The sequence below is a fragment of the Oncorhynchus gorbuscha genome, unplaced genomic scaffold, assembly GCF_021184085.1.
Source record: "Oncorhynchus gorbuscha isolate QuinsamMale2020 ecotype Even-year unplaced genomic scaffold, OgorEven_v1.0 Un_scaffold_1634, whole genome shotgun sequence".
In the NCBI taxonomy this organism is placed as follows: Eukaryota; Metazoa; Chordata; class Actinopteri; order Salmoniformes; family Salmonidae; genus Oncorhynchus; species Oncorhynchus gorbuscha.
The window spans coordinates 62,657-124,522 of record NW_025746357.1 but is presented as its reverse complement, the minus strand read 5'-3'; the positions used below and the strand labels follow the sequence as shown (position 1 = coordinate 124,522).

Sequence of the window (61,866 nt, the reverse complement as noted above, 5' to 3'; positions counted from 1 at the left end):
AACCACATGTCTCACTGTGGATTTAGAAGGGATTTTTACAGACTTAACTATGGTTTTCACAATCTCACTTCATATAGACTGATTCACGAATTTTATGAATCTACATTGTATCGATGAATGTGTGTTGGACGTGTACTGACCAAGACATTTGCTTAATAACAACAATAAAAAACTCAAATGTGATCTAAAAAAAATACGATTTTTCTTGTTGGTCCACAAGCACACAACAAGTGCATAATAGACTCGCACTAAAGTAATGCTTTGCTTTCCAAAGCGTTACATGCTAATGATTTGGTGTATTGACATGACCTGCCCATAGTATGCCTTGTGTGATGTCTTTGAATGGCCCTGTCTGAACCTCAAATTGAACAACTAAATGAAACACGAGATTAGAGAAAGAATACAGATACATTAGTAAGGCATGATTGTATTATTCTGCGCAACATGTTTTATTTGAAAGCAAAGTCAAAAAATATTTAAATGGAATATGTATTCGTGCTTATTTTTAAAATGTCAAATAACGGATTAACACACATTCAATCTGACATTTTACAACCTGCATGCAAGGAATAATTAATTAATTAATTAATTAATCCACACATTTTACAACACTTTCGGGTAGGCTACATCTCTACTGTTAAGAATTACGAAGGAGACCGAATTAAATCCAATTGATTGACTTTTCCCCTTTCAGAATGTTTGATGTTTCCAATGTTTCCAATGTATCTATAATTTATGTTAACATGTCTTTATGGTTGATTATAAACTATTTCAGCAGCTGGTGATAATAATAAAAATCTGTCAAAAAGGTTCGAATAAGGCCTACATCCAAGTTGTAATTGTTTTAATTACTTTTTCAAACTTTGAGTTAATTCATTGTGATTTAATTTAGTTGTTTAGTTCATTCTATTTTTTAACACAGTAGTCTGCTTAAATGTGATCTAATCAGAACGTCCTCACAAATTGCCTTGCCAAGTAGCCATAGCTGCTTGGATCTATCCTTTATTGTTGGTCCCGATTAAATGTAGGCTATACGAAAACATTTTATCTAGCTATAACATTTGATGAATTCTATATTATTTGCAACAAAACGGAAAATTGGTTCTTTCTTTAGACTACCACACAATTTGTGCAAATTTATAGTCTAAATGTACCTGAATATAGTTTAGGGAAGGATAGTCCTCAACCAAATGTCTTCGTCAAAGGAACTCTCGACGTGATATAATCCCATGTTTTCCTCCTTTGCTTCATAGGCTACACAAACATTTTCCAATCATTAATTCCTCTTTAGACACGGCCTTACATTACTTTCAAATGTTATACTACTGGACACAACGACTTGGAATTATATTTCAGCACCCAGGCCAACGGACAGCTCCCCTGTGTCCTTTATTACCCAAGCAGCCTTCTTTAAACCGTAGCGCACTTCCGTCACCTTCATGAACAGTCATTAACTGCTTGGTGGGAAGAAGAGAGAGAAGGGAGGGGTCTGTGAGCGCCACCGCTTGTTGCGAAGTGAAGTTTCTACAACTGGTGGGAAGAAGAGAGGAGAAGGGAGGGTCTGTGAGCGCCACCGCTTGTTGCGAAGTGAAGTTTCTACAACTGGTGGGAAGAAGAAGAGAAGGGGGGGTCTGTGAGCGCCACCGCTTGTTGCGAAGTGAAGTTTCTACAACTTGTAACGACTACCACATAAGGGCAGTATTCATTTAGTTTCTGAATTTTGCCATTAGCCTACAGTTAGGTAAGATAGTACTTGTTCAGGTGGTGAAGTCCTATCATTTATCGTTAGATGTTGCCTGAAATAAATAATGTCGTGCAACAGAGTCCTTTGCAATAGGCCCTAATGTCAGTCACCCCTGGACCAGATGTCAGTTCTTCCACCAGGTTCGACTAAACAAGGTTCAGACCAGCCTTCCATAAGTACATGGTCATGAGAGCATATTAAAAGGAAGACGGATTTACTCTTTGGCTCCAGTGAATAATAGAGCAGGAGTCAGAAGGATGAGATGAACCGGGGCTTAAAGAGGCTAAAAAAGATCATAGTCCATTAGAAATGTAGTGTTATTTCATACTCACCTCTCCCTGCCTTCTTGAAAATGAATCCCTAGAGTCCCACTTAGCAACATTGCTCCTCCATTGGGACTGAAAGAGGTGCTATGTGTTGCTCCTCACCTGTAATAACAGATAATAAGAAACGTCCCTTATGGATTGGATAAGTGGTCGAATATGATCATTAAATTCCACCTAGCCTATCAGAAGGCAAGGTGAAAATATTATAATATTCCAGACAACTATCCACTCCATTCATATCTACACAAGTGTCTTGTGAGTAGTGGGTAGGGTGTTGATTTAGGACTGGGTGATTGGTGTTGTGTCGCATCAGGCAGGTAGTTTACCTACAGTTTACAAATACAGGAAGAGCCAAGTGCCTTTTCTGCCCTTAGCTTGGTAGGACACGGTTGTCTCTTCTTCCCTTCAGCGCAGCCTGGGCCATGAGCTGCTGTGAGATGTCACTGATGTTCAGAATGTCTCACCCACTAGGCTACTCTACTGGATGGCCACAGAGGCCCCACCCCTAGGCTACTCTACTGGATGGCCACAGAGGCCTCACCCACTAGGCTACTCTACTGGATGGCCACAGAGGCCTCACCCACTAGGCTACTCTACTGGATGGCCACAGAGGCCCCACCCACTAGGCTACTCTACTGGATGGCCACAGAGGCCCCACCCACTAGGCTACTCTACTGGATGGCCACAGAGGCCTCACCCACCTGGGAAAACTGGATGGACACAGGAATCCTCGTCCTCCATCTATAGGCTAGCTCTACTGGATGGCCACAGAGTCCCTAGACCCACTAATGTGTTTCTACTGGATGGCCACAGAGGCCTTACCCAGTCAGTTCTTGTCATGACGGACTTAAGGAACCGCCAGAGGCACCCGAATGAATGTGAGAGTAAGCAATGAATTGGTTCCACAGAGTGTTTCTCCACTACCACAGCTACTATCAAGGAGCTCAGAGAATAAACATTGAATTAGGCAGTCATTAATAAGGCTAATTCTGGCCAACAACAATTCAGAAACTGCATGACCTGTCCTGTGTTGGCTGTGAGATGTAGGTGTTTACTGGCCATACAACGTTAGATAAAGGGGCCTGGGAAAAGTGGAGAAGACACAGGGGAAATCCTCCGTCCAGGCACCCTCTTCAAGTAGTAGACTAAATCTAATCTGGTGTAGATTTAGAGCATATTCAGCATGTCCATAGATCCACTAATGTGTTTCCTGGTATTTTGTTAAGTGTTTTCTTGTCTTGACGTTTGAACCTTGTGTAAAAGCCGCGTGTGGCCAGACTACAGTCAATGAATGTGATTAGTAAAGCAAATGAATTGCCTCTGTTTTGACAGTGTTTCTCCACTACCACAGCAATGACAACTGCAGTCAGCTGAAATAAACATTAATTAACAGTCAGTTTAAAAGGGTGTTTTCAGGGTCTCCAACATACAGTTTCCAGAAACTGCATGTATCCTAATATGGCTGTGAGACTTCCTACTGGCCATACAATGTTAGATAAAGGGCCTGAAAAGTGATTGTTTGTGTGGGACCATGCATTCGTACCAGGCACCCGTCATTTCAAGTAGTAGACTAAAAATCTCTTTGGTGGAATATTAGAGGCATATTCAGAGTCCATACACTGAAATGGTCCTGAAGTATTTTTGTATGACCTGTTTTATTTGTCCTACGTTGAACCTGGAGCATTTCCAAAAGTATGACCTGGCCAGACTGCAGTCACTGGCACTGGGGATTAGTATGACAAATGAGATTGCCTCTAATCTTTGATGGTATTTGGACGTTGACAAGGAGGCATTTCCTGCAGTATGACCTGGAAGAATTAATAAGTATGACCTGGGTGTTTCCTAGGGTATGACAATACATTTCCTAATATGACCTGGAGCATTTCTTATTGTGTGTGTAACCATGATATGACCTGGAGCATTTCCTTTCTGGAATAAACAGGCCAATTCAAATCTCACCTGGAGCATTTCCTAGTATGACCTGGAGCATTTCCCTAGTATGACCTGATACCAATGATTCATTTCCTAGTGATGGAGCACCTGGAGCATTTCCTAATGTATGAGGGAGCATTTCTTAGTATGACCTGGAGCATTTCCTAGTATGACCTGGAGCATTTCCTAGTATGACCTGGAGCATTTCTTAGTATGACCTGGAGCATTTCCTAGTATGACCTGGAGCATTTCCTAGTATGACCTGGAGCATTTCCTAGTATGACCTGGAGCATTTCCTTGTATGACCTGGAGTATTTCCTAGTGTTTCCATATATTTCAGTTTATTAGTACCGGGTTGGACCCCTCTGCCTCCAGAAATGCCTGAATTCTTTGGGGCATGGAAACGTTGCTCAATGGGACCTAACGTGTGCCAGGAAGACGTACCCCAAACCATTACACCACTGCCACCAGCCTGTAACGTTGACATCAGGCAGGATGGGTGATGAACTCTTACTGCTTTTTGCCAATTCCTGATTCTGCAATCAGCATGACGCAACAGGAACTGGGATTTGTCGGACCAGGCAATGCTTTTCCACTCCTCAATTGTCCAGTGTTGTTGATAGCGTGCCCACTGGGTCTGCTTCTTCTTGTTTTTAGCTGATAGGAGTGGAACCAGGTGTGTGACAAGAACAGAGGAGTTGTGCGTTCCGAGATGCCTGTACTGCGCCTTTATTTGCCTGTTTGTGGCCCGCCTGTTAGCTTGCACGATTCTTGCCATTCTCCTTTGACCTTTCATCAACGAGTTATTTTCCCCCACAGGACTGCTGCTGACTGGATGTTTTTTGTATCTCGCACCCTTCTCGGTAAATCCTAGACATTGTCGTGTTTTAAAAGCCCAGGAGGCCAGCCGTTTCTGACATACTGGAACTGGTGCGGCTGGGACTGATGATCATACCACGCTCAAAGTTGCTTAGGTCACTAGTTTGGCCCATTCTAACGTTTAATCGAACAGTAACTGAATGCCTCGATGCCTGTCTGCCTGATTTTTATAGCAAGCCACAGCCACTTGACTCACTGTCTGAAGAAGCCAACCATTTTCGTGAATGGGGTGGTGTACCTAATAAACATCCCTATACATGGGCTACGCACTTAAGACCCCATATGTGTTAACCAAACCACACATTCAAAGACTCACGAAGGACACACATCAGGGAACTAAGACATTCATAGTAAAGTCTCTGTACAATACCCCAGATATAATAATAATAATAATACATTTGATTTCCAGACACCTTTCAGGACACTCATCTTACATTAAAATGCCTACATAAAATCTAGTGCATATCCTCAGCCAGATCTAGACAGGACTGTTAATATGAGAGGATGTAAATTGGGATGAGTGAAGAGGGCATGGCTCTTCCTTTGGGTTTCTTCATATTATCTCATAGGCTCAATCCACTTTTGCAGGTTTAGTAAAATGGAAAGACCCACAGGTAGGTCAGGGGTGGCCAACCATCCTCCTGGAGAGCTACAGTACTGGGTGTCTGTAAAACAACAACTATTTGTTAGATATTATGCTTCATTGTTGGCTAACCTATTAATTTATTTTAACATTTCATACAGATGGCTGGTCATAAAGTTTAACATTTGTGGCATAATATAAATTATTATGATGAACAAAACATTTGAGCTTTTTTCCACTGAGGATCAATCAAATTCATAATCTGTTATCTACATAATCTGTTATTTACTTGCCCTGTGCTGTAAAGCCTAACCCATCACCTTCCTGTATGTCTCCAGCAGTGGAGGCTGCTGAGAGGACGACGGCTCATAATAATAGCTGGAATGGAGCATAATGGCTGGAATGGAATGGTATCAAACCAGTCACTCAATTCCAACCATTGTTATGAGCCGTCCTCCCTTCAGCTACTTCCACTGGACTCCAGGCAGTTGTTTATTCTATTGTGTTGTGGGCAAACGCAACAATAATTGCTAAACCCATGTGTATTTCTAATTGCTTAACCATCTTTCGCTTCACTCCATTCACACCACTGGGTCCCTGATCTGCCCTACTAACTGTGCAGTTGTCAAGCTAGAGGAACACCTTTGTGTCCTGGGGGGCCTGTATTATCTCCCCTAGGACCCAGCACTAGGGCATATGGACCTTGCACGGAAAACAATTGGCCATATATCAGCAAAACAAATTGAATGTCTGCATGCTGATTGTTGCTCCCTTCAAATAAACTCAGGGAAGGAGTCACAAATGATATGAGGTACATTTACTTTAGTGTATTAAAGTCTATCATACATTATAACTTGGATTTGATGGTGTCATTGGCTTTTGGGTCATACAAATATGTTGTGAGTGTGTTTTCCCCCATTCTCGCTAATTTTATTTTGGCATATTGAAATTTGATTGGGAAATGATGTAGCATTGCTGCCCTCTGGAGTTTAAATGTATTATTCCACTTGATCTTCACCCAACAATTTAATGAAAAGCAAAGCATAAGGATGATAATCAGATATTCATAATTGATTAGTAATGCCTGACCTGTGTCTATAAATTCCTGTCTGTCATGTGAACTGATAGAGATGGTGGTTGTTAAGAGAATATAGACACGTTATACATAGCGCCTGTCTAGTCTTAACTAAACGTTAAACTGCTATAATAATAAAAGAGAGAAATCTATGAAGGCTGGAACTGCTGATAAAAAATATGTATGAACATGGAACATAACTTTTATGTCTGTTGCATTTGAAATAGAAAATAGAAATTAAGGATGTAAAAACACTAAAACGTGTGAGAAGGTCGAGGGCAAAGACCAAAGTACTTGCTCTTGTGCTGTTGCCAAGTGCCAACTGCACCGTTCACAGTGTCCACAAAGTTTCCTCGTGTCACTGCTTGCCAGTTCTTGCGCTCAATGTTTATAGCTATGAGCACACGGTCATAGTGATGCAGTCAGAGCAGAAGAATGGCGCAAGCAGAAAGAACACCGAGTTTCCTCCACTTGCCAGTGAGGGGAAAAACGTCTTGTTTCGGATATCTTCGGGTTTTATTTTTTGCACTTTTTCATATAGCTCAGGCAAATAAACAAGGTTTGTATTTTTAGTTGTCATTTTTTCCGCTACATTTAGCCAGCAAGTGTACTATTGCTAGCTAGCAAGCTTAGCTACCGTTAACGACCTAACGTTAGCCTGTGTTCAAGACTAGAGCCAAGGTGTCCAGTGATTGAGGGGTGTCGGCTTGTATTTGGACTGGCTTAGTAAAGGACATGGCTCAATAGCTAAATGTAATACTTGGTTGCATTATGACCAAACTAGCTAGCTAATATTCACACATTCCTAACCAGTCCAGTCGCTTCTTTAACGTGTCGGTAACGTCGTTAGCCAAGCTAGCTAAAGTGGCCCTTGAGATTTCAAGCTGTAACGTTCGCTAACTAACATAGCTAGCTCAATTGTTTTGCCAGTTCATGTTTCACTAAATATCCTGAACTTAGGTAGCTAACGTAATCATTTTGGATATCTATCGCTAGTCCTGGGTAACTTGTAATCAACCTTCACTAGCTAACGTTAGTGCTTGTCACACTGGTTTAGCTGTTCTTTTAAACCAGGAAATAAGTGGTATTTTTAGTTTGTCAAGACCGACAAGTTCAAGTTCATTTCTTTGTCATTTACATATAAGCTACACATTATATACATCATGGACTGGAGTACAGTGCAACGAAATGCACACTAATCATAGGTGTGCTCATTCACCAGGTTTGCGTTTTTTTCTTAGTGGTTTGCTTTGCTAACAAGTTATCCTCGTAACGTTATGTTTCATACAGTCAGAATTAAGCCCGCTCCTCACTGGGATTCAACAACACAGTAGCTAGCTAGATGGCTACAGTTGTTTAGGGAAGCATTCGTTTGCTAGTACACCTTCCCATATCCAATTAACTGTAACTTTGACAAATACAAATGTAGCCTATAGCTAGGGTGAAAATGAGAACTGTTTCCACCAGCAGTTTCAATGTGTGAAGCAGTGGTGGGTTGAGTTTAAATGCCACAGTTGAAATGCTTCCTGTCTAAAGTATGGCTGTTTCCTGCATTGCTGAACATAATCATGACATGTTTAAGGAATTCACTGAAAATGGGGACCTATATGCACACTTAACACACCCTACCAATAGCAGAGACATGGATATTTTCATCGGTTTTCTGCTCTGTTTACAGTTGGCAAGTCAACTCTGCCACTTCCTGCAGAATGTAATTATGGAGGGGTCTTTTAATAACTGTTGACAAATTGTGTCCCCACAGCATTCATCCAATCAGACACAATCTTAGAGGTACTTCACTTTGGTGAGGAGGCCTCTTGCAGGTAAGACATTGTTTCCTTACACATGACCCTCCCTATACAACATGCACAGCTGAACACACTATCACGCTGCTATGTAGTTACTCAGTAAACACGAGGTGAATAGCAGCCTGTGAAATCAAGTATAATTGCTGTAAAAATGAACATGAGATCAGTATCTTCTCGAAGCTGTAACTCTCACTTTCTCTGCTATATGTATTTTTACCCCGGTAGTCTGTGGTTAAGCCTTTATCAGGTTTCTTGGCCGTGTGCTGTTCACTGTTTCAGACGAGACAAATGACAGAGAGGACTTCTGTGAGATATCCAAAAGGACATTATTGACAGTGATACTACCCAGATATCATAGTTTACAAACATGTCACTGTTATAGAGGCTAGCTAGCTCTGGTCGGCCCGGCGGGGTCAGCACACTGTCCATCCCACATGTCACTGCTCTGAAAGTCAGTCACCCCTCCTCTCTCCACCACTGTTCACCTGCGCACCTCGCCTGCCTGTGCTGATTGGCCTTAACAGATCAGTTGAGGGCTCAACTCATTTAAACCCCTGTGGAGTGTTTGCATAGTATATAAACATCCCCTCTTTAGCTATGATCAAATAGGCCTAGAATTGCAAAAAGGTTGAGGGAACGGTAAAAAACAACAGGTAGACTGCCACCACTTCACATGTTAAATGGTCCTAGATGAACAAGGGCAGTAGTTGTGTAAATAGCTGCATAAATATGGCCAAGGCCGGTTTGATTGAAGGAGGTACATAGTCAGAGACGTTAAGCTTTTGCTGGTTTTGATGCTTGAATCACTGTAGTGCAAAATATGATTTTTCAATTAGCAGTGAGGTGAATATAGAGTTAATACAGCACATTCTGAATCCAATGCAAATTGGGCACCAGTGCTGGGTTCAATTGATGGGTGTTCCACCTTTGTGGTGGAAACACATCCGTTTGACTGCTGTTATAAAATAAAACGACGTCATCATGTCAGAACTGCTCACATTTGCATGTACCAGCACGTCTTACTTATTTGCCTATGACTTTCTGCATCTAGACCTGGTTAGTTTGTTCTGATGATATCATTAGGGGTGGGATAACTTTCTTTTTGTTCCTACGTTTTGAGCCATGTCATGTCAGACTAGAGCTATGATGATCGCCTGCTGCTCATCTGATGGTTACTTCACATGGATTTTTCTTTGTTTTACAGATAGAGCCTGACCTTCACCTGGGTTCATATCATCAAAAAAGGTATATATTTTTTTATATCTTTGAATGCACCTATGACTCTGAGAGAACTGTATTTGTTGTTTCAGACCACAATGACTGTAAACAATTAATTAATTAAACGTCCTTATGTAGCACCAGTCGCACCTAGATAGATGGACTCTAAATAGGAGGGTAAACCCTGGCATTAGAATCACATCTCTACTCAGCTTATCTATGGCTGCTAGCCAATTCCATATGTAGCGGCTTTGCTTCGTAGGAGACTGATCCTCCGTTTGCCACACCTTGTTCTCATTTCCATCAACATAGTCATGCTCTTGGAGGTGGGGCTGGTTAGCTGGCTGCTGGGAGGTGGAGCTGGTCGACTGGCTGCTGGGTTTCACTGGAGGTAGACAACGGGAGGGTGTGGGTCTGTGTGTGTCCTAGTCACTATGGAGACAGTGGAGGGATGTTAAGAGTTTTCAGAAGGCTCAATTAGAGCCCCACTGCATCAAGGCAGTGTTAGGATCACATCGGGAGGGGACTGGGTTTACATAGCATGTGGACAGACATCATCGTTAAAAGAGAGAAGTGGATTCCATAAAGTCTCACCCTGTGAATACGTTACCCCTTTTAGACCTCGGTTGTGAAGCTTTCAGCCAAACTAGGTGGCAGTTCGCTACACTTAACCTTGGTGGCATTTAGAAGAACCGGTCTGAAACATGTTAATCCTCTTGAATAATCAGTGTGTGTCCTGCCTTACATTCCTCAGGCCAGGTTAACCGTCACCCTCAGCCAATGAGGTTCCTCCAGATCAGAGGCCTGTCTCTTTCCTTAAGTAAACACACACAGGTGAACTAAACAGGCTTTCCAGGGATTGTTTGGCAATCGGTGTGTTTCTGTGCTAGGGTCACAAAGTAACTCAATCTGCACAGTGCACTCCACACCGGCTGCACACGCCCATCAGGCGGCACACGCCCATCAGGCGGCACACGCCCATCAGGCGGCACACGCCCATCAGGCAGAAGTACATGTGGCGTGACATAATAAGTCGGTCAGATCATCATGAGAACCACATCAGAAAACATGGATGGGGTGGAACGCCACAGTGCAGCACGTCATCGGGGCGATTGTCAACATCAGCAGGGTTTCTTTTCCCATTACGTTGTGTGTGCCCTAGGTCTGTTTTGGTGTAAAAATCTATTAGTGTAAAAATAGCTAAAGCACAGGCCTTGGTTAGGATATTTGAGTGCTTCTCTCCAGGGCTTTAGTGGCTCCTTCAAAATAATCTATTTGGTCTGAAAGTATCTCGCTCCACCTTTTTCACTCTCATCTGCTCTGAAACTAACAGATACTATTATGGTGGATGGGATCATGTGAGTTTTAGTAAGTTTCACAGAGGGATCTCCTCTCAGTATTTACTATTTTGTAGAATAATAGAGAATGTCAAAACTATGAAATAACATGTGAAATCATGTAGTAACCAAAAAAAGTGTGAAAATCATCTAAATATATTTGACATTCTTCAAAGTAGCCACCCCTTGCCTTGATGACAGCTTTGCACACTCTTGGCATTCTCTCAACCAGCTTCACCTGGAATGTTTTTTTCAACAGTCTTGAAGGCGTTCCCACATATGCTGAGCACTTGTTGGCTGCTTTTCTTTCACTCTGCAGTACTCATTTGGGTTGAGATCGGGTGATTGTGGAGGCCAGGTCATTTGATGCAGCACCATCGCTCTACATGGTCAAATAGCCCTTATACAGCCTGAAGGTGTGTTTTAGGTTATTGTCCTGTTGAAAAACAAATGATAGTCCCACTAAGCACAAACCAGATGGGATGTCGTATCACTGCAGAATGCTGTGGGAGACATGCTGGTTAGGTGTGCCTTGAATTTTAAATAAATCTGTGTCACCAACAAAGCACCATCACACCACCACCTCCATGCTTCAAGGTGGGATCCACATATGCAGAGATTAGAGGTCGGCCGATTATGATTTTTCAACGCCGATACCGATTATTGGAGGACCAAAAAGCCGCTACCGATTAATTGGCCTTTTTATTTTTTGTAATAATGACAATTGCAGCACTTATTTTAACTTAATATAATTTATCATTAACAAATAATTTAGCCTCAAATAAATAATGAAACATTTTCAATTTGGTTGAAATATTGCAAAAACAAAGTGTTGGAGAAGAAAGTAATAGTGCAATATGTGCCATGTAAGAAAGCTATCGTTTAAGTTCCTTGCTCAGAACGTGAGAACATATGAAAGCTGGTGGTTCCTTTTATCATGAGTCTTCAATATTCCCAGGTAAGAAGTTTTTTGTAGTTGTTATAGGAATTATAGGACTATTTCTCTCTATACCATTTGTATTTCATTAACCTTTGACTATTGGATGTTCTTATAGGCACTTTAGTATTGCCAGTGTAACAGTATAGCTTCTGTCCCTCTCCTCGCTCCTACCTGGGCTCGAACCAGGAACACATCGACAACAGCCAACTTCGAAACAGCGTTACCCATCGCTCCACAAAAGCCTCGGCCCTTGCAGAGCAAGGGGAACAACCACTCCAAGTCTCAGAGCGAGTAACGTTTGAAACGCTATTAGCGCGCATCCCACTAATTAGCTAGCCATTTCACATCGGTTACACCAGCCTAATCTCGGGAGTTCATAGGCTTGAAGTCATAAACAGCAGAGCTGCTGGCAAAACGCACAAATGTGCTGTTTGAATGAATGCTTACGGGCCTGCTGCTGCCTATCATCGCTCAGTCAGACTGCTCTATCAAATCATAGACTTAGTTATAACATAATAACACACAGAAATACGAGCCTTAGGTCATTAATATGGTCGAATCTGGAAACTATCATCTCGAAAATAAGTTGATTCTTTCTGTGAAATACGGAACCGTTCCGTTTTTATCTTAACGGGTGGCATCCATAAGTCTAAATATTCCTGTTATATTGCACAACCTTCAATGTTATGTCATAATTGCGTAAAATTCTGGCAAATTAGGCGCCCAAACTGTTGCATATACACTGACTCTGCTTGCAATGAACACGAGAAGTGACACGATTTCACCTGGTTAATATTGCCTGCTAACCTGGATTTCTTTTAGCTAAATATGCAGGTTTAAAAATATATACTTAGGCATTGATGTTTATGGTTAGGTACACATTGGAGCAACTATACGCACATCATCAATTTTATGCAATGCAGGACACGCTAGGAAAAACTAGTAATATCATCAACCATGTGTAGTTAACTAATGATTTATGATTGGTTGTTTTTTATAAGATAAGTTTAATGCTAGCTAGTAACTTACCTTGGCTTACTGCATTTGCGTAACAGGCAGTCTCCTCGTGGAGTGCAAAGTAATCAAGTGGTTAGAGCATTGGACTAGTTAACTGTAAGGTTGCAAGATTGAATCCCCCGAGCTTGACAAGGTAAAAATCTGTTGTTCTGCCCCTGAATGAGGCTGTTAACCCACCGTCCCTAGGCCGTCATTGAAAATAAGAATGTGTTCTTAACTGACTTGCCTATTTCACCTTTAACCAGGTAGGCAAGTTGAGAACAAGTTCTCATTTACAATTGTGACCTGGCCCAGTTAAATAAAGATTAAATAAAGGTGTTTTAAAATTGTAAAAAAGAAAAAAATGTATCTGCCAAATCGGTGTCCAAAAATACCGTTTTCCGATTTGTTATGAAAACTTGAAATCGGCCCTAATTAATCGGCCATTCCGATTTAATCAGTTGACCTCTAGCGGAGATCATCCGTTCACCTACTTTACGTTTCACAGAGACATTGCTGTCTAATGTCCATTGCTTTTGTTATTGACCAAATACTTATTTTCCACCATAATTTGCAAATAAATTCATTAAAAATCCTACAATGTGATTTTCTGGATTTTTTTTCTCTAATTTTTGAAGTGTACCTATGATGAAAATTACAGGCGTCTTCTTTTTAAGTGGGAGAACTTGCACGATTGGTGGCTGACTAAATACTTTTTCCCCCGTGTGTGTGTGTGTGTGTATATATAGCTCTCGCTCTCTCTCTCTCTCTCTCTCTCTCTCACACACACATATGTTGCCAAAATGCAATCTTGATAACTATTTTTAATCCTATGTTGATAGTTAATGTACTAATTATATGACAATGGAACAATACACAACATTCATATTTTAGTAACTTACAGTTCATTTAAGGAAATCGGTCAATTGAAATAAATTCATTAGGACCAAATATATGGATTTCACCAGACTGGGAATGCAGTTGTGAGGCTTGTTGGACGTACTGCCAAATTCTTCAAAACGACGTTGGAGGCCGCTTATGGTAGAGAAATTAACATTAAATTCTCTGGCAACAGCTCTGGTGGACATTCCTGCAGTCAGCATGCCAATTGCATGCTCCCTCAACCTGAGACGTCTGGGGTGTTGTGTGACACATTACACATTTTAGAGTGGCCTTTTTAATGCCCCCAGCACAAGGTGCACCTGTGTAATGATCATTCTCTTTAATGAGCTTCTTGATCCACGTCAGGTGGATGGAATATTTTGGCAAAGGAGAAATGCTCACTAACAGGGATGTAAACTAATATGTGCACACAATTTGAAAGAAATAAGCTTTTTGTGCATATGGAACATTTCTAGGATCTTTTATTTCAGCTCATGAAACATGGGACCAACATTTTATTTTTATGTATTCATTCTGATAGACCCTAATAGCAACAGCTCATATCGATGCCAATGGAGTCCCCTCACGCCTCCCTCTCTGTTCACCTTTGTCCTCTTAGTTGACTTGATTCCTCTCCATTGTTTGTGTAAACATCCGTAAGGGCAATTACGTTTTTATAGGTCTCTTATCTAGAAGTGTTGGATTAAACCAGTGCTTAGATTGGAGGAAGTTGGTATAACCCAGCTGAAGGAAGTGATGTCCCAAAGGTATAGAAATTCATTTAATTATGAAATTAAATGGAATAGCACTGAATGGTCTCTGCTTGAAGAGCAAGGAATTCAATTGAGAGATCAATACAAATGGAAAGCAAGGTGGTGAATGGAGTTTGTAGCGGAAATGTACGCTGTTAGTTATTGTGTGCATGTGCCTTTTTAAAGTCTGACTTGATAATGAAGGTCAATGTCCAGACTCCAGGGCAGCATGTGTGTATGAGGATGTAGGCGGTGCTAAGAGCCTTGTGTTGTGGTTATTGTCTGGTACGGATGCAGTTGTCTATTACACCTGCAGACGTATTACAACGGAGTGTCTGGTTTACTGTTTCTAACAGCTGAGATGCTGTGTTTGCTCTTCGTCATTAATCTATGAAGATGATCTCACAAATGGTTTATCAAGACACAACTTTTCCAGCACTACAGATTTAGCAATTTAGCAAAGTTCTGCTTTGGCTATTCAGATCAGTTTCGTTTAAGTTGAAAGAGCTCCATGGTTAACTTTTATTTAACTAGACAAGTTAAATATGCAAGCCTGGCAATTTTCCTTTCACTTTGACTTGGGGTTTCTGTCCACAACACCAAGGACTGATTGACCACAAAAGCATGCAATAACACCGCGGCTTATGTATTTTCTCTCCAAATGACGAGTTGTGTTCAGCTTGTAAATAGTAGTTATTCATTGTCTAGTCAGCATTGTGTTGAGGCCAAGATTATATTTAGTAACACGTGGTTCATCTTTTTTCTGCTTAATTTTATATTAGCCTTTCTCCATTTTTGTCGTTCCATTTCTTAGGTGTCACACCAGTTTATATATATATATATATATATATATATATATATATATATATAATGCAATAGGTGTCTATTTATCATGGTTCTACTTCTGGCTAGCAGCCAGTATCATTAGGTTTCTTTTACATTTCTCTACAATATGCACAAGATTCATTATCAGATTCACTCTATCCCCTGGCCAGCATTCAGCAGGTTTAAAGTTCTCTAGACAACCTCTATAATATGCAGAAGAGACTTTTGCGTTGCTTAGTTGGAACAGGAAATGGCTTGTGGCTTTTTAGTCACGATGCTGACTGACAATGCATCTGTTCCTTTTTTTATAGTCTAAACTTCGCACCTCTCCTCCACCCACGGCAAACTAACACCGCCAAGCCTCCCATCTATCTAGCTGCTGACATTGCTTAAAAAAACATTCAGTCTACATCAGAAGTTGGCCAATGCACGCCACTCAGAATAAGCGATGTATTTGCATTTTGAAACCTCAAGAATTTAGTGTTTGGTTGGCTGTTACACGGTGGCCTTTTTCAGTCAGTCAGTGGCCCATTATGACCATTAAACAACGCATGATGTGGCTTTGTTTGTACTCTGAAGCTATAGGGGGGAAATTACAGGGAATCTACCTCTGTTTACATTATAAATAATATGATCTACAATTAATATAAGCTGAACACCGTCTGCATTGTTCGCCACCTGCAAATGTGTGTTCAAACACCGTTATAAATGCTGCAAAATGCAGGAGTGGAGGAGTCATTCTGAGAGAGGTCTGTTTGGTTGTAGAGCTCCTCTGTAAACACACACATAGACAGAGGGGTGTGTGTGATTTACCCAGCTGAAGGTCAATCTCCCATAGTGACATTAAAGGCATGTGCAGTTCTTTTCCACCTCACTCTCTTAGAACACACAAGACCACAGTAGTAGCACAACTAAGTTCTAATGTACAACTATGACTTCATAGAATTAATTTTGTATTCCAAGTGTAGGCCTTGGAATATTAAACCATATATTCATTGTTGCACTCCAATTTAAGAAGCAAATGAGTTCCTGATGTTGCATAACATTGGTCATGGATCCACAGCGACACCTTTTTATGACTTGCCTGTGTGCTGTCAGCTTATACGTGTTGTTCAGTGAAGTCATACTGTCTGTGGCGTGTGCAGGGAGCGGTTTCCCTTTTGGGTGCCTTGTTTCTCATGGAAAGATCTTGTTTGTCTGAGCTGAATACACATGCAATGACATATGTTTAATGCATATCTCTGACTTCAATTACCTTTGCAAAAACTATTTTTGGGGGAAATTACAATATGTAGTCGTAGTCAGTCAAAATGATATGTGGGAAACAACCTTGCAGTAGATCACTTGTTTTTGCAAAGCAGGTTTGGCAGGTTTCCTGTCTTGTTTTGGCGGTTGCCCTGAGGTTTACATGTTAACCTGATTTGCTTTACACACACAAACACTTTCAATTTTTTAATATTTTTTTACATGTTAGGCGATAGGAAGTAGGACTGCAGCATGGATGAACAGCCGTACTTGTTTCCCTTCTCTTCCTCACTATGGTTCCTCTTTTTTTCTCCCACAGCTCACCCTTACAGAGAGGGAACAGCAGGCCCATACGCTTTGAGCCGCCAATGCTGGACTTCCATGAACAGTGAGTTAACTTTCTCTACCTACAGATACACCTGCAAGTAGCCTAGCGCTTAGAGCGTTGGGCCAGTAACCGTGAAGGTAGCTAGGTCGAATACCCAAGCCAACAAGGTGAACCATCTATCTGTGCCCTTGAGCAAGGCACTTAACTCTAATTGCTCCTGGGTCGCTGTTGATAATGGCAGACCCTGGCCATGACCCCACTCTCCGAGGGTGTCTCACCCCACTCTCCGAGGGTGTCTCACCCCACACTCCGAGGGTGTCTCACCCCACACTCCGAGGGTGTCTCACCCCACACTCCGAGGGTGTCGTGGGGAGAGTCGGGATATGTAACAAAAACAATTCACAGGTGTTTAACATAGGGCTGGGCATTAGACTGTATTTTACTATATACCGGTATATTTGCACGGACCGGTTTGGGTTCTTACGTTACCTTCTATAACTATTTGAATGTTTGGTTTGTTAAATGTGATTCGATGTGTGTGTGTGTGTGTGAGACGTCCATTTTTATAGTTTACTCCTCTACTTGAGTCATCCCTCTCCTCTCTCTCTCTCCATGCTGCTTTCCACACAGACCTAGTCCCACTCCCTGTCACTCAAGGAGCGCATTTGTTGCTTGACCACGACACTTTCGTTCAGTCTGCATGGTCAACGCAGCATATGCAACAATGTTGATGACGATGTTGCCACTTTGATTTGAATATAAATCCACAAGCATTCTATAATTACATTATTTGTTTGTTTCTTACATCTGCAAACAACTAGTTTGTATTTTCTTAGCAACTTAAGCTAAATCGTCTTAGCCAGCTAATAAAAGTACTGAGTCAGAGCAAACGTAGCTAGCTAATACAGCCTGATACCAGTACTGGTGGAGGCTTAAATCAGCATGTTGTTTGTGCAACACTATCTTCTAAATCAAAGAGGAATAGGCTAATAATGAATATGTTGGCTATATGAATACAGATTTAATGTAGCCAAAGATTATAGGTTCCCCTAGGAAACACTGAACATCACTTTGGTTCCTACCCTGTCACAATAACTTGTCCATGTCAAACAACACTGTGTTCAAAGTGCCCACTATTATTTATATTCTAACTATAGAATTATAATAAACATTTCAATGGTTCCAGAAGTTCACCCAAGTGTTTTGATCTAAATCACAATTGCAACATTTGGTTAAAAATAAGGTCTAGTATTTTTGCCCATATCATGGCAGTGTGGAAATGATCTCAAATGAGTCCAGGAAATGCGGAAATTGATGGAAATGTAGGAAATGATTTTAGGTTGAAGTTGAATTGAACAGTATAAAACAATCAGAATGGAGAAAGACCCATAGACATCATTTAGGGATGTATGTGTTGCCACCGTAGGGTGTCACTCTACTCATAAAGCAAATGTAGAACTTTTATTAATCAAAAACATTATATACTGTCAAATGTGAAAAATACCATGATATGATATTTTGGCCATGTCGCTCTGCCCTAGTTTAACAAGCATTTCGCTACACCCGCAATAACATCTGCTAAATATGTGTATGCGACCAATACAATTTGATAATATAGACTTGTACATGTGTGAAATGGGACAAATTCGACCAACTATTCTGTTTATTTTCTTCCTGTCACGTTGTTGAGATGTACATTCTGTGCATCACCCTCTCAGATCATTTGACAACTTGGCATTGATACTTTTTAAACGTGCTCTTATCTGCTGGGTATTTCCACAGTTAAGAGAAGAGGCCTCCTGGAGCATGATTGTTTTATCATCATCTGTTAGGAGAGACAAGGAAATGGAAATCAAACAGATTTTCTTTCAGACTCCATTTGACCCCATTAGGCCTATATGTTTCTGACGGCTGTGTTTCTGACAGCTATATGTGCGACAGCTTTCACAACACTGTTTCTCTTCCTGTTCCCAGGCCTGTTGGAATGCCAAAAATGGAGAAAGTTTATTTGCACAATCCTAGTGCAGAGGAAATAAGCTTGATATCTATATCAGCAACAACTGCACATTTTCATGCATCATTCTTTCAAAACAGGGTGAGTAGCTAATAAGTATAACCCTATTGCTGTGTCCCATTCCACAAAGATGCAGCATTAAGGCAGGACGTCAAAATTGGCGTGTCACAATCCCAAGGCACCTTAAAATGCTGCCTACCAATTTCATCTTAAATGTCAGTTACCTACTGAGGAAAGTGCTACCTACATAGGTCCTTTTGGAGCCCAGGTAGGCAGCAAGCTTCCTTTTGGTTTGGGACACAGCCGATGTCTCCTGTTCTACAGGCATACGCACGGCTTGTTGAAAAGCAGAAAGAATAAGCCCTGTGTTTGTCGGTGGACAGAGGCTCATTTATCCGGCCATTCCGATTCCCCTGCCTGTCAGTCTGACCATGTGACCTGGCTGTTATGGGTATCATGTGCTGGTTTTGTACTTTTTGAAAAACAAGAGGCACGTGCTCAACTGTCAACATTCTGCCATCTTGGGCCTTTTAACTGAATTGTGAAACTCATGACAGCTCTGAATCCAGTGCACTCCTGAACAGAGGAGATGGTGAATGGTGTGACTGTGCTGCTCAGCATGTTTGAGTCCTGAGAGTAGAGCAGGAAAATCAAGTCAAATAAGGAAGAATGTTGGCTGGAGCAAAAACGCCCTCTTTCCACCTGGTATTTAAACATTTTTATTGTTAAAGCGATTTGTTTATGTCTGGCTGTCATCCAGTATATTCTAAAATGATATCGCATCATGACAAGAATCTTCATGTTTACTGCTTTCACACCCAAGACTGACCTTAATTGGTTGGTTACATTTACAGTTCCAAAAGTAGCTCAGCCTTTTGATTCCAATCTTTTGATTGGATAATTGTCATATTCTTTCTCTCCAGTTAATTCATCCCTTCTCTTCTCTCCCTGTAGATAATTCCACCAGCGGGGAATACGTCGTTTGATGTGGTCTTCCTCGCTCGAGTAGTAGGAAACGTAGAGAATACTTTATTTATTAATACCTCGCATCATGGAGTGTTTACATATCAGGTGTGTATGAATACATATGTTTACGGAATCACATGTCATATCTATACTAATAATGAATCATGGAGTGTTTACATATCAGGTGTGTATGAATACATATGTTTACGGAATCACATGTCATATCTATACTAATAATGAATCATGGAGTGTTTACATATCAGGTGTGTATGAATACATATGTTTACGGAATCACATGTCATATCTATACTAATAATGAATCATGGAGTGTTTACATATCAGGTGTGTATGAATACATATGTTTACGGAATCACATGTCATATCTATACTAATAATGAATCATGGAGTGTTTACATATCAGGTGTGTATGAATACATATGTTTACGGAATCACATGTCATATCTATACTAATAATGAATCATGGAGTGTTTACATGTCAGGTGTGTATGTTTATATAATGTGTCACTATGTATAATAATTCTGTAATATGTTTGTATTCTGGAGGTGTGTTCTGAACACTGTATATAAGGATCCTTTGTGGGTTGCATTTTCTGCTGGTTTTCTCCCTTGACTCCTCAGTCTTAGTCCCTGCTGTAGGTCCCTGTTGTAGATCAAGTAGGTCCCTGCTGTAGGTCCCTGCTGTAGATCATGAGTCTTATGTTGTTGGTGTCTTATCCCCTGTAGGTGTTTGGTGTGGGCATTCCCAACCCCTACAGGCTGCGGCCGTTCATCGGGGCCCGAGTCCCAGTCAACAGCAGCTTCTCTCCACTCATAAACATCCACAACCCACACAGTGAGCCACTGCAGGTAGTGGAGATGTACTCTAGTGGAGGAGACCTGCACCTGGAGCTCCCCACAGGGCAACAGGGAGGAACGCACCATCTGTGGGTATGTATAGATCAGGACAGTCGGGGGCTTTTAGATTATTTTCCTGTTACTTCTACACCATTAGAATTGGAATTGAGACAAATACCTGACCAGAATGGATTTTTAATTGGGCAACTACTTGACCCCTGAATAGAATGTATTTTCTGTTCTTTCTTCCTGTGTGGTTGTCAGGAGATTCCCCGTTTGAGACGAAGGGGGTGATGAGAGCCAGTTTCTCGTCGAGAGACGCAGACAACCACACGGCCTTCATCAGAATCAAAACAAACGCCTCCAACCAGGACGAGTTCATCATCCTGCCTGTAGAGGTGGAGGTCACTTCGGGTGCGTTTCCAATAGCAACACCTAACACCATATGTTTCCAATAGCAACGCCTCACCATACGTTTCCAATCGTAATACTTCTATACTTGTATCTGTGACTGGCTGATTGAAACATCTCCTGATCCTGTGTGTCTTTGTCCTCAGCACCAGGAATCTACTCCTCAATAGAAATGTTGGACTTTGGAACGCTACGCTCACAAGGTGTGCTGTGTTCACTTCACGTTTATACCCTCATTCTCCAATGGGTCAGGCTTTCGTGAAATATTTGAGTGATTTGGACGTTTCAAAATGGTTCTTGGGTGATTTGATTAGTTGTTTATTGTATTTTCTGTTTAAATGTTTTACAGATCGACCAAAGCAGTTGAATTTGCATCTTCTCAATTCCGGAGCAAAAGATGTGCAAATAATGAGCGTTCGAGCGACGCCGTCAAACGATGCCATCACAATAGACTTCAAGGCCGTCACACTAAAAGCTGGAGAACATAGATACACCAAAGTAGCTAGTATTAGTTTTGATGGTAAGTGAGCTATATTGCTCAGTACTCCCCGTACCTTCTGGAATTTCTCCTGCATATTGCACCTCTGCCTTTTGTTCCAACCTGTTTTGACATGGTTTTGTTTTTTGATTTCCAGCTTCGAAAGTTCAAAAAGCTTCCCAGTCCTCTGGTAAAATAACAGTAAAAGCGAAAGAGAAAAGCTACTCCAAACTTGAAATCCCATACCTAGCTGAGGTTCTAGACGGGTAGGTTTTTCTGTTTCCTTGACCAATAACAATGACAAGTAGTTTATTTAACCAGTGAAAAGAAGTATTATTATTATTTTTTTACTTTAACAAATCACCATTACACAATTTCTGAACATTTGAAACGTCTCCACTAACTCTCCTCTCCATCTGTGTGACAGGTATTTGGGGTTTGACCATACGGTCACGTTGTTCCACATCAGAGACAGTGTGCTAGAGCCAGTGGTCAAACCCATCCACCTCACCAACACCTTCCACTTTGCCATCCGCATCCATGACGTGTCCCTTCCAGATGAAGCCAAGACCATGTTCTTAGTGAGTAACTGTTATGAACTGTATCGTGTACCAGAGGCCTGTTGCTGTCGGCCAACTCAAAGCTTGCAGGCTTTTGTTCCAACCCAGCTTAAATACAACCAACTTCAATCAATTACTAATCACGGCCCTCAAGTCTTAAGATAAGAACTAGCTACTTTATTGATCCCTGGGGGACTTTGGTTTGTCAAGTATTAAACGTGCTGAACTGCTCTGTTGTCCTCTGAGTGTGTCCTCAGGTGGCAGCGTATATATGAACGGTCCCATGTTCTCCTCCTCAGGTGCAGAACTTCAGTGAGCCGGTGTTGATCCCCCCTCAGGAGTCTCGTTACATCTTCTCCCTCCACTTCCAGCCCGTCCGGCCCTCCAATCACATCGACAGCAACATCCTGCTGGTCACCAACGCCTCCAAGTTCCACCTCCCCGTCCGCGCCTACACTGGATTCCTGGAGGTACTGCAACACGCACACACTGGGGAAATAGTGTACACACACAAATTAAATCCTTCACACACTCGAGTACATTGTGGGGGAAACACCTGCAAATGCATTTTGTTACGAAACCCATAACTAGACGTTGACCTCTTGGTCGCCAGTCCAGGCAGATTATCATTTGTTCAGATGGTGACTAAACATAAATATGTGCAAAAAGGAAAATTCTGAACAGTTATACCTAAACGAAAAATTTGAAATCAAAACGAAAGGCCTCATGGCCACCAAACCAACCAGCAGCCTCACGTCTTGCAAGCTGGGACACTGACTGACGATCACCTGATGTGCTTATCAACCTGGCTGAACAAGGTTCCTGCTACCCCCTGGAGGAATGGTGTGTGGAAGTGTTCCCTGGATAGGGGTGTTGGTGCATGTCCTAATACTAACCTGGCCCCCATATCATAACAACATACTCTCATTTTTCTCTTCCTCCCATCCTCTCAACAGCCCTTTGTCCTGCCGCCCAGTCTGCAAGACAACTTCCTGGACTTTGGTGTCCTCAGCGCTACAGACACCAGCAGCATCCTGTTTGTGGTTGTCAACAGCAACCCCATCGAGGTGGGCTCACCCTCAACACCCCTCTGCTCTGTAGACATCCCATAATAAAGCAGTACAGCTCTTTTTGAATGCATGGGTAACTAATGCTTCACTAGAGGTGGCTACCTAGTATCTCTCATTTACCTCAACTTGTTTGAAAACTGATTGGATTAGTGTGACGGAAAAGGAGACGAGTCATTTTCTCACTCACTCACTCATACAGCTGGTGATCCGGCCATGGCTGCTGACAGGAGAGAGTCTGAGTGTGGAGCTGTTGAAGATCGAGAGAGGCAACAGAACCACGGTGCTGACCAAGACCAGAGAGCTACACAGCGCCTCAGCTTCTCCTCACAAAACGGTAACAGCATCACAACTATTACTGTCCCTGGACTGGCTGAATCTAGCGGTACTTGGTTGGAGATAATGGAGGTCATTTCAGCCTGCTATGAAATATATGTTCTCTCCATTTTCTTTTCCTTTAAATATTAGTTTATTTTTAAAACATTTTAGTGTTTATCCAGAGTGACTCAGGCATTCATCTTAACATAGCTTGGTGGGACAATCACTTTTTTTCACTTAGTCGGGGATTCAAACCAGCAACCTTTCTGTTACTGGCCCAACCTCTTAACCACTAGGCTACCTGCCGCCCTACATATTTTGTATGTGAGCACTCTCATGGTCCTGTACAGATGGAGTAGAAAGGAGGTGTGTATAGATGACTACAGAATGCTGTGTTCATCTGCTAGGAAACACCAACAAAGTGGCCTTGTGTCTGAGAGCAGTAGGTAAAGTAGATGGAAATCAGGAGGCTGACTGACAGCTCTGTTGTTCCACCTGCAGGTGATCCTAGCCTCGGGCTACTACGCTGCCTTCCGGGTCACCCTGGTGGCTAAAGACCTGGAGGGGCCTACGATGGAGCTATCCACATCACAACAGACTACCAGGTATACCTGTCAACTGGCCCGTTGAAGTGCTACTGTTACTAAGTCCTGCTATTTGAGTTGCTACGGCAACTATATACATTTTACTTTTGTGAAATTGTTCTATTTGGCCAGGGCTCACTTGAAATGGAGATGTCAATCTCAACGTAACTTCTCTGGTTAAATAAAGGAAACACACATAAATGAAAATCATTACATAAAATGCATCAATTTGTTCATTGCTCCTGTGTGATGTTCAAGAATTGTCAGTGCTCTTCATTCCTCTTCTGTAAACAGATATTAACGATACCAGTGAAAGCAGTCGTTGCAGTGGGCACGTTGACCAGCTATCCCAAACACATTGTCCTCCCTCCATCTTTTCCGGTTAGACTAACTATATTTTACTTGTCGTAGATTGCTATATTGTTTTGAGTGTATCAAACATTTTTGTATTTTGCCTCTATGCTATTTTCTACGTATTTTCTGTCCCTCCCAGGGTAAAGTAGTGCAGCAGAGTCTAAGCATGGTGAGCTCGTTCTCTCAGAAGGTGACCCTGCAGCAGATCCACTCTCTGACTGAGGACTCACGTTTCTACTACAGGAGACTGAAGAACAACCGGGACGAGCTGGAACCCAAACGCAAGTCGAAGGTCGCCAAGATTTATTTTGATGCCAGCTTGCAGTGTGGCGACCATTGTTATGTGGGAGTACCGTTTGTTCTGAAATGTGAGTCTTTTTGGTTATTGGCGTTATTCTTTCATGGTTTCTGGTTAGTTTGCTGCTGTACCTAGTGAACTTGTTCTTCATTAAAACATCTTGAACTTTCAGCTGAGAGCAGACCGCCTGGGCTGTCAATGCAGGAGGATATGGGATGTGGACGTAGATTTGTATCAAATGCTCCGTCGGCGATGGAAAGCACTGAAGGAGAGTTCAGGACACATGGCGGAGGCGGTGTTTGAGGCCAACGCTGACCTCCAGAAGAACATTGAGACCAGAGTGTCAGCTCAGCTGAAGTGGCCTTCTATCATGAACTCTTCCCAGCAGGTCCTGTTCCCTCTCACCAGCCTCACCAGCTCATCGGTGAGGTGGATTCATTAACATCAATTCTATGGGAAGATCTCAATTGCATACTCCTCACGTCCTCTCAAACCCCATTGGATGAGAAAGCCAAACGTCCTCCAATGGGTTTTGGGGAGGGGACAATTGAGATCTTTCCTATGTCTAGCTTAGAATATTAATTGCGCGCTCCCTCAACTTGAGACATCCGTGGCATTGCGTTGTGTGACAAAACGGCACATTTCTACTGTCCCCGGCACAAGGTGCACCTGTGTAATGATCATGCAGTTTAATGAGCGTCTTGATCTGACACCTGTCAGGTGGATGGATTATATTGGCTAAGGAGAAATGCTTGCTAATAGAGATGTAAACAAATTTGTGCATAACATGTGAGCGAGAGAGAAGCTTTTGTGCATATGGAAGATTTCTGGGATCTTTTATTTCAGCTCATGAAACATTGTACCAGCACTTTACATGTTGCGTTTAGATTTTTGTTCAGGATAGATTGGCAGGCCCAGGGGGTTCCTGACCATGTGACCAGAGCAACTCTAAACTAAGGCTATAACTAGAGCCAAGAGTTTTCCTGGTCAAGTCACACGGTCAAGAACAACTCTGGATCCTGTACATGCTACTGTATTGAGCCTTCTGTTCTAACCAGCAGTCTTCTGTTGCCAGGAGATAGAGGTTGTCTTGGAGAACCCAGCTGACGTTCCTGTCTATGTCCAAGTCCTGCCATTAGCCCTCTATCCCAACCTCCCGGCTGTCACCCACAAACTGGCACAAATGTGAGTAGCCTTCAATATGCACTTGTAGTTTGCTAATAGTGATCATGTCTGTCACCCCTTTTGGCAAGATGTTTCATGTCACACTGATGGGGTTTCTCCACCATAGAGGAGTTAGAATGAATGGAAAATAATTCTAGAAGTAATTCTATGGTCTTAATATTCTTTCACGCCAGGTTTCCCCTGGAGAGGCTCCCACACTTCACCCCCGACACAATGGAGTTCCAGGTACACAGAAACCACGTGAGTTTACTTTGCTCTGTCTTTTAGTCCTGTGTCGTGCCAGTGATTAAATACAATACCAAGTTTGAGACTTGAATCTCTCCTTCCCCTTTGCAGTCGCCTGTGGTCAGAGGCAGCGCAGGCTTCGCCGAGGGCTCGACGACACAACCCTACGTTTACAACCTAATGCTGCAGCCAGAGGAAGTGAGGTCGCTGCGTTTGAAATTCTCCCCCGTCAGCAACCACACGGTTTCCTCTCTGCTTATGCTAAGGCATGTTAACCCTATAGCCTGTAGGACTTAACCAGTTGTCCACTTACATAAGTTTTTGGTTTGTGTCCCAAATGGCATCCTGTTCACTATATTGTCTACTACTTTTGACCAGGGTCTATGGGGTTGTGGTCAAATGTAGTGCACTATATAGGGGATAGTGTGCCATTTTAATGTACAGTGTTTATTTATTTTTCATTTTATTTAACGAGGCAAGTCAGTTAATAACACATTCTTATTTACAATGACAGCCTAGGAACAGTGGGTTAACTGCCTTGTTCAGGGGCAGAATGACAGATTTTTACCTTGGCAGCTCAGGGATTCGATCTAGCAACCTTTCGGTTACTGGCCCAACACTCTAACCACTAGGCTACCTGCCGTTTATGCTAACTGCTTGAGGTCAGGATCACTCTGAAGTTCCGGCAAGCTCTGATGTTGCTTTTAAAATCTGCACCTCTGAGGGCAGGGTGCTGATTTGAGCTATGAATATCTCTGTTGGACTGAGGAGGACGGGCAGAAGAGGAATATAGTCTCCCAGGTGCTGTAGTAGCTACAGGGTTACAGAGAGAAGTCAGCAGTCAGACCATATATCTTTTACAGCCTTTGACTGTTAAATGTTTTTTTTACTTTCTCGATAAGTTCATTTGTCGACTTGGCCATACTGGTGGTTGTGTGGGTGAATGAATTGCAATTTGAATCATATCGTTTGTGTGAATAAAATATAAACTGCTGTTTATTGTACTATTGATAAGTGTATGTCTCTACAGGAACAACCTGACGGTGATGGAGTTCCTGGTGGTGCAGGGTCAGGGCAGCTATGAAAGGCTGAAGGTAGGGGGCAAGGCCCCGGGACCAGGGGGATTCCTCAGGTTCAAGATGACTGAGTCTCTACTGAAGGACTGCACAGACAGTGAGTGGTCTAGAATCCAGTTTGTTATAGATCCCTGCATGCACAGACAGTGAGTGGTCTAGAATCCAGTTTGTTATAGATCCCTGCATGCACAGACAGTGAGTGGTCTAGAATCCAGTTTGTTATAGATCCCTGCATGCACAGACAGTGAGTGGTCTAGAATCCAGTTTGTTATAGATCCCTGCATGCACAGACAGTGAGTGGTCTAGAAACCAGTTTGTTATAGATCCCTGCATGCACAGACAGTGAGTGGTCTAGAATCCAGTTTGTTATAGATCCCTGCATGCACAGACAGTGAGTGGTCTAGAATCCAGTTTGTTATAGATCCCTGCATGCACAGACAGTGAGTGGTCTAGAAACCAGTTTGTTATAGATCCCTGCATGCACAGACAGTGAGTGGTCTAGAAACCAGTTTGTTATAGATCCCTGCATGCACAGACAGTGAGTGGTCTAGAATCCAGTTTGTTATAGATCCCTGCATGCACAGACAGTGAGTGGTCTAGAATCCAGTTTGTTATAGATCCCTGCATGCACAGACAGTGAGTGGTCTAGAATCCAGTTTGTTATAGATCCTGCATGCACAGACAGTGAGTGGTCTAGAAACCAGTTTGTTATAGATCCCTGCATGCACAGACAGTGAGTGGTCTAGAAACCAGTTTGTTATAGATCCCTGCATGCACAGACAGTGAGTGGTCTAGAATCCAGTTTGTTATAGATCCCTGCATGCACAGACAGTGAGTGGTCTAGAAACCAGTTTGTTATAGATCCCCTGCACAGACAGTGAGTGGTCTAGAAACCAGTTTGTTATAGATCCCTGCATGCACAGACAGTGAGTGGTCTAGAATCCAGTTTGTTATAGATCCCTGCATGCACAGACAGTGAGTGGTCTAGAATGCACCAGTTTGTTATCCAGTTTGTTATAGATCCCTGCATGCACAGACAGTGAGTGGTCTAGAATCCAGTTTGTTATAGATCCCTGCATGCACAGACAGTGAGTGGTCTAGAATCCAGTTTGTTATAGATCCCTGCATGCACAGACAGTGAGCGGTTAGAAACCAGTTTGTTATAGATCCCTGCATGCACAGACAGTGAGTGGTCTAGAATCCAGTTTGTTATAGATCCCTGCATGCACAGACAGTGAGTGTCTAGAAACCAGTTTGTTATAGATCCCTGCATGCACAGACAGTGAGTGGTCTAGAAACCAGTTTGTTATAGATCCCTGCATGCACAGACAGTGAGTGGTCTAGAAACCAGTTTGTTATAGATCCCTGCATGCACAGACAGTGAGTGGTCTAGAAACCAGTTTGTTATAGATCCCATGCACAGACAGTGAGTGGTCTAGAATCCAGTTTGTTATAGATCCCTGCATGCACAGACAGTGAGTGGTCTAGAATCCAGTTTGTTATAGATCCCTGCATGCACAGACAGTGAGTGGTCTAGAATCCAGTTTGTTATAGATCCCTGCATGAACAGACAGTGAGCGGTCTAGAATCCAGTTTGTTATAGATCCTGCATGCACAGACAGTGAGTGGTCTAGAATCCAGTTTGTTATAGATCCCTGCATGCACAGACAGACGGTCTAGAATCCAGTTTGTTATAGTCATGCACAGACAGTGAGCGGTCTAGAATCCAGTTTGTTATAGATCCCTGCATGCACAGACAGTGAGTGGTCTAGAATCCAGTTTGTTATAGATGCATGCACAGACAGTGAGTGGTCTAGAATCCAGTTTGTTATAGATCCCTGCATGCACAGACAGTGAGCGGTCTAGAATCCAGTTTGTTATAATGTCCTGCATCCACAGACAGGAAACCATTACTTATCGGCGGGTTGAACTTCCGAGAATAGTCTTGCAGAGCCCTTTTGATAGTTTGTTTATGCTTGTGTATTTGTGTAAATGATATATTTGATCTCTAGACACACAAACCTCTGCAGCTAAAAATAGATATAAATGAAAGAGGAAGTTGTCAGAGGTATGTGACTAATTAACTTTGTGAACCTTGTTTCAGAAATGAAGTCGAAGGAGCCGAATGTCACTCTGAGAAAATCCTTTAAGTTGGAGAACACTGGACAGCTGGAAATTAACATTCAATCCACTGAAATAAATGGACGTCTCTGTGAGGGATTCGGCTTTAAAGTCCTTAATTGCCAAGAGTTTTCACTAAAACCCAATGCTTCGAAAGAAATCGTCATATTGTAAGTAAACCTATAGCTAGCAGTTTAAAGTTAATAGATAAATATCCCATGAATCACTAAAATTGTTTTGTGCTTGCTTTGTTTAATCACTAGTACCTCCAATGACCAACTGAAATGACCAACGTTGACGTGTCTCTTCATCTCTCTCAGGTTCACGCCAGACTTCACAGCCTCCAGGGTGATCCGGGAGTTAAAGTTCATCACCACCGGAGGCTCTTACTTTGTGTTCTCCCTCAACGCCTCTCTGCCCTACCACATGCTGGCCGCCTGTGCTGCTGTCCTCCCCAGACCCAACTGGGAGCTGGAGCTCTATGTCATCATCTCTGTCATCATGAGGTGAGAGGAGGAGCCTCACAAATAGAACACATTTGAATTCTATGGGTGGATCCCCGCCTTGACCGTGTGTTCCCTAGATTAGTTCAGAGGCCCAGTATCCGGAACTTGGCTCATAGGTTGCACCCCATATATCATGAATTATCTTGGCATATCAGCCTTTCTACATGTTCAAAATACATTTATTTAGCAACGTTTCTTGGACAGATATTTCCCCTGTATCTAAGGCTGTAAGGATAACTAACGTTGCCTCTATCTGTTGTGCCCAGCTCTATGTTTTTGCTGGTGATTGTAGCGGCCTATCTGGAGGCCCTAGGGATCTGGGAGCCGTTCAAGAGACGCATGTGTTTCGAAACATCCAGCACCTCCATGGAGACAGGGAGGCCCTTTGACCTCAGGGAAATAGTACGACTTCAAAGCGATGCACAGTGAGTTTGTTTTCTGAATGTACGTTTTTGTGTAAACTTTGTCTGATATATGTTGACGTTACTATCGGAAATGGTTTGATGAGTAGATCGGAGATGTTTAGTGTGTAAATATTTTATTCTATAATTACTAACTTCTCAGTATTTTGTCTCGCAGTATGAATGGGTACGGTGGAGAAGCCAACCACAACTCCCTGCGAGGGATGCCAGGCTCTGCCTCCAGGGCTGCTAGCAGGAACACCAGAGGAGGCCACAACCGAGGCCCCACACAAGCCCCGATCCCTCCCTCCCAGCCAGGCTCCAAAGTCTCCGACAGCACCCCCTCCTCTGGCCAACAGGCCAGCCGCAAGGCCCGGAGCCCCAAGCAGCCACAGCCAGCTGCAGAGAACCAGCAGCACCCCTCACAGGCTGGTCCTTCAGCCCCAGGAAGAAATCCCCTAGATAGGCCACGCCGGCACAGCTCGGAGGACTCGGACTATGTGAGCCTGGTGGAGACCATGGATAAAGACCTGGACAGACCAGAGTCTGCTGAGGAGGGGGGGAATCAGGATGCAGTTTATGGCAAAGGTACCTACCTGGATATTAGTATTAACCCTGAGAAACATATGCTTTTGTGTTGAGAATTTGGATGGCCCTTAAAATGTGATTACCTGCATATTTAACAACGGACTCATTCAGGGGTACACAGTACGAACACTCGTATTATTGACAGGATTTGATTCAGTTCACACAGTGTATTGAATCTGTCATCTTCTTCCCTCCTTCCAGCCAGTGCAGCCAAAGGGAAAGTGCAGCAGACCAAAGCCAAGGCCCCGAAGAAGAAGGAAGAGCGAGAGAAGAGGAACAAGGGAAGAGCTCAGGGAGGAGAGGAACTGAGGGAGGACAACGACGACAGCTCCTCCACCACCACAGAGAACTCCAACCCAGACATAATGGAGGACAACAAAGGGAAGAAGAAAGATGATACTCCTGAAGCTCACTCAAAGTCCAAGAACAAGAAGCCAGCAGCCATTACAAAGGAGAAGAGCCAAATGGATGCAAAGTCTAGGTGGGGTTTATTTGATTTGTATTGAACCTTTATTTAACCAGGTACGACCCATTTGAGGTTGAAAACCTATTTTGCGAGGGTGACCTGGCAAGAAGGAAAAACAGGGCAATAGCAACATGTACAAAGTATTATTACCCAAAAAATACAAAATACACACAAGACAGTGTCAGAAGTTACAGATACAGTTGAAGATTAGAAAACAACTGCAGCTATCACAAACCGTGTCGTCGATCAGAGTCTTAAGTTGGGTTCCTCTTTGGTTATTCCGGCTTGTACACATTTTTCTCAATGACCCCGATACAAAATTCTGACATGCTCAGCTCTTCGTAAGTTCTGTACATCTTTGGGTTCTGTAGCCTAGAGTAATCTGACTTGTGTGAAAAAGGGACAGCACTCACAAATAAAGCATTCCTTTTGTATTCAGACGTGATTGAGCTTCCAGACATTGACCACTTTATTCCATGTTGCTTTTCCACAGCTCACTGGAGCTTCCATACGTTACCCCACTGGAAAACAAGCGCAAGAGCTTCAATTCCAAGAACATGGTGGTGGTGCAGCAGGCCCTGGCCAGCAGCTCAACAACAACAACCATAACAAGACCCATACCTCCTAAACCAAGAGGTCAGTTACTACCTTTCCAGCTAACTGACCTTTTGACTTTTCTGTTTTCTCACATTGACATGGCAAATGTCTTGTTTGGTTTTTACCTGCCTTTTTCCCACTGACTTGGGAGACACCTTTTCAGGACTGTGTAGGGTTATGTTTGAGTCTCGTTCTCCTCCTCAAACCCCAGTGCCTCGTGTGAAGCTGGAAGTCTTCCGCCCCTCTCTCCTGGCTAAGTTCCTGTTCAATGAACCGGTGGTGCAGGAGCTGGGGAACAGCAGCGGCTCAGAAGGGGAGAAGGACATCTCTCCTCCCCGGAGTGGGACTGTGTGCCCCTCCACATAGCACACAATGGTGAGTTATGTAGTGCACTACCACAACCCCCTCATACCTGCTCCAAACCTGTTTCCCCACCTCTTCTAGCATATTAACTCTTTTAACTTCCTGAATCAAGCATGTATCAATCCAGTCTTTCAAATAAAAACAAACCAGTTGAGTATTGTGATAAAGGCAGCCATATGACATGCATCTCCCGTTTCCTCTCAGCTGTGGACAGTCTCCAGCAGATCTCCCTGCAGACCATGAACGCTGATTCCTTCCTGAAGAGACCCATCGAAACCCCTCCCCTCCCTCATCTGATCCTTTCCTGAAGAGACCCATCGAAACCCCTCCCCCTCCCTCATCTGATCCTTTCCTGAAGAGACCCATCGAAACCCCTCCCTCATCTGATCCTTTCCTGAAGAGACCCAACAGAACCCCTCCTCCTCCTTCGTCTGATCCCTTCCTAAAGAGAACCATCGGAACCCCTCCCCCTCCCTCGTCTGATCCCTTCCTGAAGAGAACCATCGGAACCCCTCCCCCTCCCTCGTCTGGCTTCTCTCTGTATGACTCCTATAGCGGCATGGTCAACACTGCTACCAGGTGAACAAACCTACAACAACAGAGACCTGCACAGCTCTTCATCTTAAACTGATCTAGAAGTCATACAACTATCTGTGTAGTTACCTGTGCCAGAGTGACATGAAACATACACAACCTAAGGTGTGATGAAAAGAAGAATGCCAAAAGAATAACTGCAAAATATATGTAGATCAAGATAAAAATGTAAGAGTGGTTATTTCTAAATACCAAAGTCTTCTTTGTTTCTGTGTGTGTTTTCCAGCGAGGTGGGTCTGATGTCTACTGCATCAGGCATAAAGAACAAGCTGACCAAGTTGGTCTCCGTACCTGGTCAGAACGGGAACCCTACCTTCGCTGCTGTGGCGGCTGGATTCGACAAAAGCCCAGGTCAGTCAGATGTCCTGTCTCTGACCACTTCTTCCCCCATGTCCCAAATGGACCCTCGCCCCTTGACTCTAGCCCCCTACACTCTCAGCATCTGTGTAAAATTGAGATGATTGGATGTGTCTAAGCAATATGGCCATCTAGCCAATCAAAATCTAATTTTAATCGTCACATGCTTTGTCAACAACAGGTGTGGACTAAGAGGGAAATGCTTACTTATGGGCCCTTCCAACAACGCAGAGAGAGAGAAGTAATAGAAACATAAAAAGCACAATAATAAATACACAATGAGTAACATTAACGTGGCAGTATACACATGGTACCAGTAGTGAGTCGATGTGCAGGGGTACGAGGTAGATATGTACATATAACTAGGAATAAAGTAACCGATAATAAATGGTAGCAGCAGCGTATGTGATTAGTCAAAGTTAGTGCAAAAAGGTTAACTGCAGATCGTCCAGGTAAATATTTAGCAGTCTTGTGGCTTGGAGGTAGAAGCTGTTCAGGGTCCTGTTGGTTCCAGACTTGCTTGCTGTGCGTTAGCAGGGAGAACAGTCTATGACTTGGGTTGGTGGAGTAAACTTTTCTCTGACACCGCCTGGTATAGAGGTCCAGGATGGCAGGGAGCTTGGCCCCAGTGATGTACTGGGCCGTTCTCACTTCCCTCTAGTGCCTTGTGGTCGGATGCAGAGCAGTTTCCATACCAAGCGGTGATGCAGCCAGTAAAGATGCTCTCAATGGTGCAGCTGTAGAACCTTTTGAGGATCTCAGGGCCCATGCCAAATCTTTTCAGCCTTCTGAGGGGAAGAGGTGTAGGCGTGCCCTCTTCTCGACTGTGTTAGTGCGTGTGGACCATGGTAGAACCTTGGTGATGTGAAATTTGACATTTCAAATTCTGATATGCACTTTGAAGATTTTTGAATAAGCCAACAAGACTATTACTGAACAGCAAATTCAATAGCAGCTGAAAAGCAAAATCACTAGCCTATGTCAATGTACTATTCCCCCATAGTAGAAAAGTTGACATATTCTATTGGTCAGCTTGTTGAGAAAGAAATGGCCTATTCCATACAGACTCTGTGACAGTTGTGGGACAATAGAGCCCAAATTCATACAAAACACTGTTGCCAAAAGGGCACCGCAATGTGAGAAGAAAATACACGTCAGAAATTTAGAAAGAGAGGAGATCTTATGGATTACTCTGATGCAAGGTAAGACATGCCTCATATGTATTCAAACAAGGAAGTATATGTTTTGAAAATGCATACTGCCTTCAGCTCATTGCAAAGTGGTGTGTGACGTGCTGATGAAGCCTGCCTTCTGTTGCCGTTTGAGATGCTGCAGCATCTGACAGAGTTTCCTCTCAAAGGCTCTATCTGTATAATGTGTGACAAATAAGATGCATAACAAATATACCGTAACACACGGCAATTGAATTCCACAAAATTATGCAAATTAACCTGTAGACTGATAAGCATGACCGGTCAAATGTATTTCGGTGAAAAAGCTTTATTTCACAATGGAATTTTCTTTTTGACACCAGTTTTATCTATAGGCATTAAAAATATATTGTCCAACAGTCGGCTATTACTGGCTAACGGAAACCCTGACATAGACATAAAAATGGTATCTGCAGTTCATTTGACTCTGGGAAGTAGAGAAAGGGCCTCCTTTCCAAAATCCTGACGTGTCCCTTTAATATTAGAGATTGTGCACCAGCTGTTGTTAACAAAGAGACACGCACCTCCAAGGTGGAGTCCTTATCATATCGCATCTACCTATCCAGTCCTTTCAGGGGGAAGGGGTTTGGCTAGGGGGTTGATATGGGAGTGAATGAAGAAGCTCAATGTGTCCACTCCTGTAGCTGTTGTGCTAACCTGTTGTTCTCTCCTCCGACCACCAGGGTGCAGTGCAACGAAGGCGGCTGTGGGGAGCAGAGACAGAGATGTCCTCCAACACCTCTCCTCTGTAGAGAGTGATGGATCAGACAGCTCGGGGTTGTGGAGCCCTGTAGGGAACGGCAGGAGACCCAGCCTCAACTCTGTCAACTCCTTCTCAGCCTTCGGACCCAGCAACACCTTCAACCTGTCTGGAGGTAAGCAGTTAGAAAAAGCAGACAGAATAGGTTGTGAAATGCATGAATATGTCTAACTGTGACACAATAACACCTGCACTCTGTACACTCTTTCGAGAGAAGATCGCATGGAACAATGTGTTGTGATCTGTTACATGGTGTAGGTCCCTGAGTCTTTCATGGATATGTGACCGTCCAGGAAAAACATGGCCCTAGACGAGGCTATTAAATTAACTACACTGAGTGTACAAAACATTAGGAACTTTCCATGACTGACCAGGTGACTGACCAGGTGAAAGCTATGATCCCTTATTGATGTCGCCTGTTAAATCCACTTCAGTCAGTGTAGATGAAGGAGAGGAGGTCGGTTAAAGAAGGGATTTTTAAGCCTGGAGACATTAGGACATGGATTGTGTAAGTGTGCCATTGAGTGTGAACGGACAAGACAAAAGTTTCACAGTGCCTTCAGAAAGTATTCACTACTTGTATTTTTTTCAAATTATGTTCTTACAGCCTGAGTTTTAAATTAATTTAATGGAGATTTTTTTGGTCACTGGCCCACACACAATTGCCCAAAGTCAGTGGAATTATTTTTCAATAAACATATTTTAAGTCACAATAAGTTGCATGGACTCACTCTGTGCAATAACGGTGTTTAACATTTTTCAATGACTACCTCATCTCTGTACCCCACACAATTAACTGTAAGTTCCGTCAGTCGAACAGTGAATTGAATATCCCTTTGCGCATGTTGAAGTTATTAATTACACTTTGGATGGTGTATCAATACACCCAGTCACTATAAAGATACAGGCGTCCTTCCTAACTCAGTTGCTGAAGAGGAAGAAAACCCCCCAAGGATTTCGTCATGATGCCAATGGTGACTTTAAAACAGTTCGAGTTGAATGGCCGTGATAGGAGAAAACTGAGGATGGATCAACATTGTAGTTACTCAACAATATTAACCTAATTGGCAGAGTGAAAAGAAGGAAGCCTGTACAGAATAAAAAATATTCCAAAACATTTGGCAAAGCAATTAACTTTTTGTCCTTAATACAAAGTGTTATTTTTAAGGGCAAATCCAATAAAACAAATTACAGAGTACCACAATTTTCAAGCATTGTGGCGGCTGCATCGTGTTATGGGTATGCTTGTAATTGTTAAGTACTCTGGAGTTTTTCAATGTAACATTTTTTACATAATAGAAGTAAGCACAGGCGATATCCTGAAGGAAAACCAGACACGGGGAGATGAATTCTCCTTTCAGCAGGACAATAACCTTAACCACAAGGACACATCTACACTGGAATTGCCTACCAAGAAGACAGTGAATGTTCCTGAGTGGCCGAGTTACAATTTTGACGTAAATCTGCTTGAAAATCTATCACAAGTATTGAAAATGGTTGTCTAGCAATGATTAACAACTGCTTTGACAGAGCTTGAATAAAAAAAAAAGAATAATAGACAAATATTGTACAATTCAGGTGTGCAATGCTCTCAGAGAAAGATTCACGGGTGTAATTGCTGCCTAACGTAATTCTAACTTGTATTGACTCTGGGTGAATACGTATGCATTCATACCCCTGAATGTAAATTATGTAAATAAATGTTCAGTATATTTGCAAACATTGTCATTATGGGGTAGTGTGTGTAGATGGTTAAGAAAGAAAATACATTTTTATATATTTTTTTAATTCAGGCTGTAACACAACAGAAATGTGGAATAAGTCAAGGGGTATGAATACTTTCTGAAGGCCCTGTAAGTGCCTTTTCAACCGGGTGTGGTAGTGGTACCCAGACACGGGTTTGAGTGTCAAGAACTGCAACGCTGCTGGGGTTTTTCACACTCAACAGTTTCCCCTGTGTGTATCAAGAATGGTCCACCACCCAAAGGCCATCCAGCTAAATTGACACAACTGTGGGAAGCATTGGGCCAGCACCCTTGTGGAACGCTTTCAACACCATGTAGTCCATGCCCCGACGAATGAAGGCTCTTCCAAAGGCAAAAGGGGGTGCAACTCAATATTAGGAAGGTGTTGCTAATGTTTTGTACACTCAGTGTATATGGAAACCAGTTGACGTTTGACTGTGCTGTGTAGTGTTCAGTGGGATGACCTCAGGAAGGAGTGCTATGGAGCCCCAGCAGAGTTGGCCTGAGTTCAGACATACCACCCCGTCCGTCTGGCCAAACGAGTCCCTGCAGCCTCTACAGCCCTGGCCCATCCAGCCCAGCTCCAGCTCCCCTGCTACCCCCACCACGGTAAGACCTCTTTCACTGCTCCATACTTATGTAAAATGGCCTGAGTCTCTCCTGACACCCTACAGTATTCTCCATGTAGTGCACTACTTTTGACCAGAGCCACATTGGAACGTGAAAGTATCTATAGCGTAGGATGGCTGTCAGGAGAGACACAGGCAATTTCCCAGGTGAAACGGGGTGTGATTTGGGACGTTTACATGGGCACCAGAAGTGTCTTCAGTGTTGGAGTCACACTCTTCATTTAGTTAAAGGCCTAGTGAAAACAGAAAATCCCATTTTTGATTGATGTTTCCACACTGAGGTTGGAATAATACTGTGACGATTATGTTAATGTACTTTTTTGTTGTGTAAAGCTGTTTGAAAAGAAGGCCTAAAATTTCAGCCTGTTTTGGTAGGAGGGAGTTTTTTCCTTTCATGATGACATCGCCATGTGGTAAATTAGTTAATAGACCAATAAGAAAGAGTTCTAAACCTTTCTGCCAATAACAGCTCATTTTAAATCCCCCCTCCCTACTCCCAGCTAAATTCTTCCTTGAGAAATTGCTCTTTGCTCATTTCAATTTAAAACAATCACTGTTTAATTATTACCCAGAAATGATTTGATATTGAGATAAATCTGTCTGCATTGGACCTTTTTATAAGGTCTGTTCCAACAAAGACATCAGACTGTACTAGTAGTCCAGGTCCCTAACGGTCAGCCCCTCTCTCTCCTCTCATCCAGTCCATCCTGGGCAGCAGTAGCATGTGGGGCTCCAGCCCTCCATTCAGCCCCTCCATCTGGTCCACCAGCCCCCTCTGACTCCCCCTACACTCCTTCTCTTCTTCCTCTGCTTCCCCCTGACCGATCTGATGGGTAGCACTGACAGTGGAACCCCGCTCCCGGCCCCAACAAAGCCCTCCCCCACGCAGCTGAGCCCCTCCTACAACCCCTGGAGCATGTGGAGGCCCACCTTCAGTAGACGAAGCTCGGAGCCCTGGCCCAACCAATCGGACAGCAGCACCGGCTGAAGGGGATGCCACCGCGGTCTCCTCCCACTGATAGACTGAGAAGAAGATGAATGCATTTTCCCCTGTTTTGAATTTCACCAAATTCCTATTATAATGTACACATTGGATTTCTAAGCAAATTATGTCCTCAGAATTAGTCTGTTTCTATGACGACTTGGCAAACTTATCAACAAAACAATATTAGTAGAAGAATCATAAAGGAAGAATCCTTATCAGACTGACATATTATGGTTAAATGCAGCTGTTTTTTTTCCAAATCCATCCTCGGTAATGTTTTTGATAGCAGTGACGGACCTAAGTGCAATCAGGAACAATCTGAGAAATAATATTCTGTTCATTATTTAGTACTGCTGTTTTGGTATTACATTCGAGTTACTTATTGGATTCAAGCACAGTGTTTAAGCCTGATCATCGCTCCATTAGAGATTATTATTTAAGGGTTACAATCAGTTAAGACTGGCAGTAAAGGGATTTTTGTTGTTGTGAAAAGTCATTTTCATGACTGCTGTGTCAAGTCGATGCCAGTGGCATCAGAAGACCATGACTTTACGTTTCTATGCCATTTCAAGCCTGAACACATTTAGTTTTATTTGTCGAACAACTCACAACATTCATGGCCAATATTGGCGAGAGATGCTTTTTAAGTTATTTTAATTACCATGCTAAGTTTTAAAGTCTGTTAAAAGAGAGGGTTTTCATTTCCTTTTTAAACAGTTTGAAAAATGTTGGTGGATACAAAGCTTCCCCTCTTTCTGACATGTTGGTAATGTGGGACATTTGTCACAGCTTCCATATAAAACATATGAGACAGTTATCATGGTGTAAAATGTGCTTCATTTGGTATTATTTATGTATGCCTTTTAATCATTTTTAACTACTGTTATCTAATCAATGCTACTTGAGTCAATAGCTAAAGGCGTCATGTAGCCTAGCGGTTAAGAGCATTCGGCCAGTAATCCGCAATACGTGAAAAATCTGTCTGCGCCCTTGAGCAAGGCACTTAAACCTAATTTGCTCCTGTAAATCAATTTAAGAGCATCTGTTAAATGACTGAAATGTAAATGTCTAACCTCTATTCCTCTGCTCCTTCCTCTCTACCAAGCTCACCTTTTTGAGTTGTCTCAGGTCTGCTCCACTAGGTGGCAGCACAGCGCTAGAATAGAATAATAATAATATACTACAGAATAGACAGGTTGTGTTAAAGGCAGCTTGTATCTGGTGGAGGTCGGTGCCTGATCAAGGTTGTAATCATTAGTTCAAACAGGTCTATACAAGGGCTTCTATTGGTCAAATTCGGGTATGTTTATCCCCGTTTTTGTTCCGTTTGCTTCCGTTTAAGAAACATTTTTCAACAATCGGTGGAATGAATACACAGTTCACTTTTCATAGCAACCACATACAAACAGCATCATCACTTTTCTTGTTGTATAATTCCTACTTGAATCTACACTCTCCTCCTCTCACCTTTACCCTTCGCTTGTGGACTTCAGTGCAGCTGTCTGACCAGGTGGATTTTTTTCTTCTCCCAAGCCCAACCTTTATACCACACAACCACTACACACAGCCTACATTGTTGTCAATTTCAACCTATTCGCAAAAACATAGTCAACATGGCTACTATAACTAATGCGTTAGTAAACCAGCAGTGTACAGCAAGCAGTTTAGCAGTTACACAGACGGGCCCTCTTAGCAATACATTTATAAAACTGAAAGCTTACCTTGACTTGGAAGAGTTCCAGTGTTGGATAGCCTTAGCCAGCTAGCTAACATAAGCATTCCTCTCTGTTTGAGTAGGCTAAATTAGCTTGCTGCATTAGCTAAGTGAAAAAAAAAATACAATGACAATAGCTAGCTAGCTTTCTCTCTGCTGCCTATCCTTAATTTAGGAAACACATTATTCAAAGCTATTATCTTTCCCTCTGTCAACTACTTACATTTTATGCACTGCAGTGCTAACTAACTGTAGTTTATGCTTTCAGTACTACATTAATTATCTGAACCTTTTGATTGGTTGGACAACATGTCAGTTCATGCTGCAAGAGCTCTGAATAGGTTAGAGGACATCCTCTGGAAGTTGTCATATTACTGTGTAAGTCTATGGAAGGGGTGAGAACCATGAGCCTCCTAGGTATTGAAGTCAATGTACCCAGAGGAGGACAGAAGCTAGCTGTCCTCCAGCTACACCATGGTGCTACCCTACAGAGTGCTGTTGAGGCTACTGTAGACCTTCATTGCAAAACGATGTGTTTTATTCAATCATTTGGTGACGTGAATATATTTACTTTAGTTTAATCTAAAAAGGTTTACTTTTTAAATCTTTAACTATTTATATTTTCTGAAATTCACGGAGTAGGATGGTCCTCCCCTTCCTCTGAGGAGCCTCCACTGCTTGTATCATATTACTCTGACAAGGCACCTGATATGATGCTTACCCATGCAGAATCAGATCTACTGTGTAGTGTATAAAACAAGTTCCCCACAATGGGTGTTGCCTAATTCTCTTAGTATCTCTTACAATTGAGGACTGTTTTATTAACAGTACAGCAAGATAAATCCAGAGTGATTCTCTATAGAACTGATGACAAGACGTCAGGGTTCTAGGTGGACTGAGGGATATAGAGAATGTCTATTTACATGTCTGTTCTCTGTCTAGAGAATAATCCAGATATCAGTGACTAACATACCAGGTATTATAAATTAGATGGTTCAAGCACTGAATGCTGACAGCTGTGGTATATCAGACCGTATACCATGGATATGACAAAACATTTATTTGTAGTGCTCTAATAACGTTGGTAACCAGTTTATGATAGCAGTAAGGCACCTTGGGGGTTTGTGGTATATGGCCGCGTTGCGTCGTGCTTTAGAACAGTCCTTAGACGTGGTATATTGGCCATATACCACACCCCTCGTGCCTTATTGCTTAATTATCTCCACTATTAAGTCATTTCTTTTAGTGTTCATCCATTCCATACATCGGCACACGTTCTTTCAGCTGCCATTTTATCCATAATGTACTGAACTCTGCAAAAAAAGAAATGTCCCTTTTTCAGGACCCTGTCTTTCAAAGATAATTCGTAGAAATCCAAATAACTTCACAGATCTTCATTGTAAAGTGTTTAAACATGGTTTCCCATGTTTGTTTTAATAAACAATAAACAATTAACGAACATGCACCTGTGGAACGGTCGTTAAGACACTAACAGCTTACATACGGTAGGCAATTAAGGTCACAGTTATGAAACTTTAGGACACTACTAAAGAGGCCTTTCTACTGACTCATCTGCGTGAACATGCCATAGGACTGCAGATGTGGCCAGGGCAATAAATTGCCATGTCTGCACTGTGAGACGCCTAAGACAGCGCTACAGGGAGACAGGATGGACAGCTGATCATCCTTGCAGTGGCAGACCACGTGTAACAACACCTGCACAGGATCGGTACATCTGAACATCACACTTGTGGGACAAGTACAGGATGGCAACAACAACTGCCCGAGTTACACCAGGAATGCACAATCCCGCCATCAGTGTTCAGACTGTCTGCAATAGGCTGAGAGAGGCTGGACTGAGGGCTTGTAGGCCTGTTGTAAGGCAGGTCCTCACCAGACATCACCGGCAACAACGTCGCCTATGGGCACAAACCCACCGTTGCTGGACTAGACAGGATTGGCAAAAAGTGCTCTTCACTGACGAGTCGCGGATTTGTTTGACCAGGGGTGATAGTCGGATTTGCGTTTATCGTCAAAGGAATGAGCGTTACACCGAGGCCTGCACTCTGGAGCGGGATCGATTTGGAGATGGAGGGTCTGTCATGGTCTGGGGTATTGTGTCACAGCATCATCGGACTGAGCTTGTTGTCATTGCAGGCAATCTCAATGCTGTGCGTTACAGGGAAGCCATCCTCCTCCCTCATGTGTTACCCTTCCTGCAGGCTCATCCTGACATGACCCTCCAGCATGACAATGCCACTAGCTATACTGGTCGTTCTGTGCGGGATTTCCTGCAAGACAGGAATGTCAGTGGCCAGCGAAGAGCCCAGATCTCAATCCCATTGAGCACGTCTGGGAGCTGTTGGATCGGACGGTGAGCACTAGGGCCATTCCCCCCAGAAATGTCTGGGAGCTGTTGGATCGGACGGTGAGCACTAAGGCCATTCCCCCCAGAAATGTCTGGGAGCTGTTGGATCGGACGGTGAGCACTAGGGCCATTCCCCCCAGAAATGTCTGGGAGCTGTTGGATCGGACGGTGAGCACTAGGGCCATTCCCCCCAAAAATGTCTGGGAGCTGTTGGATCGGACGGTGAGCACTAAGGCCATTCCCCCCAAAAATGTCTGGGAGCTGTTGGATTGGACGGTGAGCACTAGGGCCATTCCCCCCAGAAATGTCTGGATGTCTGGGAGCTGTTGGATCGGACGGTGAGCACTTGGGCCATTCCCCCCAGAAATGTCTGGGAGCTGTTGGATCGGACGGTGAGCACTAGGGCCATTCCCCCCAGAAATGTCCGGGAGCTGTTGGATCGGACGGTGAGCACTAGGGCCATTCCCCCCAGAAATGTCCGGGAGCTGTTGGATCGGACGGTGAGCACTAGGGCCATTCCCCCCAGAAATGTCCGGGAGCTGTTGGATCGGACGGTGAGCACACTAGGGCCATTCCCCCCAGAAATGTCTGGGAGCTGTTGGATCGGACGGTGAGCACTAGGGCCATTCCCCCCAGAAATGTCCGGGAACTTGCAGGTGCCTACCTTACTGAACACAACCTTGTTCCTGCTCCATCACAGGAGCGATGGCTGCTGACAATAGATACGCTTTGGGAGATGACCTCATCGTGGCTGTGTGTGGAGGACATGGCTATGATGCAGTGGGGGACAAACTGAACATTTGTCATTTCTGAAAAGGTTGAAGTTGTTGAGGATTATTTTGCTGGTTCAGAAATGGTGCTCTGAATCATATCCAGCCTTATGAACTGGGTGGTTAGAGCCCTGAATGATTGGCTGAAAGCTGTGGAACATCAGACAGTATACCACCATACATCCCACTGCTGGCTTGCTTCTGAAGCTAAGCAGCGTTTGTATTGGTCGGTCCTTGGATGGGAGACCGTATACTGCTGGAAGTGGTCAGATCGAGGCACCCTTTCCTCTGGTCTAAAAAAATATCCCCATTCCCCAAGGCAGTGATTGGGGACATTGCACTGTGTTGGGTGCTGTCTTTTGGATGGGATGTTAAACAGGTGTCCTGACTGTGGTCACTGAAGATCTCATGGCACTACTCATAAGAGTAGGGGTTAACCCTGGTGTCCTGGCTAAATTCCCAATCTGGCTCTCATACTGTCATGGTCACTTAATAATCCCCAGTTTACAATTGGCTAATTCATCTCCTCTCCCCTGTAACTATTCCCCAGGTCGTTGCTGTAAATGAGAATGTGTTCTCAGTCAATTTAGCGGGTAAAATATGGGTTAAATGAATAAAAAACATTTATTTTGCTGCTCTAATTACGTTAGCAATAAGGCACCTCAAGACTTTGATATATGGCCAGTATACCACGGTAAGGGCTGTGTTCAGGCACTCCGCGATGCGTCACACATAAGAACAGCCACTAGCCATGATATATTGGCCATCTACCACACCTCCTCTGGCTTTATTGCTAAATTATACAACAGATACAACTATGGAGGATCTGATGCTGTTCTTCTGGAAGGCTGTGTCTGCATCCCAAATGGCACCCGATTCCCTATATAGTGCACTATTGACCAGAGCCCTATATTGTACACTATTGACCAGAGCCCTATATGGTACACTATTGACCAGAGCCCTATATTGTACACTATTGACCAGAGCCCTATATTGTACACTATTGACCAGAGCCCTATATAGTGCACTATTGACCAGAGCCCTATATTGTACACTATTGACCAGAGCCCTATATGGTACACTATTGACCAGAGCCCTATATTGTACACTATTGACCAGAGCCCTATATTGTACACTATTGACCAGAGCCCTATATAGTGCACTATTGACCAGAGCCCTATATTGTACACTATTGACCAGAGCCCTATATAGTGCACTATTGACCAGAGCCCTATATTGTACACTATTGACCAGAGCCCTATATTGTACACTATTGACCAGAGCCCTATATTGTACACTATTGACCAGAGCCCTAGGTAGGGAATAGGATATGTGCAGTTTGGGACGCACAAGAATAAGTGATTATTGAACCCAACAGAAGGTTACCTATGCTGTGCTATCAGGTAACACGCTCGTTAGCCTGATACGGGGATGGGAATTGTCTTGGCTTTATCAATCACCTGTCCTGTTAGCCGTGAAGGTCATGACTGTCAGGCAGTGAAGGCATCGTGGTGGCTGCTGCATTGTGCTGCTGCTCCATGTCATTCAGTACGACTCATAATAATGTCTGGAACGGAGCGAATGGAACCATCCGTTTGATGTATTTGATACCATTCCACCTATTCCGCTCCAGCCTTTACCATAAGCCTGTCTTCCTAATTAAGGTGCTACCAACCTGTGATGTAATTACCCGTTCTGCTCCTTTGTAGTGCTGCTGACTGTCAGGTTTGAGCTGGAATCTGTGAGAGTGTGCGTGTGAGGGTGGGTACTGAATATTCAGGGATGTGCAGCTATAGTAAGTCGTGACTGCCTTGGAAGTCAGTGTATAGTGCTGTTTATTGTACTTTGAGAGAGGCTCTGAGAGACTGTATGTCTCTGAGAGAGGTGCTCTCTGAGAGAGGAGCTGTATGTCTCAGAGAGGAGCTCTCAGAGAGGAGCTGTATGTCTCAGAGAGGAGCTCTCAGAGAGGAGCTGTATGTCTCAGAGAGGAGCTCTCAGAGAGGAGCTGTATGTCTCAGAGAGGAGCTCTCAGAGAGGAGCTGTATGTCTCGGAGAGGAGCTCTCAGAGAGGAGCTGTATGTCTCAGAGAGGAACTGTACAGTATGTCTCTGAGAGAGGAGCTGTATGTCTTTGAGAGAGGGGCTGTATGTCTCAGAGGAGCTGTATGTCTCTGAGAGAGGAGCTGTACAGTATGTCTCTGAGAGAGGAGCTGTATGTCTCAGAGAGGAGCTGTATGTCTCAGAGAGGAGCTGTATGTCTCTGAGAGAGGAGCTGTATGTCTCTGAGAGAGGAGCTGTATGTCTCTGAGAGAGGAGCTGTATGTCTCAGAGAGGGGCTGTATGTCTCTGAGAGAGGAGCTGTACAGTATGTCTCAGAGAGGAGCTGTACATTATATCTCAGAGAGGAGCTGTACAGTATGTCTCTGAGAGAGGAGCTGTATGTCTTTGAGAGAGGGGCTGTATGTCTCAGAGGAGCTGTATGTCTCTGAGAGAGGAGCTGTATGTCTCTGAGAGAGGAGCTGTATGTCTCAGAGAGGAGCTGTATGTCTCTGAGAGAGGAGCTGTATGTCTCTGAGAGAGGAGCTGTATGTCTCAGAGAGGAGCTGTATGTCTCTGAGAGAGGAGCTGTATGTCTCAGAGAGGAGCTGTATGTCTCTGAGAGAGGAGCTGTATGTCTCAGAGAGGAGCTGTATGTCTCAGAGAGGAGCTGTATGTCTCAGAGAGGAGCTGTATGTCTCAGAGAGGAGCTGTATGTCTCTGAGAGAGGAGCTGTATGTCTCAGAGAGGAGCTGTATGTCTCTGAGAGAGGAGCTGTATGTCTCAGAGAGGAGCTGTATGTCTCAGAGAGGAGCTGTATGTCTCAGAGAGGAGCTGTATGTCTCTGAGAGAGGAGCTGTATGTCTCAGAGAGGAGCTGTATGTCTCAGAGAGAGGAGCTGTAGGTCTGGAAGCACTGATGCGTCTTATCTCGATGATGAGTCACTGTGTCTGAGAGTGCTGCTTACACCGCTGCTGTGAATACTAAACAGTCCTGCCTGCACCTCTCTCCTCTACCCTGCCTGCACCTCTCTCCTCTACCCTGCCAGCACCTCTCTCCTCTACCCTGCCAGCATCTCTCTCCTCTACCCTGCCAGCACCTCTCTCCTCTACCCTGCCAGCACCTCTCTCCTCTACCCTGCCTGCACCTCTCTTCTCTACCCTGCCAGCACCTCTCTCCTCTACTCTGTCTGCACCTCTCTCCTCTACCCTGCCAGCACCTCTCTCCTCTACCCTGCCAGCACCTCTCTCCTCTACCCTGCCAGCACCTCTCTCCTCTACTCTGTCTGCACCTCTCTCCTCTACCCTGCCAGCACCTCTCTCCTCTACTCTGTCTGCACCTCTCTCCTCTACCCTGCCAGCACCTCTCTCCTCTACCCTGCCAGCACCTCTCTCCTCTACCCTGCCAGCACCTCTCTCCTCTACTCTGTCTGCACCTCTCTCCTCTACCCTGCCAGCACCTCTCTCCTCTACTCTGTCTGCACCTCTCTCCTCTACCCTGCCAGCACCTCTCTCCTCTACCCTGCCTGCACCTCTCTCCTCTACCCTGCCAGCACCTCTCTCCTCTACCCTGCCAGCACCTCTCTCCTCTACCCTGCCAGCACCTCTCTCCTCTACCCTGCCTGCACCTCTCTCCTCTACCCTGCCAGTACCTCTCTCCTCTACCCTGCCTGCACCTCTTTCCTCTACCCTGCCAGCACCTCTCTCCTCTACCCTGCCAGCACCTCTCTCCTCTACCCTGCCAGCACCTCTCTCCTCTACCCTGCCAGCACCTCTCTCCTCTACCCTGCCAGCACCTCTCTCCTCTACCCTGCCAGCACCTCTCTCCTCTACCCTGCCAGCACCTCTCTCCTCTTCCCTGTCTGCACCTCTCTCCTCTACCCTGCCAGCACCTCTCTCCTCTACCCTGTCTGCACCTCTCTCCTCTACCCTGCCAGCACCTCTCTCCTCTACCCTGTCTGCACCTCTCTCCTCTACCCTGCCAGCACCTCTCTCCTCTACCCTGTCTGCACCTCTCTCCTCTACCCTGCCAGCACCTCTCTCCTCTACCCTGCCAGCACCTCTCTCCTCTTCCCTGTCTGCACCTCTCTCCTCTACCCTGCCAGCACCTCTCTCCTCTACCCTGCCAGCACCTCTCTCCTCTACCCTGTCTGCACCTCTCTCCTCTACCCTGCCAGCACCTCTCTCCTCTACCCTGCCAGCACCTCTCTCCTCTACCCTGTCTGCACCTCTCTCCTCTACCCTGCCAGCACCTCTCTCCTCTACCCTGCCAGCACCTCTCTCCTCTACCCTGCCAGCACCTCTCTCCTCTACCCTGCCAGCACCTCTCTCCTCTACCCTGTCTGCACCTCTCTCCTCTACCCTGCCAGCACCTCTCTCCTCTACCCTGCCAGCACCTCTCTCCTCTACCCTGTCTGCACCTCTCTCCTCTACCCTGTCTGCACCTCTCTCCTCTACCCTGCCAGCACCTCTCTCCTCTACCCTGCCAGCACCTCTCTCCTCTACCCTGTCTGCACCTCTCTCCTCTACCCTGTCTGCACCTCTCTCCTCTACCCTGCCAGCACCTCTCTCCTCTTCCCTGCCTGCACCCTCTCCTCTACCCTGTCTGCACCTCTCTCCTCTACCCTGCCAGCACCTCTCTCCTCTACCCTGTCTGCACCTCTCTCCTCTACCCTGTCTGCACCTCTCTCCTCTACCCTGCCAGCACCTCTCTCCTCTTCCCTGCCTGCACCTCTCTCCTCTTCCCTGCCTGCCCTGTGTAATCACTCTGTGGATGGGATGCATTCTTCCTTCTCTACCTCTTTTGCTGATGCGTTCAGAGATCGGACATGACAGGATTGTTTAAATAAAGCTATGCACCAGGATTCAGGAGGATTTTTGATTTCATCCATCAGAGATTATTACAAAGGGAGAAAGACATTATTAGAAAGGGAGAAAGACATTATTACAAAGGGAGAAAGACATTATTACAAAGGGAGAAAGACATTATTACAAAGGGAGAAAGACATTATTACAAAGGAGAAAGACATTATTACAAAGGGAGAAAGACATTATTACAAAGGGAGAAAGACATTATTACAAAGGGAGAAAGACATTATTACAAAGGGAGAAAGACATTATTACAGCTCATACAGGATCCTTATTCAGCCATGGTTTATCCCACATAGATTCTCTCTCGTCCTCAAGTCCCCCTCTTTCACTCCTTCAACTCAGCCTCTCATTCAACTGGCAGACACAGTTCATGGCAACACTCCCGTGGCTGTGGAGACAGATTTCATGGCAACACTCCTGTGTCTGTGGAGACAGAGTTCATGGCAACACTCCTGTGGCTGTGGAGATAGAGTTCATGGCAACACTCCCGTGTCTGTGGAGACAGAGTTCATGGCAACACTCCCGTGTCTGTGGAGACAGATTTCATGGCAACACTCCTGTGTCTGTGGAGACAGAGTTCATGGCAACACTCCCGTGTCTGTGGAGACAGATTTCATGGCAACACTCCCGTGGCTGTGGAGACAGAGTTCATGGCAACACTCCCGTGTCTGTGGAGACAGATTTCATGGCAACACTCCCGTGTCTGTGGAGACAGAGTTCATGGCAACACTCCCGTGGCTGTGGAGACAGAGGTCATGGCAACACTCCCATGTCTGTGGAGACAGAGGTCATGGCAACACTCCCGTGGCTGTGGAGACAGAGGTCATGGCAACACTCCCGTGGCTGTGGAGACAGAGTTCATGGCAACACTCCCATGTCTGTGGAGACAGAGGTCATGGCAACACTCCCGTGTCTGTGGAGACAGAGTTCATGGCAACACTCCCGTGGCTGTGGAGACAGAGTTCATGGCAACACTCCCGTGTCTGTGGAGACAGAGGTCATGGCAACACTCCCGTGTCTGTGGAGACAGAGTTCATGGCAACACTCCCATGTCTGTGGAGACAGAGTTCATGGCAACACTCCCATGTCTGTGGAGACAGAGTTCATGGCAACACTCCCGTGTCTGTGGAGTTAATAGCTGGAAACAGATGGTGGCAGCACCAGCCCACTCAATGTACATTTCATAGACGTCAAGAGACTGCAGCCTTTGTGGAAAGGAAGGACTTGTGTTCAAAGAAACTCCTTGGCATATATATATATATATATATATATATATATATATATATATAGAAAAATATAAAAAAACAGGGTATTTAATCATGTTGGAGACTAAAAAGCTTTTTAACTCCGCCTCCCTTGGGAGACTGTTGTGGTTTAAATTCTCCCATCTTGCATGTTCAGTAAATAGCCTGAATCCATCTATCCTTAACTTGGAGATTGTTATCTTAAAGCAAGCAAACCACTTTTTTTAATGGTGGTTAGCAGTATAGAGTTGAAATGTTAATGATGAACGGCACAAGATATAATCCATGAACATACTGTAGTTCCTAGAATGACCTGTTACTATGTTACTATGACCTGTTACTATGTTACTATGACCTGTTACTATGTTACTATGACCTGTTACTATGTTACTATGACCTGTTACTATGACCTGTTACTATGTTACTATGACCTGTTACTATGTTACTATGACCTGTTACTATGTTACTATGACCTGTTACTATGTTACTATGACCTGTTACTATGTTACTATGACCTGTTACTATGTTACTATGACCTGTTACTATGTTACTATGACCTGTTACTATGTTACTATGACCTGTTACTATGTTACTATGACCTGTTACTATGTTACTATGACCTGTTACTATGTTACTATGACCTGTTACTATGTTACTATGACCTGTTACTATGTTACTATGACCTGTTACTATGTTACTATGACCTGTTACTATGTTACTATGACCTGTTACTATGTTACTATGACCTGTTACTATGTTACTATGACCTGTTACTATGTTACTATGACCTGTTACTATGTTACTATGACCTGTTACTATGTTACTATGACCTGTTACTATGTTACTATGACCTGTTACTATGTTACTATGACCTGTTACTATGTTACTATGACCTGTTACTATGTTACTATGACCTGTTACTATGTTACTATGACCTGTTACTATGTTACTATGACCTGTTACTATGTTACTATGACCTGTTACTATGTTACTATGACCTGTTACTATGTTACTATGACCTGTTACTATGTTACTATGACCTGTTACTATGTTACTATGACCTGTTACTATGTTACTATGACCTGTTACTATGTTACTATGACCTGTTACTATGTTACTATGACCTGTTACTATGTTACTATGACCTGTTATGTTACTATGTTTACTATGACCTGTTACTATGGACAGGCTACAATCATGTTGATAGAGAACTCATCATCTGTGCTATTCATATAGTGGTGCATTCCTCTCATTGTCCTTCCACGGTTGACTAAATGTGCTGTGTTGTGAGGGATTTATCAGCACTATATCTACTTAGTCAAGCTTGACGTGAAAAGTGCTGATTGTAGTGGAAGTCCTTCCAGGTATCATGTAAGGTGGTGGCCATACAGTAGCAGTTAAATAGTTGGATGGGAAGTTAAACTGAATAATTATTACTCATATTTTATTGGATCCAGCAGGTTGTGAATGACCCACTTTTAGTGATGCTTAAATATAGGAGTTCCTGATAATCAAAGCGTTAAGGAAGGGTATCTGAGTTCCGTAGACGATGTAGATCTGAACATAATGAACCAGGGGGAGCGCTTTCTCACGTACCATCTTTCCCTAGACATGTCGGAGGTCATCGAGTCTTAAAGGAGCATCCATCCTCTTTGCTGTTTCATCAACACTGCTCATTACAAGTCAAGGTCAAAAAGCTCTCTGTCTCTCTCTCTCTCTCTCGCTCTCTCGCTCGCTCGCTCGCTCACTCGCTCACTCGCTCACTCGCTCACTCGATCACTCGATCACTCGATCACTCGATCACTCGATCACTCGATCACTCACTCACTCGATCACTCACTCGATCTCTCACACTCTCACACATTACTGGTGAGGGTTTTGGATCCGACACCTATGGTAGTGTTAGGGGAATCATGCCTAGAACATATTTCCATGGAATCTGCTGAGGTGAGGTCGGCTTACAGCTGGGAAAGCAGGGAAGTGTGACCTTCGGGTGACCTCTACTTCCCTTAACTGTACTGAATGATCTATGAGAGATGCAGAGTCGACCAGCACAAGGTACTGACGGACCAATCAGAGGTCATATTTGTAATTTACCTGTCTGAGTTTTCAGCACACTGTTCCTGAAAGAGGACTCGGGACAGGTCCCGGATCTGTGAGATCACATCAGAGCCATGTTCTCTCTTCTCTCTCCTTGTTGAAGGACTGACAGTTGCGTTCAGCCCGGAGGTTGTGTGTTTGAAGAATTCTGCGAGAGAGAGAGGAAGAGAGGTAGGCTACTGGCATCAGCATTTTCCTGCGACATTGCTGTGACTTTGCAGTATGGTTACACTACACTAGCCAGAGCAGGAAAGGCAAAGTGCTGCCCCAAAGCTTTTGCTGTGAAATCAGTGTGATTATGAGCCGTCAGAAAAAATACATCTAAAGGAAGTGCTGAGTAATCACATGTGTTTGAGACAATGCAGTCTTGTATGTGTGTCTGTACTGTTAACACGTGTGTGTGTGTGTGTGTGTGTGTGTGTGTGTGTGTGTGTGTGTGTGTGTGTGTGTGTGTGCTGAAAATATATTAGATATATTGAACGTATCACAGGCTCCTTTTTCTGTGTTCTTATAGTTCTGTTAGTTGGTCCTGTGTTCTTATAGTTCTGTTAGTTGGTCCTGTGTTCTTATAGTTCTCTGTTAGTTGGTCCTGTGTTCTTATAGTTCTGTTAGTTGGTCCTGTGTTCTTATAGTTCTGTTAGTTGGTCCTGTGTTCTTATAGTTCTGTTAGTTGGTCCTGTGTTCTTATAGTTCTGTTAGTTGGTCCTGTGTTCTTATAGTTCTCTGTTAGTTGGTCCTGTGTTCTTATAGTTCTCTGTTAGTTGGTCCTGTGTTCTTATAGTTCTGTTAGTTGGTCCTGTGTTCTTATAGTTCTCTGTTAGTTGGTCCTGTGTTCTTATAGTTCTCTGTTAGTTGGTCCTGTGTTCTTATAGTTCTCTGTTAGTTGGTCCTGTGTTCTTATAGTTCTCTGTTAGTTGGTCCTGTGTTCTTATAGTTCTCTGTTAGTTGGTCCTGTGTTCTTATAGTTCTCTGTTAGTTGGTCCTGTGTTCTTATAGTTCTCTGTTAGTTGGTCCTGTGTTCTTATAGTTCTCTGTTAGTTGGTCTTGTGTTCTTATAGTTCTCTGTTAGTTGGTCCTGTGTTCTTATAGTTCTCTGTTAGTTGGTCCTGTGTTCTTATAGTTCTCTGTTAGTTGGTCCTGTGTTCTTATAGTTCTCTGTTAGTTGGTCTTGTGTTCTTATAGTTCTCTGTTAGTTGGTCCTGTGTTCTTATAGTTCTGTTAGTTGGTCTTGTGTTCTTATAGTTCTGTTAGTTGGTCCTGTGTTCTTATAGTTCTGTTAGTTGGTCTTGTGTTCTTATAGTTCTCTGTTAGTTGGTCCTGTGTTCTTATAGTTCTGTTAGTTGGTCCTGTGTTCTTATAGTTCTGTTAGTTGGTCCTGTGTTCTTATAGTTCTGTTAGTTGGTCCTGTGTTCTTATAGTTCTCTGTTAGTTGGTCTTGTGTTCTTATAGTTCTCTGTTAGTTGGTCCTGTGTTCTTATAGTTCTGTTAGTTGGTCTTGTGTTCTTATAGTTCTGTTAGTTGGTCCTGTGTTCTTATAGTTCTGTTAGTTGGTCTTGTGTTCTTATAGTTCTGTTAGTTGGTCCTGTGTTCTTATAGTTCTGTTAGTTGGTCCTGTGTTCTAATAGTTCTCTGTTAGTTGGTCTTGTGTTCTTATAGTTCTGTTAGTTGGTCCTGTGTTCTAATAGTTCTCTGTTAGTTGGTCTTGTGTTCTTATAGTTCTGTTAGTTGGTCTTGTGTTCTTATAGTTCTGTTAGTTGGTCTTGTGTTCTTATAGTTCTGTTAGTTGGTCCTGTGTTCTTATAGTTCTGTTAGTTGGTCTTGTGTTCTTATAGTTCTGTTAGTTGGTCTTGTGTTCTTATAGTTCTGTTAGTTGGTCCTGTGTTCTAATAGTTCTCTGTTAGTTGGTCTTGTGTTCTTATAGTTCTGTTAGTTGGTCCTGTGTTCTTATAGTTCTGTTAGTTGGTCTTGTGTTCTTATAGTTCTGTTAGTTGGTCCTGTGTTCTTATAGTTCTGTTAGTTGGTCTTGTGTTCTTATAGTTCTGTTAGTTGGTCCTGTGTTCTTATAGTTCTCTGTTAGTTGGTCCTGTGTTCTTATAGTTCTCTGTTAGTTGGTCCTGTGTTCTTATAGTTCTCTGTTAGTTGGTCTTGTGTTCTTATAGTTCTGTTAGTTGGTCCTGTGTTCTTATAGTTCTCTGTTAGTTGGTCCTGTGTTCTTATAGTTCTCTGTTAGTTGGTCCTGTGTTCTTATAGTTCTCTGTTAGTTGGTCTTGTGTTCTTATAGTTCTGTTAGTTGGTCCTGTGTTCTTATAGTTCTCTGTTAGTTGGTCTTGTGTTCTTATAGTTCTGTTAGTTGGTCCTGTGTTCTTATAGTTCTCTGTTAGTTGGTCCTGTGTTCTTATAGTTCTCTGTTAGTTGGTCCTGTGTTCTTATAGTTCTCTGTTAGTTGGTCCTGTGTTCTTATAGTTCTCTGTTAGTTGGTCTTGTGTTCTTATAGTTCTGTTAGTTGGTCCTGTGTTCTTATAGTTCTGTTAGTTGGTCTTGTGTTCTTATAGTTCTGTTAGTTGGTCCTGTGTTCTTATAGTTCTGTTAGTTGGTCTTGTGTTCTTATAGTTCTCTGTTAGTTGGTCCTGTGTTCTTATAGTTCTGTTAGTTGGTCCTGTGTTCTTATAGTTCTGTTAGTTGGTCTTGTGTTCTTATAGTTCTGTTAGTTGGTCCTGTGTTCTTATAGTTCTGTTAGTTGGTCTTGTGTTCTTATAGTTCTGTTAGTTGGTCCTGTGTTCTTATAGTTCTGTTAGTTGGTCTTGTGTTCTTATAGTTCTCTGTTAGTTGGTCCTGTGTTCTTATAGTTCTGTTAGTTGGTCTTGTGTTCTTATAGTTCTCTGTTAGTTGGTCCTGTGTTCTTATAGTTCTCTGTTAGTTGGTCTTGTGTTCTTATAGTTCCCTGGTAGTTGGTCCTGTGTTCTTATAGTTCTGTTAGTTGGTCCTGTGTTCTTATAGTTCTGTTAGTTGGTCCTGTGTTCTTATAGTTCTGTTAGTTGGTCCTGTGTTCTTATAGTTCTCTGTTAGTTGGTCTTGTGTTCTTATAGTTCTGTTAGTTGGTCCTGTGTTCTTATAGTTCTCTGTTAGTTGGTCTTGTGTTCTTATAGTTCCCTGGTAGTTGGTCCTGTGTTCTTATAGTTCTGTTAGTTGGTCCTGTGTTCTTATAGTTCTGTTAGTTGGTCCTGTGTTCTTATAGTTCTCTGTTAGTTGGTCTTGTGTTCTTATAGTTCTGTTAGTTGGTCTTGTGTTCTTATAGTTCTGTTAGTTGGTCTTGTGTTCTTATAGTTCTCTGTTAGTTGGTCTTGTGTTCTTATAGTTCTCTGTTAGTTGGTCCTGTGTTCTTATAGTTCTCTGTTAGTTGGTCTTGTGTTCTTATAGTTCCCTGGTAGTTGGTCCTGTGTTCTTATAGTTCTGTTAGTTGGTCCTGTGTTCTTATAGTTCTGTTAGTTGGTCCTGTGTTCTTATAGTTCTGTTAGTTGGTCTTGTGTTCTTATAGTTCTCTGTTAGTTGGTCCTGTGTTCTTATAGTTCTCTGTTAGTTGGTCTTGTGTTCTTATAGTTCCCTGGTAGTTGGTCCTGTGTTCTTATAGTTCTGTTAGTTGGTCCTGTGTTCTTATAGTTCTGTTAGTTGGTCCTGTGTTCTTATAGTTCTGTTAGTTGGTCCTGTGTTCTTATAGTTCTCTGTTAGTTGGTCTTGTGTTCTTATAGTTCTGTTAGTTGGTCCTGTGTTCTTATAGTTCTCTGTTAGTTGGTCTTGTGTTCTTATAGTTCCCTGGTAGTTGGTCCTGTGTTCTTATAGTTCTGTTAGTTGGTCCTGTGTTCTTATAGTTCTGTTAGTTGGTCCTGTGTTCTTATAGTTCTCTGTTAGTTGGTCTTGTGTTCTTATAGTTCTGTTAGTTGGTCTTGTGTTCTTATAGTTCTGTTAGTTGGTCTTGTGTTCTTATAGTTCTCTGTTAGTTGGTCTTGTGTTCTTATAGTTCTCTGTTAGTTGGTCCTGTGTTCTTATAGTTCTCTGTTAGTTGGTCTTGTGTTCTTATAGTTCCCTGGTAGTTGGTCCTGTGTTCTTATAGTTCTGTTAGTTGGTCCTGTGTTCTTATAGTTCTGTTAGTTGGTCCTGTGTTCTTATAGTTCTGTTAGTTGGTCTTGTGTTCTTATAGTTCTCTGTTAGTTGGTCCTGTGTTCTTATAGTTCTCTGTTAGTTGGTCTTGTGTTCTTATAGTTCCCTGGTAGTTGGTCCTGTGTTCTTATAGTTCTGTTAGTTGGTCCTGTGTTCTTATAGTTCTGTTAGTTGGTCCTGTGTTCTTATAGTTCTGTTAGTTGGTCCTGTGTTCTTATAGTTCTCTGTTAGTTGGTCTTGTGTTCTTATAGTTCTGTTAGTTGGTCCTGTGTTCTTATAGTTCTCTGTTAGTTGGTCTTGTGTTCTTATAGTTCCCTGGTAGTTGGTCCTGTGTTCTTATAGTTCTGTTAGTTGGTCCTGTGTTCTTATAGTTCTGTTAGTTGGTCCTGTGTTCTTATAGTTCTCTGTTAGTTGGTCTTGTGTTCTTATAGTTCCCTGGTAGTTGGTCCTGTGTTCTTATAGTTCTGTTAGTTGGTCCTGTGTTCTTATAGTTCTGTTAGTTGGTCTTGTGTTCTTATAGTTCCCTGGTAGTTGGTCCTGTGTTCTTATAGTTCTGTTAGTTGGTCCTGTGTTCTTATAGTTCTGTTAGTTGGTCCTGTGTTCTTATAGTTCTCTGTTAGTTGGTCTTGTGTTCTTATAGTTCTGTTAGTTGGTCCTGTGGTCTTATAGTTCTCTGTTAGTTGGTCCTGTGTTCTTATAGTTCTCTGTTAGTTGGTCCTGTGTTCTAATAGTTCTCTGTTAGTTGGTCCTGTGTTCTTATAGTTCTCTGTTAGTTGGTCCTGTGGTCTTATAGTTCTCTGTTAGTTGGTCCTGTGTTCTTATAGTTCTCTGTTAGTTGGTCCTGTGTTCTAATAGTTCCCTGGTAGTTGGTCCTGTGTTCTTATAGTTCTCTGTTAGTTGGTCCTGTGTTCTAATAGTTCTCTGGTAGTTGGTCCTGTGTTCTAATAGTTCTCTGGTAGTTGGTCCTGTGTTCTTATAGTTCTGTTAGTTGGTCCTGTGTTCTAATAGTTCTCTGGTAGTTGGTCCTGTGTTCTAATAGTTCTCTGGTAGTTGGTCCTGTGTTCTAATAGTTCTCTGGTAGTTGGTCCTGTGTTCTAATAGTTCTCTGGTAGTTGGTCCTGTGTTCTAATAGTTCTCTGGTAGTTGGTCCTGTGTTCTTATAGTTCTGTTAGTTGGTCCTGTGTTCTAATAGTTCTCTGGTAGTTGGTCCTGTGTTCTAATAGTTCTCTGGTAGTTGGTCCTGTGTTCTAATAGTTCTCTGGTAGTTGGTCCTGTGTTCTTATAGTTCTCTGTTAGTTGGTCCTGTGTTCTAATAGTTCTCTGGTAGTTGGTCCTGTGTTCTTATCAGTGGTGTAAAGTACTTAAGTAAAAAATACTACTTAAGTAGTTTTTGGGGGTATCTGTACTCTACTATTGATATGTTTGACAACTTTTACATTTACTTCATGAAATTCTTAAAGAAAAGAATGTACTTTTTACTCCAAACATTTTCCCTGACTCACAAAAGTACTCGTTACATTTTGAATGCTTAGCAGGACAGGAAAATGGTCCAATTCATGCACTTATCAAGAGAACATCCCTACTGCTTCTGATCTGGCGGACTCACTAAACACAAATGGTTTGTTTGTGAATTATGTCTGAGTGTTGAAGTGTACCCCTGGCTATCAATACATTTTAAAAACAAGAAAATTGAGACTTATACTTTTGCTTTTTGATACTTAAGTATATTTCAAACCAAATATTGTTAGATTTTTACTCAAGTAGTATTTTACTGGGTGACTTTCACCTTTACTTTAGTCATTTTCTACTAAGGTATCTTTACTTTTACTCAAGTATGACAATTGAGTACTTTTCCACCTCTCTATTTATTGGTCCTGTGTTCTTATAGCTCTCTGTTAATTGGTCGTGGGATCCCACTGTATATAATATGATGCGAGGGTGATTTTCATACTCTGATGCATATAAGACATTAGAGATGTTCTCATTATGTTCGCTCCCAATCAACAGCACAGAATACCGTAGTTAAGTCACTACTGGCCCAGAATATCCCATTGTTATTCTGTGTGTGCGTCACCCACGTGCTAAAGCCACAGCGTTTTTTTTGACCCACGTCCCCTTCGGATTGTTCCAAATCCCCGGGACCTGATCCCCCCGCCTCGGAGCATACCACGAGGCCAGCGACCTGTGAAATCCCAAATCCAGTGTATAGCTATGACCGCGAGACACTGAGGAGACAGGACAGTGTGTGTGTGTTTGTGGAGTGTGTCGTGTGTGTGTGCTAAACACATGACCCCGTCCTGCCAGGCCGCCACCCATCTGTTCTCTTCTGATGAGATCTGTATCCTATGAACTTTAAAGCTACAGCAGCTGGGTAGTGTCTGTCACAGTGCAGTGGAGGGAAAGGTACTCTCACTCACTCACTCACTCACTCACTCACTCACTCACTCACTCACTCACTCACTCACTCACTCACTCACTCACTCACTCACTCACTCACTCACTCACTCACTCACTCACTCACTCACTCACTCACAGGTCACTTGGGTCATATATGTGTATGTTATGGGCTGTCATTGAGCTGTTTAGTAGAAACGTCTAGAGGCTGTGATAATGTTGGATTTTGTAATAATTATGATCATTTTAATAATTGCTGCTGCATTACTTGAACTATAGATACATAGATTAGTGTCAGGGACACAATCATCGTCTGTTCAAAGCTATTGCTTATCAGCTAAAGAAATACCAAACTTGAAGTAGAAAATGTAAATTGAAGGCCGGTATGTTTTTGCGAGCTTCTAGATGCAAAGCTTTGGAGAGGTCTTAGAAAGATATCTTTACCTTGCTATTCTTGTTGTAGTAGGTCATCAGAAAGATGGAGCAGAACTCAGCACCTCAACTCTACAAAGTTTTGGTGAAAAGTTGAAGAGCTACACAGTGCTTCCACTTCTGCCCAGCGGGTGTATTTGACTCACACAGCTCTACAGCAGAGTTTATTTATAGAAGGTCTCAGTGGCTGGGTACCATCTCTGTCTGGAGAGGATGAGGTAAGTGCTCTACTCTTCCCTGATATCCAGCTTGACCTGTGGGGGTGTGTGGCAGTACACTGAATGCTTCAGCATGTGTTTGGTGCTCCTCATATTCTGTGGGATGGATGAGTAGTCTGTTTGTTTAAGGGCTGTTCACTTTTTATGGTCTCTCTGCTCTGCTGCCCCAGCCACTAGGATTCATCAGGCCACTAGATCTACAGAGTTCTCTTGACGTGCCTACACACACATACACAACAGTACTTTAGTATTTTTTTTACTCCAACTAAGTCATATTTCGGAAATACATTACCCAGCAAGCACATAACGTTCTGAGAACCATATGTTTCTTAGAGGTTGGTGAGAGAGGTTGTGCTCTGATTATTTTGTAAACAACCTAACACCTTTCTGGGAATGTTGGAGGTCAGTTGCTTGGTTCTGCAACATTGTCAGCACATTTAAGTCATTTTACAAAAAAACAACTATTTTCTTTGGTATTTCATTCCTTTAACAGAACGTTTCCTAAAAGTTCAAACATGGTTACATTTAATTAAACGTTTTATATTTTTTTGATTACCTCCCATTCAATTTAATTTCACTTCTACTTTTTAAAGTTATTTTCATTTGGAAATTACATTAAGTACTGAGCTTGAACAGACAGTTTCATGTCCTGTAAATTAAGTTCATTATCATCGTTCTAAATGACCAAAAGTGTCATCATGTACTTGTTGTCCCACGTCGCTGCCCAGAGTCCCATGTCGCTTCCCAGAGTCCCACTGCACTGTCCAGAGTCCCACTGCATGTCCAGAGTCCCACGTCGTTGCCCAGAGTCCCACGTCGTTGCCCAGAGTCCCACGTCGTTGCCCAGAGTCCCACGTCGCTGCCCAGAGTCCCACGTCGCTGCCCAGAGTCCCACGTCGCTGCCCAGAGTCCCACGTCGCTGCCCAGAGTCCCACGTCGCTGCCCAGAGTCCCACGTCGCTGCCCAGAGTCCCACGTCGCTGCCCAGAGTCCCACGTCGCTGCCCAGAGTCCCACGTCGCTGCCCAGAGTCCCACGTCGCTGCCCAGAGTCCCACGTCGCTGCCCAGAGTCCCACGTCGCTGCCCAGAGTCCCACGTCGCTGCCCAGAGTCCCACGTCGCTGCCCAGAGTCCCACGTCGCTGCCCAGAGTCCCACGTCGCTGCCCAGAGTCCCACGTCGCTGCCCAGAGACCCACGTCGCTGCCCAGGGTCCCACGTCGCTGCCCAGGGTCCCACGTCGCTGCCCAGAGTCCCACGTCGCTGCCCAGAGTCCCACGTCGCTGCCCAGAGTCCCACGTCGCTGCCCAGGGTCCCACGTCGCTGCCCAGGGTCCCACGTCGTTGCCCAGAGTCCCACTGCACTGTCCAGAGTCCCACATCGCTGCCCAGAGTCCCACTGCACTGTCCAGAGGGTGGGTGAGCAGCCAAAGTCAAGGTGTTAAAGCAGTCCTGCCTCATCCATCAGAGGAGGAAACACAACGTTTATCTGTTGCTAGGCAGCCAGGGAAAGTGTCTCCTAGCAACCTGAGCTACCTGCAGCAGGGGGGGGGGGTGAGTGATGCAGTGGTGAGGCCCATGTGATGGCTGCTGCAGCTCTTGGTGAGCTCAGGACAAAATCTCTGGCTCGGCTGGAGCAGGGAATGATGACGTCACCGCAGCAACGCTGAATGAGATGGGAGGAGGAAGAAGCAGAGGAGAGGAAGGACACATGAAGGTGGACTAGGGATGCTGGTGGTAGGGAGGGATGCTGGCAGTGGCAGGGAGACATCTCTTTGTTGATTCAGTACTGTAAAGCTTAGCAGTAGCTGGGATGTCAGGGAATCATTTCTTACAAAAATTGTTCTGGTGCTCCTGTCCTCATGCTGAGCATATTTAGATCATTGGATGTGCATTGGACACTGTATCCTGTGTTTGATTAAAGGGATATGATGCCATATGAGTGGGGATGCAGAGAGAGGCTAAGGCCTACTTCCTCTGTCAATTTACTATCTGTTCGAATAGGTTACTATTACTATACTAGAGCAGGGGTTCCTAAACTTTTTAAACGTCGTGACCCAAAATGAACTTCCCCCTGTGAACCTAATCGTTCTTCAATGACCTAAATGAAGAAGAGATATACAAATAGTGTGTGATTATAGACTATTCCTGTAACTCGCGACACACCTCAGATGCCCAGGGCCCACTTTGGGTCCACTCATGGTTTAAGAAACCATCCTCAAGAGGATGGGCACGATTCCTTTATCTCACTTGTACTTTCCTCTGTGTGAATTGAGGACAATGCAGCAACTCTAAGAATAGCAAAGTGAAATCAGTGGAGGTCAGCTTTAGCTCAGCGCATTAGAGGAGCTGCAGTGTCAATAGTGCTGACCTCTCTGCTCCGTTGGGATCTTGGATGAGTCGGTGTCAATAGTGCTGACCTCTCTGCTCCGTTGGGATCTTGGATGAGTCAGTGTCAATAGTGCTGAACTCTCTGCTCCGTTGGGATCTTGGATGAGTCAGTGTCAATAGTGCTGACCTCTCTGCTCCGTTGGGATCTTGGATGAGTCAGTGTCAATAGTGCTGACCGCTCTGCTCCATTGGGATCTTGGGTGAGTCTGTGTCAATAGTGCTGACCGCTCTGCTCTATTGGGATCTTGGGTGAGTCAGTGTCAATAGTGCTGACTTCTCTGCTCCATTGGGATCTTGGATGAGTCAGTGTCAATAGAGCTGACCTCTCTGCTCCGTTGGGATCTTGGGTGAGTCTGTGTCAATAGTGCTGACTTCTCTGCTCCGTTGGGATCTTGGATGAGTCAGTGTCAATAGAGCTGACCTCTCTGCTCCGTTGGGATCTTGGGTGAGTCTGTGTCAATAGTGCTGACTTCTCTGCTCCATTGGGATCTTGGATGAGTCAGTGTCAATAGTGCTGACCTCTCTGCTCCTTGGGATCTTGGATGAGTCAGTGTCAATAGTGCTGACCTCTCTGCTCCGTTGGGATCTTGGATGA

At 43.6% G+C, this 61,866-nt stretch overlaps 1 pseudogene; it reads left to right on the top strand.

Annotated features, from left to right (window-relative positions):
* Positions 1–6,895: 6,895 nt before the first annotated feature.
* Positions 6,896–39,401, top strand: LOC124023565 (annotated as a pseudogene).
* The last annotated feature ends 22,465 nt before the right edge of the window (positions 39,402–61,866 follow it).